This window comes from Pieris rapae, chromosome 2, assembly GCF_905147795.1.
Source record: "Pieris rapae chromosome 2, ilPieRapa1.1, whole genome shotgun sequence".
Lineage (NCBI taxonomy): Eukaryota > Metazoa > Arthropoda > Insecta > Lepidoptera > Pieridae > Pieris > Pieris rapae.
Genome location: NC_059510.1, coordinates 4,417,887 through 4,471,683, shown reverse-complemented (window position 1 = coordinate 4,471,683; position 53,797 = coordinate 4,417,887). Strand labels below are relative to the sequence as shown.

General features: G+C 30.9%; 3 protein-coding genes across 21 annotated transcripts; 2 read left to right on the top strand and 1 right to left on the bottom strand.

Annotated features, from left to right (window-relative positions):
* The first annotated feature begins 1,034 nt into the window (after nucleotides 1-1,034).
* On the top strand, nucleotides 1,035-48,543 carry LOC110996494 (glutamate-gated chloride channel). Of its 19 annotated transcripts, none has more exons than XM_045634410.1 (17): nucleotides 1,035-1,341; nucleotides 32,642-32,729; nucleotides 34,460-34,549; nucleotides 36,482-36,570; nucleotides 36,773-36,868; nucleotides 37,561-37,625; nucleotides 37,702-37,854; nucleotides 38,194-38,344; nucleotides 38,834-38,974; nucleotides 39,446-39,520; nucleotides 39,940-40,092; nucleotides 40,277-40,429; nucleotides 40,642-40,856; nucleotides 41,745-41,795; nucleotides 42,724-42,726; nucleotides 42,917-43,027; nucleotides 43,342-48,543. In XM_045634410.1, exons 3-17 carry the CDS (start codon nucleotides 34,470-34,472, stop codon nucleotides 43,486-43,488), a joined length of 1,683 nt encoding a protein of 560 aa, XP_045490366.1. In that variant the 5' UTR covers nucleotides 1,035-1,341; nucleotides 32,642-32,729; nucleotides 34,460-34,469; the 3' UTR covers nucleotides 43,489-48,543. The 19 variants fall into 19 exon arrangements, with proteins under 19 accessions (XP_045490366.1, XP_045490365.1, XP_045490373.1 ...); XM_045634409.1 differs by lacking the exon at nucleotides 42,724-42,726 and adding an exon at nucleotides 42,550-42,609; XM_045634417.1 differs by lacking the exon at nucleotides 36,773-36,868.
* Nucleotides 48,544-49,037: 494 nt separating this feature from the next.
* On the top strand, nucleotides 49,038-50,897 carry LOC110996457 (ELMO domain-containing protein 2). Its single transcript, XM_022264124.2, has 2 exons — nucleotides 49,038-49,829; nucleotides 50,177-50,897. The coding sequence occupies exons 1-2, from the start codon at nucleotides 49,311-49,313 to the stop codon at nucleotides 50,597-50,599; spliced, it is 942 nt and encodes a 313-aa protein (XP_022119816.2). The 5' UTR covers nucleotides 49,038-49,310; the 3' UTR covers nucleotides 50,600-50,897.
* LOC110996456 (thioredoxin domain-containing protein) lies at nucleotides 50,599-52,999 on the bottom strand. Its single transcript, XM_022264123.2, has 6 exons — nucleotides 52,685-52,999; nucleotides 52,307-52,492; nucleotides 51,977-52,115; nucleotides 51,635-51,796; nucleotides 51,422-51,547; nucleotides 50,599-51,310 (listed from the first exon to the last, which is right to left on the bottom strand). The coding sequence occupies exons 1-6, from the start codon at nucleotides 52,812-52,814 to the stop codon at nucleotides 51,109-51,111; spliced, it is 945 nt and encodes a 314-aa protein (XP_022119815.2). The 5' UTR covers nucleotides 52,815-52,999; the 3' UTR covers nucleotides 50,599-51,108.
* Nucleotides 53,000-53,797: the final 798 nt, after the last annotated feature.

Sequence of the window (53,797 nt, the reverse complement as noted above, 5' to 3'; positions counted from 1 at the left end):
GACCACATGCACCAAATTGCATTTTATTGTTACGATTTTAAAATTATGGCTATCTAAAATATTTTTTTAGTCTAAGCACCTAAATAGATAGATCGATTTTCTTTCGTAATTATGAGTACTCAATGCATTATAATGCAGACAAACTGAAAATTCAAAAAGGCTACTATTATATTTGGACTGCGCAGAAGCAGTCACGAACGTAACCTACTTATTATACAAGATTTGTAAATATATATATATTCTTGTATATACTGCTTAAGAACATTTGTTGGGATTGTTGAGTATATACTATTAAATGTATATAACAATAAATAAAGTCGTTTTTCTATGTTGTTGGGTAAATTGCGTCATGGTACCATCGATTTTGTAGGTGAATGATTCTAACTGAAAGGCACGAGGTCAAAGCCTGAAGTCGCCTGCCGTTGCCTTTATTCACGCAAGGTCTCCGTTCTGGCACGCTCCCTTATTGACTTTCTATCTCCCATACAAAGTACGTAGACTCAGATACTAAGGCATTAACCTTTTGTTACGTAAATTCTATTACAAACCGTATAAGAATTTAATGCATATTTATTTCTGGTAAACAATCACAACGCCGCAATATTTTAATATTTAAAAAACAGGAGGTTTACTTTTTTGGTGATATATATATATACCCATCAATATCAATGGCGGAACATCAATTTTACTGAATTAGATGCCGAAGCTTAAACAATTGTAGCCTACATAGACATGTCCAGGAAATCTCAAAAATATAAATTGTATAAATCATCCAAGAAATTCAAAGAAATCTTTACAACATCGTAAAATAAAAGACAAATCTGACCCGCACCCAAGACATAAAATTAAACTTGTACAAATTCTAGACAAGAAAAGCCATTTAGATGTTAATAAAATATATTATTTACCTAAAACATAAAAAGGACACGAACAAAAGAATTGTATTGGGCTAGGAGCGTAGTGCGCATGCCCGCCACTGCGCCACTCGGCGAGCGCTGCCCCCTGGCGGCCTGACGATGCAGTGAATTGCGTAACAAAGCGTACTTGCTTGCAAACGTTACGCTGAAACTTTCGTTCCGTGTGCCGAAGGAATGGATTAACGTAATTCTGCTTAAAGTTTTCGCGACCTTTGGTTTCAACAAAAAATATTTTTCTCAAGTTATTTTTTTTTTATGAAAAAAAAATATATTGTGAAAACTACTGTGAATTTTGCCGGTAATATTATTGTGGACTGAAAGTGTTCGTGTTATTTTGTTTCCGTTTGCTTGTAAGCTGGTAGACGTGTCCGGTGGGACCGCGTTGGTGGTACCAAGGATCGATACTGCGGTAGGAGCGGCAAAGGTAAAGTTTTGAATCTTCTTACTTTAAATTTAAATAACAATGAAATTTAAAAAATTACCTTAAAAGAGTTGGGGGTAAAAGAGTCCTCTTTCAATCTTAACAATAAATTGACAAATTTCAGAAATTAGGAATCGACAATATAACACAATAACTAATTAGGTAAATACTTTTGTATTAGAACGAGATAGTATAGTAATTAAAAATTAAAAATCATTGCTAAAAATATTTGGTTGAAAGTTCCTGATCCATAAAATAACTTTGACAATAAAAAGACTACTTGTAGTTCACTTTTAACCACCAATTCCAATCCTCATAATACGATTCTTTCATGTCTATTGACAATAATTCTGTTTTGTACAAAAATTGGGCACAGGCCAAAAGACGACGTCAAATATCCTCAAAGAATTAGGTCACAAATAATTATCTAATTGAATTTTTTTATGAACATGACAGACTCGTTTACAATAGACCAAATTATAAATTGACATTTTATAAAACTATATATAGCTTCAATGGCAGTATGACCATTACAAATTTGTAATTACCCTGAGAATATTTTTATAATGTGTGAAAGTAATAGCTATTTCATACATCTGCACAATATCTACAATTCTAGTTTTTACGATTGCAGCATCAGTTAACGAGCGCAACAAACGAAAATATCATAAGTACTTAAATGAAGGTTATAATTATATTATTTTATGCATTCTAATATAATTTTACATATCCTTTTAAGTATACATATTCCTTATATCTCCTAATTCAGATATAATATAAATGGGACAGAAAATAAAAGAAATTAAACCTAAATAAAATCGCGAAAAATGTAAGATACTGGTTAAGGTACTTAGTATCTTTAGGATGTTTTAAATTCAGAAAATGTTCAGGCAATTTAAAGTACACTGGATAGCTGATAGTGTATGGTAACATTAGGTAAGCGAGGACCCGCCCAGGGATGATGATTCTATATATGAACCCAAAGTTAATGTGTAGTTTTTGTGGCGTTGCTTCGAAAGTATATTTTAAAATAGGAGTACAGAGCTTTCATATAACAGACAGTATTAAAAAGCTAAACTTGACCATAGTATACCTACATCGAGTAAATTAAAACAAACCTTTACTAAATAATTATTGTGTCAGTTGTACAAACAAAGTTGATTCTAATCATATTTCTATCTACTCAATACATTTGTTTCTCTGTATCTAAGACAATTTAATTACTTCAATTGTCTTTGTACAAACGCTAATGCTTACACGTGCGTACAACATGATTCGTTACAAAGTATTTTACAATAATATGAACTTCAGTCAAAGCTAATATTCCAAAAACATTATGCCTCTTAGTCTAATAACCACACGTTAACCACCCCAAAAATTTCGTAAACACGTCATAATTTAAAATTACGTAGATATTCGCCGTGGAAAGCATGTTTTCTTATTTCTAAATATACACAGATTTTTTTCAATTTTATTTTACAAAAATGCTTGTTAGCTGAACTTGCATGATGTGGTTCCATTGGGAATTCAATATTGATGAGAATACTGGTTAGCAGAATACAAAATGAAAGACATGCTTGTGTACTTCAATACTTAAATTACAAATATTATAACAGAATGTTGAAATATAACGTAATTAAATAACGAAAATATCGTTTATTTATCAAATAATAAAAGATCAACTTGTTTTTTCGAATCCGTTTTTTTTTTAATATTCCCTTGCGGAAATTTATTTCTCGGGAATCGGACATGGTTTAATACTGTGGACATAGTTCATAATCGTACATTTACGCCAGTATACTCCAAACTGGAAACATGAACGAAAATCAAATCCAAAACTGGGCTGACTGGGTAAATTAATTTCTGCTTTAAGTAAAGTGTCATTCTCGTTAAAGGCATATTTGTACTCCGTTACATCATAATTAATGAAATGCTTTGTATAACTTGTCCAAGTTAATATTATTCAGAGTAAATTCAAACATTTCTACTTGATATCAAAGCCGTTTGTTGGAATGTAATAAACAATTTATAGCTGTGAAGTGAAAGCGAAATTCCTTAGTACCTTACTCTTGAATATTTTTGCATTATTATTAAGTCACCTTCATTAAATTTATAAATAAAGTTGCCTAACAAATAGACATCTATAAATGAACTCGGCCTAGTCAACGTTGCGTTTGACTGGCATAGAACTTGTAGTATACATTGCTAGCGTCACATTGCTTTCCGTGTGTGGATTCAAAATCGCAAATACTCATATAGAATTTTTAATATACGCTATTTCTCTAATTTATTGAGACCCATATAAAACATATATCTATTAGTATAAAAATGTAGTTTTAGTCTAGAAAAATAATAACATTAGGGCTTTTGTTTCATTCATTCATATTTTTACTTATATATATACTTATTATATTACTATTATTACATACATCAAAGTTAAGCACGTTTTAAGTCAAAAATGTAAAGTTTTACAGTTAATACTTAATTTTATTCACACTATTTTTACTGCACAACATGCATTAATTTTATCGCACAACATCGCTTTACAATATAAGAAACATAAAACATTACAAAGTGCAATGGCATGTGCATGGGCGGCATTATCGCTATTTAGCAAGCTCTTCCAGGTAACCTCAATGTAATGTAAGTAGTGCTTTGAATTCATAACTAGAATACATGTGTTTTATGTAAAAAGTTTATGGCAATGATGTCTGCGACGAAGGACGTTAATCCATCATGTGGATTATCAGAGATGATCAAAGCCTTACTGAGCTACAGAGTAAAACAAAACAAAAGCTTTTAACAAATGTTAAAACCAGGCCAAGGATTTAAGTATTCTATATTTTTTTTATCATAAGAAATTCCATAATGTTAAAAGCGTTTTAGCGGTATATAATTCAGACGTCATAACAACATAGTCAAATCGCGACGATGTTCAAAAGATTTTTTAAAAAATAGAAACTTTATTAAAAGAATTACAATTATATTATACTACGGTCGATGTTAGACCCTAATTCTAAGGTGGTCGATGTGAGACCCTATATCTACGGTGGTCGATATTAGACTGATTTATAATTAATATACTCCTTACATCTAAAATGCCTTACATCATCTAAAGCTTACAAAGTTAAACACTTGAGGTGTTATTGGTATTCATGCTGACAGTGCGCCCTAAGTATGGTGGTGACAATGTAACTTTTCCCTCCTTAAGCTCGAAATCATCTGAAGAACAATTTTTCGGAGGATGGTTTCGGCCTTGAAATGTTATACATGTTTTTATTCTTTTGTATGCCAGAAATGATATAAGACTTAAAATTAAAATTACATACAAGATTATTGTCCCTAAACTGACACTATTGGTTTTCACAACACTTTCACTTTGATTTTCACTATTTTGTAGCGCGAATGATAACACTTTTAGATTTGTTAAATCAACCCCATTGAGTTTAACAGGATTAATGTTGTTCTGGATACGGATCTTCAAGTTTTCAGGTAAATTCACTAGTGGCAGCTTTTGATATATAAGCTTCTCACCGTTACTGCTATGTATTTTTAAATTGTGATTTGCAATGTTATATTGACATTTATCTTCTATAGTTAACAAGTAAGTATCTATGAGAGTGTAATGTATAATTTCGTTATCACACGTTCTAATCAGATCGACAGGTGATTTAGAGTATATCATCCATCGATTAACTTGTAAAAGTTCTACTTTAATTTCTTCGAATTCTATTGGAATTTGTTTGCAGGAGACATTGTGAGAATACTTCATCAGGTCCAAGATACAAGTGTCTTCAACAGGTACCATGGTCTGCAGCTCATCACAAAGGTATGTTTCTTCTTCTAAATTCTTACATGGCGTCGACAGCGATTTCGCTTTCAACCCCTTCACAATAAGGTAAGGATACTTGGGGAGTATTATTAAGGTAAGGTTTGTTTCAGGTTGGGTGACAGGTAAGGGTACAATTTTATAATAAAAATAAGTTTCTTTCTTAACTAAAGGTATTTCTAATACTAAAGTAATAACATTGTTCTTAAAATATGATTTCAATGTCATGGACTGTTCAATTCTTATAATATTTTCAGGAATTACTTTAAATATCAGCCTATCTGTTTTCTCAATGATTCTAAGTACATTAATGAGTTCATCAGTATTAATTATAGATTGATGTAATACGCCCATTCTACTAAATGCTAAAATGTTTTCAATCTCGGTCAATTTTGTGTAAATGATTTGAAAATTATGAAAGAAAGAATTATAAATATGTGTTATTTGATTAATATGTGAAATAATTGAAATATTTTTAACATTTTTATTTATTTTATTAATTGCATCACTTAATTGTTCGAGATTGTTTGTAATATTTATAGTAGAGTTCGCAACAAGTCTTATCATTTCAGATATAACAGTAGTTTTCTTTTCTAGAGAATGTTCTCGAGTTTTTACGGTTTTTATTAAGTTGTCATATTTAATAGCATCTTCATAATCTAAATTTCCTGTTATCATTTTAACTAAAGATCCTAAAGGATTGATGAGTCCTCTTTTCTGTCTGTTAATTGGTACAATTTCTGAATATTTGTTCAATGTGATATTTAACATATAATTAACTTGAAGCTTAACATCATTGAAATATATTAACGGAGGGCTACTGATATTTAACTGTAATTCTACTATTCTATTGAGTTCTAAATATCTATGCATATTAAATTCTAATTCTTCCTTAATAAGATTAATATCTAATGTCTTAATTACTATCCACTTATCATACGTAATCAGAGCGGTTCCTTCTCTGAGAGGGAGAACGCCTGGATTCTTCTCAACCTTTTGAAGTTGAAGGGCCCGGATCGTTACTGCTTGGGTCACTAGCAGGACGAATCTGTGGGGGACGTTTTATGTCTTTTATTGGAACATTTTTATCTTTTGTGCTAGTTTCTACCAATACTACATTTCTTTTTATTTTACCCTTAACTTTTGCTTTTTCATACCTGGGTTTATCCTTGCTTCTACGTTGATTTACACCTTTAATAAAAACAGTATCACCTTCATTTAAATCAAAATTAATTTCTCCTACTCTATTTTGTTGAACTTTTTCTTTCCTAGTTCCTATTTTATCGGTTAAGTACTTGTATAAGTAGTGAGTTCTTTTTGCATGATCCCTAACTAGTTGTTGAGTATATTCTTTATCAAAATTTAAATTGAATTGATTGTTACTTTCTGTGTGACCAAATACTACTTCAAACGGAGTGAGACCTGTTACTGAATGGATTGTCTGATTATAAGCCATTATAGCATATGTCATTACTGATGTAGCATCTGTGAATTTATGTTCATATTTTGCAAGTCTATATATTTCTAAAATTGTGGAATGAAATCGTTCTATTAATCCCATTGAGTTTGGATTGTTAGGGGTGCCTATGTGAATATCTATTTTATATAATGTCATTAGATCTTTCATGAGTTTATTGTTGAATTCCGAACCGGGGTCTGAACTAATTTTAGTTGGTACGCCGTAGAATGAAAAGTATTTTATGAGTGCCCTGACTACTTCAGGTGTCGATCTATCTGGAACTTCCAAAGCTTGTGCTAATTTACTGAACGCGTCTAGTATGGTTAGGTAATATTTTCCTTCTACAGAAAATAAATCTATAAATAACTCTTGAAAAGGTCTTGATTGAGTTTGTGTAAGTTGTAATTGGGGTTTAAATGGTCTACGGTCGTATTTCATGCGTTTACAAGTATCACATGAATTTATTAAGCTAGTTACGGTTTCTTCTAAATTTGTCCAAAAATAAACTCGTTTTAAATGAGAGATTGTTTCTTTAATACCTCGGTGACAGGTTTTACCTACGTGATATTTCATTACTATTTCTTCTTGTTCTTTTTCGTTAGTGACATTAATTACTCTTTCAGTGCATTCATAAAGCTTTACGGTTTCTTTTCTAAATAATGAAATTAATACTTGTGTGAATAATTGTCGGTGTGCTTTGTTTTCGTAATAGATAAAATATTTAATTTTAGGTCTAATATATTCTTTAAGAAATTTTTTTATTAACTCGGAATTATCTAGGGGTAAATGAACCTCTAAAATCTTTTGTTTGGGATGTGAACGAATTTTAACTGAAAGTTCATTTTTAAACCATGGGTGTATTAATATTTGGTTTGGTTTTGTATCTATAGCTTCGTAAAGTATGGGAATACCATTTGTATCCATATCTTCAGCGGAATGTACTGTATCTGTACTAGAGTTTATTGTTAATGTACGTGATGATGACCTGGAATTACTTCGAGATGGAATGGATCTAGATACTTCAGAAAAAGACATAGGATTACTGTTATCATTTTCAGGTTCTTTACTTTGGTTGTTTTGTCCTAATCGTGTTATTGAATCGGTTAATTCTTGAATATAGTCATCAAGATTTCTATCAGAATTTCCTACATTCACTATCATTGATTGATTATCTTTATCGTTTTTACCTAAAGCATTTAATTTAATACGCGAGAGAGCATCAGCATTGGTGTTTTGCTTTCCATTCTTATGAATGACTTTAAAGTTATATTCGGCTAATCTGAGTTTATATCTAGTCAATTTACTATTTGGTTCTTTAAGAGAATCTAGCCAAGCTAATGGTCTATGATCCGTATAGATTGTAAATTTTGTTCCATATAAGTACGGTCGAAAATGTTTAACTGCCCAGACTATTGCTAATAATTCTTTTTCTATAGTACTGTAACGTTTTTCTGTGTCATTCAAAGTTCGGCTAGCATATGCTATTGGTTTATCACTGCCCACTTGACCCTGCGAGAGTACAGCTCCAAGTGCATAGTCTGATGCGTCAGTTGTCAAAATAAAAGGTTTTGTAAAGTCGGGATATTGAAGTAATGGTGCGTTAACAAGAAGTTCTTTACATTTCTCAAAAGATTTTAAATAATTTTCATTAATTACAATTTTACTATTCTTTTTTAGACATGCTGTCATGGGTTGTGTAATTTTTGAGAAGTCTTTTATAAATTTTCGATAATAACCAATAAGTCCTAGGAAACTCTTAATTTCTGTCGTAGTTTTTGGTACTGGGTAATTTAGTATAGCGTCTATTTTATCGGTGTTTGGTTTTAGTCCGTCAGGTGTTATTGTATGACCTAGGTAATTTGTTTCTTTACAAAGGAACTCCGATTTGTCTAGTTGGACTTTAAGATTAGTATTTCTGAGTCTGTCAAATACTAGTTTTAGTTTTACTAAGTGTTCGTCTAAGCTAGATGAAAAGATAATTATATCATCCAGATAAATTAAGCAATGTATACCCTGCAGTCCTCTAAGAATATTGTCCATAGCTCGTTGGAATGTCGCTGGTGCGGTCTTTAACCCAAACGGCATTCTTAGGAACTCATAGTGTCCAAACTGCGTCGAAAAAGCAGTTTTCGGTTGATCTTCTTTTTCTATTTCTAGTTGGTGATATCCACTAGCTAAGTCGAGTACTGAGAAGTAACAACTTTTTCCTAGTTTGTCAAATAAGTCAGTTATATTAGGTAATGGATATTTATCGTCTATTGTGATGTCATTTAGTCGTCTATAGTCAACAACCATCCTAAACTTCCTTTCACCACTAGCGTCAATTTTTTTTGGTACTAGGTGTACAGGTGCACACCATGGAGAATTCGATTCTTGAATGACGTTGTCTTTTAAGAGTTTATCTATTTGCTTCCTAATTTCAGCGGCTTCGGCTGGAGATTGACGGTAAGGTTTTACATAAATTGGGTCTTCATTGGTTGTACGAATTTTATGTTTTACTTGGTTAGAAAAACTTAGTGGTATATGCTCGCTATAAAATATGTCTCTATATTCTAAACACAAATTAAAAATTTTACTTCTTTCTTCCTCATTCATATGTTCAAAACGTAATTTTGACAAATTTTGTTTCAGAATTTTATCAATTTTATAATCATAAGTTGTTTGAGTATTATTTATATTAATTTTTTCTTCATTATAACTTGTAACCCTTAGAGGTTTAGTGAATTTAATTTCATAATTTTTATTAGATGAATTTTGTATTATAGTGGTAGCATAACCGTTTTCACATTTTACAAGAGCAGATGGTGTTCTTATACCTTTGCCAAAGTTAATTGAATTTAATATTGCTTGTCCATTTAAAAGATGAACAGGAACCCTAACACGAGTTTCAGATCGTGCATCAACACGAATGCTAAATGGTGGACTATATATAATTGGTATTTCTGTGTCACGAGTTTTTAAAATTTGATTTTTCATGTCTATATTAGCATCAAGTTGTTTTAATAAATCTGATCCTATTAAACCGCCATAATCGTTATCCACATTATAGATATAAAATTTGTGATAATCTGTACTACAAAAAGTTTTAAAGAGAGGTATATAAATTACTTCGTTATGGTGACTCTGTGCATGTGTACTTACGACTTCGAATGGTTCATAATATTTAAATTCTTGCAAATACTTATTGACTATTTCAGGACTTATAAAGGATCGTGAACTACCAGTATCTATCATAAATTTACTATTTATTTCCGGAATTTCAATATGTGGTAACTTTAAAGCACTATGATGATTCAAATGTATTACTTCGGTTGGTCTGTTGTTGAGGCCTGTGTATGAAAATTTTCAGGTTCTGAGGTCTCAACAGCTTCTTCTGAGTTTTGTTCTAATTCGTAATAATTATCTGGCGTAAAATAAGTCGGATCTACGTTATAATATTCATATGGATAATTATCTTCGTGGTTTGATACACACGTTTCATGATTGTAATCTGTGTAATCATTAATATCATCGTTCATATAATTTGTATAGAATAAATTATTTGATGTTCTGGGTGTTATAAAATTTTGCTTAGCTTGAGGTGCTGTTCGCATTGATACATCATTATCATATTTATGTACCGGTTTTGGTTGATGATTTGGTGGAATACCAAATTTAAATTGTTGTTGATTCGATTGCGGGAAATGCCTGTATCCAAATTGAGGTGGTGGAATACCAAATTTAAACTGTGAATTATTTTGATTATATAAACCTTGCTTTTGGTTGGTACCGAATTTAAAGTTAGAGAAATTAGGCTTAAATCCTTGATGTTGTGATTGCGGCTGAATTCCAAATTTAAATTTCATTGGAGGGTTATTTTGGTTTTGAGGTAATTGATTAAATTTATTAAAATTATTTTGTGAAAAATTATTTTGTGGTAAATTATTTTTTTCATTAATATTCTGAGTATATTTTTGTCTATTAATACTCCGTGATTTATATTGATTAAGGAAATTAACTTCTTCCATTACTACACTAAGCGCATCTTCTAGAGTTATGCATCTATGTAGTCGGACAACGCGTATCATATCCTCAGGCAAATTGAAAAGAAAAACATTTAAACATGTATGGTTATAAATATTCATCTTTGCGTTCTTAATATTCTCATCCTCTATTAAATTAATTTTTGAAAATAATGTACTACGGACGCTTTGGATTCTATTGCAGAAACTTAAATATGACTCGCCTTGATTAATTTTAATATTTTCTAATTCTATTGAGATACATTCTTCCGTTCTAGGATCTCCGAAATGTTGGATAAGAATTGATTTTAACTCTGTCCAATGGTTAATGTCCTGTCTCTCACTAATTAGATGGCTCGCCCTGCCTCTTAAGCGGCTTGTAATTGCGTGAAAAATATAGAGGTCTTGTGCGACATTTGGAGGCTCTGATCTGAATGCTCTTATTACATATTCGCTTTTTCTTAGAAATAAATTTAATAGTTTCTGATCGCCATCAAATTTAGGTATTATATTTAAAATATCTGATGGAATCGTACGTATTTCTTGCATTTTTAATTTAAATAATAACAATTTCTTTTCACTTAAAATTACTTAAACTTATTACTAATACAGTCAAATGGAAATAAAATGGGACAGGTTGGAATGTGAAGAGGTTTACTCACATAAATCTGGAACCCATTTCTTCTATTTATAACTGCTGTTTCACTCTTGTTTCACTTTTTTATAATCTTGAACTTTCGCGAATATTTTGACAAATTTGTTGGTTTTTATATACTCGTTATGTATGTTGAAACACACGCGTAACCCGATGCTTCGACTGATTTTTAGTCTATATAAGACACAGGATCACGACGAGTATCCTACCGGCTGCGCCAGTCAAATCGCGACGATGTTCAAAAGATTTTTTAAAAAATAGAAACTTTATTAAAAGAATTACAATTATATTATACTACGGTCGATGTTAGACCCTAATTCTAAGGTGGTCGATGTGAGACCCTATATCTACGGTGGTCGATATTAGACTGATTTATAATTAATATACTCCTTACATCTAAAATGCCTTACATCATCTAAAGCTTACAAAGTTAAACACTTGAGGTGTTATTGGTATTCATGCTGACAGTGCGCCCTAAGTATGGTGGTGACAATGTAACTACATTGTCTTTTGTTTACGTATCATACATTTAAATATAAATACGCTTATATGAAAGGCTGCAAAACGTTAGGAAAATAAAAAAGTAAAAATAGCGTTTAAATTTTCAATCTAAAAATAGTTTGTAGCAAACACCGGCCAATAAAAATGTTTAATCAAATGTCTAGTAGATCTATCGTTTATTTATTTAAACTTATTTGATTAAAGTCTCTATGTATTATCGTTTTCTACAAGTTGACAGAAAATAGTAATTGTCAGTATATTTTTTTGATATGAAACATTTGATTTTTATAGTATGTATAATGTATATTGTAAATACATTCCCCGAATAAATATTATAAATATGTATATCGCAACTAAATTTTATTCATGTTTTTAGTGACTATCGAACATCCTTTCTGTGATATTTTAGCTATTCCTTTCATAAAATATAATAAACAAAAACAAGTGTTAAAAAATTGTTTTTAACTAAAACAATTTCATTCCATGTCATAGAACATCACATAAGTACAGTGACCCGTTGACGTCATACTTATTTAACGATGCAATTAAGTACAACGAGGAATGTACTCAAATGTGCATAGAGATCTCGACTGGAGTATATTCTATGGCAGAATCAATATTGTACATGTCAAGTATATAATTGAACTGAATGCTAAACGCTGAGGTTAGTTTTTCATATAAAACATTATTACCTGTTATTAAATAAACTATTGAAAAGGTCATTTATAAGTTCTATTTTTAAATTCAACAAGGGTAAGTTAACAATCGTGTAATGAGACTGTCGTGGTTTCGAAAGACATTTTAAACAGACCTTGAGATGCATTGTAAGAATTAAAGTCTATATTTGGCCAATGTGTTTGTTAAAACTTGAGCACGTTTCGTCTCCTCAATTGTTTGTGCCAATGCCAAGGTTAGTGGAGAATGTGAATTCTATTCAATTGTTTTATAATATAGGGCAAATATTTTTGCAAAAATCTAATTACTTCTGTTATATACCTTCACACACTTCTTTTTTACAACCGTCCATATTCCATTAGGAATGGTATTTCCAACTTCTTCTTATATTAAACACTTCTCAGTATTTATTAGACCCCGGGTAGTAGTAGTAGTAGTACTGCAGTCTTTATCCTCTCAGCTTCCCATGTTAAGTGAGTCTGGTAAAATAGACGCGAGATCAATTTGTAGTCAATAGGTTTTATGTGATATTTTTAAGCTTTAATTTTACTATGGATATAATAAAAAATGGGTTTTGTAATTATTATAATTAAAAAAAAAAATTCAATTAAAAGGAACAACTAGTATATGACATTCTGATTAAAATAGTTAATTATTACCAAAATATAAATTCTTTTAAAGATCAATTTGTTGATATTTTAAAGAGAAATACAGGGCTATGATGTCGATGAAGTTTTAATTAAAATGCCAAGTTGTCACGGGTAAACTCTGCGGAAACCCCGAACAAAAAAAGGAGGCCGGGACGTTTTCATTGTAATAACTTTGAGAACTTGAGATGCTAAAATACATTGCATTATAACTACAGTATTTCTGAAAATAACAACGAATACGCGCTATTTTAATACTACCTACACGTAATGCTACCCATCAGGAGTTTTTATTTTTTGTAAAAGGCCTTACTTTGTTTTAGTAATATGTATGCAAACACACATCTCAGTATTCGTTTGTCTGTCTGTCTGTCTGTCTGTTATCTTAGTTATCGTCCTTTTCAATGTCCAAGTACATACATATAATACAGACTTGTCCACACTTTCATTGTTGACATTTTTAGAATAATCTTTAATTATTCTTTCTTAGAAATATCGTAAATAGTAAATTATTTTATTAAATTGTTATACGACGATACTTAATACTGCTATAAACAAAGTCTTAGTCCAGAACGTTCTGTGAGTCTCCAATAGTTAATTAACCACAAGGTTAATAAGGACATTACTTTCACACTAGTTAAGGGTATAAACACTTTAGTGAGGTATATTTTTTGTACCCTTAGGTAGAATTGTTTAAGACCCAGCATAAAACGAGCTCCGTCAAGCTGGAACCCGCTTTAGAAAAAACTTGATTTTTCTAAATTTACTTTTATCTACAAACGATGCTAGTAAATGTAGTAAACTTTATTTTTTTGTAGTATCATTAATTGCGCCGAAAAAATAATTCATACCGCGCAAAGCAGGAAATATTACAAATAATTCGGTAAAAAACTTTGAAACGGGTGCTAAATTGTTTGTAGTTTATTGTAGTGACAAAAAAAAATTTTTTTTTACCCCACTTTATTAAAAACTACGGAATAGATGCTAAAATAACGGAACTATGCAAAAAAAAGACACCGACTCAAAAACTACAAACGATGCTCATAAATGTAGTAAACTTTATTTTTTTGTAGTATCATTAATTGCGCCGAAAAAATAATTCATACCGCGCAAAGCAGGAAATATTACAAATAATTCGATAAAAAACTTTGAAACGGGTGCTAAATTGTTTGTAGTTTATTGTAGTGACAAAAAAAATTTTTTTTTACCCCACTTTATTAAAAACTACGGAATAGATGCTAAAATAACGGAACTATGCAAAAAAAGACACCGACTCAAAAACTACAAACGATGCTCATAAATGTAGTATACTTTATTTTTTTGTAGTATCATTAATTGCGCCGAAAAAATAATTCATACCGCGCAAAGCAGGAAATATTACAAATAATTCGATAAAAAACTTTGAAACGGGTGCTAAATTGTTTGTAGTTTATTGTAGTGACAAAAAAAATTTTTTTTACCCCACTTTATTAAATCTACGGAATAGATGCTAAAATAACGGAACTATGCAAAAAAAAGACACCGACTCAAAAACTACAAACGATGCTCATAAATGTAGTATACTTTATTTTTCTGTAGTATCATTAATTGCGCCGAAAAAATAATTCATACCGCGCAAAGCAGGAAATATTACAAATAATTCGATAAAAAACTTTGAAACGGGTGCTAAATTGTTTGTAGTTTATTGTAGTAACAAAAAAATTTTACTTTGTTTTATAATATTTTAAAGGATCGCAAGAATTCTACAATAGAGAGATTTTAAATCATTAAATAACACTTATTCCGAAACTACAAACGATACAGATGATTGTAGCTGAAATCAGTTGTTTGTATAGTACGGACTTTGCCGTTGCGCTCACACAGATGCAGTGACCGCCGTATTCAGAGATTGTAAACCTTTTAGTCATAACCATAAAGACATACGGTGGTGCACATGTACTTTGGTTTGTTTTGTTATAAGTAGTATATATGTTATAGTATAGTATATAAGTAGTAACGTATCTGGCGAAACATCTGATAGTTCATTAGAAATAGATGCCTCTGACTAAAATTAAATGTTTTTTTTAAGAGTATTTCTGTTTTTTTTTACCAAATCTTAGTCGCAATCATAACTTTTCCTTTTTATAAATCCATCAAGCCGTTTAGTCTAAATAAAAATCAAACCTACCGTTTTTAATATTCGTACTTATAAAAAAAATGTTTTTAACCACTGGCAGTAGGCCCAAAGGTCATTGTACGAAATTCTTCGTGCTCCGCGTCCGTACTATAGTGACTGTCGAGCTCTTATTAGTGACGAGAGGCGAACAGAATCAAGTGTTCAATAAGTCAATACACCTAGGACAATAATGAGCCTTAGATTCCATATCATTTGTAATTTAAAATAAAAAAAAAATATTCACATATATTATATGATACAACACTACAAACAACTGATTTCAGCTACAATCATCTGTATCGTTTGTAGTTTCGGAATAAGTGTTATTTAATGATTTAAAATCTCTCTATTGTAGAATTCTTGCGATCCTTTAAAATAATATAAAACAAAGTAAAATTTTTTTGTTACTACAATAAACTACAAACAATTTAGCACCCGTTTCAAAGTTTTTTATCGAATTATTTGTAATATTTCCTGCTTTGCGCGGTATGAATTATTTTTTCGGCGCAATTAATGATACTACAAAAAAATAAAGTTTACTACATTTATGAGCATCGTTTGTAGTTTTTGAGACGGTGTCTTTTTTTTACATTTCCGTTATTTTAGCATCTATTCTGTTGTTTTTAATAAAATGGGGTAAAAAAAAATTTTTTTTTGTCACTACAATAAACTACAAACAATTTAGCACCCGTTTCAAAGTTTTTTATCGAATTATTTGTAATATTTCCTGCTTTGCGCGGTATGAATTATTTTTTCGGCGCAATTAATGATACTACAAAAAAATAAAGTATACTACATTTATGAGCATCGTTTGTAGTTTTTGAGTCGGTGTCTTTTTTTGCATAGTTCCGTTATTTTAGCATCTATTCCGTAGTTTTTAATAAAGTGGGGTAAAAAAAAATTTTTTTTGTCACTACAATAAACTACAAACAATTTAGCACCCGTTTCAAAGTTTTTTATCGAATTATTTGTAATATTTCCTGCTTTGCGCGGTATGAATTATTTTTTCGGCGCAATTAATGATACTACAAAAAAATAAAGTTTACTACATTTATGAGCATCGTTTGTAGTTTTTGAGTCGGTGTCTTTTTTTTGCATAGTTCCGTTATTTTAGCATCTATTCCGTAGTTTTTAATAAAGTGGGGAAAAAAAAAAATTTTTTTTTGTCACTACAATAAACTACAAACAATTTAGCACCCGTTTCAAAGTTTTTTATCGAATTATTTGAAATATTTCCTGCTTTGCGCGGTATGAATTATTTTTTCGGCGCAATTAATGATACTACAAAAAAATAAAGTTTACTACATTTACTAGCATCGTTTGTAGATAAAAGTAAATTTAGAAAAATCAATTTTTAACTAAAGCGGGTTCCAGCTTGACGGAGCTCATAAAACGGCGTTGGTGGCGTAGCGCCGTGAAGTCGGTCGAAGCTTAGACGGCTTTTAAGTGGCGACGCTTTCGTAGTCCGCGTGCCTCGTAGACGTTTTGCTACGAGCAAATCAATATTTGTTGTTGATTGTTGATCGTAGCAAAAAGCATATTATGTTATTGCACGAATAACCGGTAGTTGGGTTCACATATATTACTCTATAAATGATAGTACTATTAATAGGCGAAACACTCTACGTAGTATTTAAGTATTAAAAAGAAACAACAATCTCAAATTGTATGTAATTTAATATTGCTAATAAACATACAGTTATACACATTTGTATGTCATATGAGACAAAGTCTTTGAAGGCTATTTTGAAATTTCCAGATTAAAAGTAAAATTCCTAAAAATATTCTTACTTTTTTAAAGATATGGCGTGTAATTAATAAAAAATATAGTATAAGATTTTGTGCATTGTTCATATTTCATATTATGTAACGGGCGAACTATTTCGAACTTGATTGCGCTTACAATTTTCACCCGTAGGTTCGAACAAAAAGATTAAATTGACCAGCGAAGCGCTCTGGCCTATATTGGTTCTCTCCAAATCGTTCCATCTAACGAAACACGAGATAATATAAAAATATTAAATCCCTTCTGCCTTTTGATATTAGAATCGTTTATAGTCTATATTTTAACAGTATATTCAAAAACAATCAAGACTGGCAATCTGTGGCATAGATTAGATATTGTGACGGTGTGTGAGTAAACAAGGCCATGATTATTTTCCCTAATGGATAATAATATTCTTAGCCTTAAAGGGTATAATAAGTGAGATGTGTTTTGGTCTGTACTTGTGTATCGGTTCATTTTACTAAGGTACATTTTATTAATCTTTCGGTCACATTAAAATGTATATTTTCAGTATATTTTACTCATATATTCATACCAATGTTAGAACATATAGCACCTTCACAGCTGCCTCGCTCGATACTATCTTTGTTCGTAGCTCGGGGCTTAGTTGCTCATAAGCTTCTTAGTGTGGTTCGTACGTGTATTTCATACTGAATTGCGACTCGGTTCACTTTATGTGTACAATATTTGCCTTTGTTTCTTTATTAATGCTATCAAAATATACAATAGCATATTCTGACATCTTACAAAGTCTTTATTTTCATCCAGAGATCATTCTATATCTTTTTTCATATATATTACAGATTGAGAAAAGATTACAAAGATTCATAAAGATTTAAAGACCGAAACCTAATGGATCACTTTATAATGTTATTTCTATTCAATTGTAGTTCATGAAATGTAAAATAATCCCACTAAAATGGTTAAACTATTTAGTCCCACGATAAAGTTATCATAACATAAACCACAAAATGGTTTAAAATTAAAAAAAATAAGTTTGGTGCCAGGGTGCCAAGATCTCTCAGACCATATGTACACATAATAATGGTTCTGGTAAAAAAAATATGCCATATAAACTCTTTGCCTTTTTTGTGCGAGTTTCCGCAGGGAGAAACATGGCTAGTGAAACGTTGCCCGCAATTATCTGGAGGGAAATATACGTCTAACAAACTATGAGAAATTTATACTCTGTCTTTACTTGTAAAGATATAGTAAAATTAATCATATTGAATATAAACAAATTAACTTCTACACAAAAAATCTATAGAGAAACAAAACTCATGAATATAAAACAATTATTTTAATACAATACCAGCTTATTAATCTACAAAATTTTAAATGACTACACACTAACATTACTTTCACTAAAATAAATCAAATTCAGAAGCGCAGTTCACGACGCCCTCATAATTTAATTCTACCTAAGTATAGAACCAATTACGGCAAAAAAATATTGAGCGTTGGGGGAGTGCTGCGGTATAATAGATACACACAAAACATAAAAAGTGCAGGCAGCCTATCAATTCTTTAATTAAGATTAAGTCTGTCTTTGTCTGTCATGTCATGACTATTGTCTATTATGAGAATAAATATATTTAAACCTACCAACAAAAATAAGAAAATATTAAGTGTTATAAAAACTTTGTTATTAATCTTTTTTCACAGACGTTATGTAATTTACATGGGTATATCGATGCTTTAAATATTTAAAGATTTTAAAGCAATAAATACCATTATAGATACCAGGTATAATACAATTATCGGAACATATTTATATAAAACCTTTTTTCCGTGTGTTATCGAAAGGTATAATCAAGCAAATTGATATTGGTAACGGTGAACAAATACCGGTTTTAATTTTAAAATTCCTTTCCAGTAAGTGTGTAATGAACAACAGATCAATAGAATATATTAGGCACAGGCTTTCATAGCCATTCTGGCGACTCTAGTATTTAGGTCGAATCAAGCTATAAATAATTCATACACCTTTACTGACGTAGACCTAAATGGAGTATGTAAATGTTTCATAGCTATTATGCTCTAGTGACAAAAATGTTACGAGAGATTAAAAAGTTATGGAAATTTCACTTGCTACTTGTCGTTCAGTTGTTGCATTATAATATTTGTCGATTATTTAATACAATCAAAAAATTATCTTCTACAACTACCATTTACAAATACCTATAGAGAAGATACATTTGAAAAGTAATGATGATTAATTGATGTAAGTAATTTGTTTTTTATAAATGTTTATATTAGTATATACTTTATTCGAACAGTATTGGCCTATGGCATGCATCTCTGAGGTCGTTGGCTCGATCCCGGCTCTCGCTCACACTAACAAACGCTCGAAGGAATTTATCGTAAGGAAACCGGCATGCCTTAAGCTGAAACAAAATCACAAAGTTACAGAAATCTGAGGATCAGACCTTAATATATTGTTGTTGTATATATTTACATTATGAGGATTCTTATGTTAGTGTTTAGTTTTTCATAGATCTTTTTAACTAAATGACATGATGTATTTTAACCGATATATTTCACGTCCTTGCAGTAATTTACCTAAGATTTCGTGTGTGGCTATATTCATTAATAAACAATATTAAAAAAATTATTTGAATATAGCTTTTTTACCAAATATGACTTCGCATTTAATTACTATATTTAGATAACAGAACGACAGTGGTCAGAAATGGACGTAAATAATTTTACCCGCGTATTTCTGTTGTATTATGAATCATATTTATTATCCTAATTTACAAACACACGATTTTAGCGAGATTATGTTTTTATTGTTACAGGTCCATGATATATTATAATATCTCACGAAGGATATTTTGATGACACTGACGGAATTTTGAGTAACCAAAAAGGAATGACACGCTAGACTATTCTATTCCTAATTTGGCAATCAATGAAATATGTTATTAATCCCTCGTGGAGCCACTAAATAGCTGAACTAATGAAATTATGATGACGTGTGCAGGCCTAGTTTATGAATTTGTAAACATAAAAGATCATTGTGAATTCAAAACGTGTTTAAAGTAAATATTTTTTAAATTATTAAACAATTATAATAGCCTTTTATTTCAGATACTTTTACAATTTAACACATTTTCTTTCATCTTGATTCTTTTAAAATATCTGTGTGACTTTTAATGCCAAAGGCCTCCTCCAAATCCCGCCATTCCTGACTTCACTCTGCCACTCTCTGCCATGTATCAACTGCTGTTTTTCGTTTATTATACCAGTTTAGTTCTGTTTTGTTTTCTACTCCTCCTGCCATGTGCCCCGCCCATTTCCATTTATTTTTATTTAATTAATAAAAAGCCGACGTTCGGCAAACACAACATACTCGAAGAGATAATACAATATTAAACAGATGAAACTAAACAAAAATCTATTTTAAAGTACCCCTCACACTTATCCCACTTATCAGAATGTTACATCGGGAGCTTTATCATTAATAAGAAGCAATTGAAATAAATTAGAAGCTAACAAACTTTACGGTTATATTATTATAACAACAATAATCAATTCAAACTTGAAAGATTTTCTTTAAATATTTTACCGTAGTTTACTAAAAAATGTGATTTATTTACAAGCTAAATGTTTATATTTACTGCTGGGCGTTTCGTCGCTTAAATGACGTTATACATAATCAGGGTCAATGCAATTCCGCTTAACCACACTTCCATTTAATAGCTTTTTAAGCATTATACGACATGTTTGATAGTTTCGAGCTAAGTTGTTAATAATGATTTATTGTATGATAAGGCCAAAAAAGAAAAATATTAATTTCAACAAATGTGAGTGGGTTAATTATTATTAAGCTTGATAAGGTAATTAATACAAAACTATTGTCATTCGAGTCCTTAATTTATTGATTTTAACCAACAATGGGTAAAATATTTAAGTCGAATTAAATTTGTAAAAGCCTATAAGTAGCTTTTCTTATTTATATTGAACCAGTTATACGTTCTTGAAGATTTGTCCTATTGAAATTTCACTATTATTTATCATAACATATTTATTCATAGGAAGTTGGCACGGAATGCAAATGATTGTTATCGAAATATCGACCTACTACTCATTTTCCGGCATGTTCGAAGGTGCTATCTAGGGCAGAGTGGCAGAGTTTATGACAAAGCATTTTCTGTCATTGTTATGTTCTTATAAATCTTGCAAGCTTGTGTGTTATCTTAATATAAAATATAAAAATTTGGCATCGATGTGTAAATGAGCAATATCTAGTATCAAGTAAATATCTATCGAACATTTCAACTCAAGCCCAAGTTGTATAAAATTATATCGTTTAGTTAAATGATAACTGACTTTTAAAACATCGGTGAAACTTTAATTCTGTCGAACATAACTATTGTCTAGATCGTGGGATAAAAAATGGATACTTAAGCAACAAAATTGACGGGATCTACAGGAAAGACAGGCATAGGACGACAAAGGAAAAGATTTACAAACGACGTAATAACACTAGCGGGGAAATGCCGGATGATAGTTGCTCAAGAGAAAGAGAGAATGAAAAATTATGGATGAGTCTTTGACCCTAAAATGAGCCTAGCAAATACTACTCTTACATTATGAACGCAATTTCCTAAATGCAAAAATTGACATTGTAAAAAAGCAATGAGAGATCGATAAAATTAGCCATGCAATGTTGCCAACTTGGCTAGCGTCCGTGACCGAGAAGACGCGGTCGTGTCGCGTCACTCTACAACTGGTCACACTCCCAACATACTCACCAGCGTGATAAATTACGCGTTTTCATACATTACACGCTAATTTAAGTGTCATCACATTTAAGTCCTAAATTATCGCGGTAAGCCGGCCGAATGACTTTAAGCTCAGGATAGCCGGATAAATCTTCAATCTACTGATTACATTCACGTATGCTTTGTAGAGTTGTAAAGATCCAGTGATGTTGGGATGAGCCTTAAACGTTTAAATATTTAATAAATTATGTGCATTTCGATGATCCTTCGTTGTAAAATTTCATTAACACAAGAAAACTTATAGAGGCAATTGGTCACGAATGTTTGTATTTCTACCAGACAGGTTCTGCCCAATTAGAATAAAAGTAGTTTATTTATTAAAACATTTAATAGCTAAAAATTAAAAAAATAAAATACATTTAGTTTGGATCTTAAGATCATCAATGTATCAATTATTCCACGTCATTAATTTCGAACCTGTGGGCATCCCCACTCATTGGCATAGAATACAGAGGGTGTAGGCCGAGAGAAAAAGCCGACGCGGCGTAAAAAACTTTCGGTGCTCTTAGCTATAAGATTCATACACGCCAATAATATGCCAATAACACGTTGTTTCATACTGTCTATCGGAGTATGAAATCATAATGGTCTTCGATCTGATCATTAACGTCCACTAATCATAATTAGATAATTGAAATTCCACTGCACACGAAAACGTACTTTGTCAGATTAACTGCTTAAAGTTATTGCTAAAGCTCTGGTGTTACATTTGCTTAATACGTTATATGAAAGGAACTTAGATGTGCTTCTAGTGACGTTACATTTCTCTCGTAATTATTATATCTTATATATATATAAGATATAATAATTACGATTAATATATATATATATATATATATATAATTATTATAGCACTGTTGGACCGCTCTTCTATGAATATGGTAAAGTGTAAGAAGCTGGCACTGGGGAACTCCTGTCCAGAGGTGAGGACCGTACTCCATGTGGGGCCGAATTTGCGCTTTTTTGAGCGGTGGCCCGGAGTAATAGACCGTTAATTTCGCCTTAATGACACCAAGCTTCTGAGTGCCTAATTTAGCGTTTCCTTCCAACGTACCTAACAGGAATTTTGCCGTTTTTATTTTTAATTAAAATTGTACATTTATCTATCTTTCTATCTATGTACAGCAATATTGTAAAAAGAAACAATAAATTTTAAATAAACAAAGTTCAAATATTTCTTATTTATCTTATCAGAATTAAATTCTGACAGAATACACTGTCAAAATATAATTGGCGTTAAAACTTAAAAGCGTTGAAGTGCGAAATTGTGACATGAAGCCAATTAATCGTATTTGCAACTTGTTGCAAGTCATTCTAGGAAATCGGGAAAAAAGTTGCTGAAATGTTCCTCACGAAAATTTCCTGCCTCACGCAAAAATTATTTTATTAAAAATTATCTTTATTATATCCTAAAGTAATAAATTGTTTTATTTTAAATTATAATTGAATTGACTACTAATATGTTTAAAAGTAAGTGTATAAGTTTGATTGTGGAAAAAAAAATCTTTTACTACAAAAAGCTACAGTGACTAAGTAAATAGTAAATTGTGTCACCATGTGATATTTAATTGTGTTATTGCGATTTCATTGGATCAAAATAGCAGAGTCGCAGCATGTTGCCATTAACTTTAAGGTATACATTTTTTGTTACAAAAAATCTCCAACTTTCTAGATTTTAAGTTTCACCTATCACTTCCGTAACAAAAATCTTTAAATCTGTCTTGAAAAAAATAGTATTCAGAAATATAACTTTCTCGTCCTTTTAAAAAAAATATTTAATGAAAATGACATAAATAGTGTTTTTAATCTAGAGAAAATTCAGTATGAAAGAAAGAAAAGAAAAGATAAAGTAACAATGATCTATATAATTTTGCAGATTTATATTTACTATAATTCTCTGTAGAAGGTCTTGTAATTAAAGAGTCAGGTATACAAATCGTGTTCATTTCCTTTCTCATTCCTCTTCCATATATTTGAAATGAAGTCTACATTATTTAAAGAATCCTAAGCATAGCAAAGAAATTTACTTTATGCAACAGAGTTTAATAAGAGAAAAATTCCGGGAACCTTATGAAAGAAACAATTTGAAACATAACAAAGAGGCAATGAGTTCCCAACACAAAAGTCTGTGATTAAACCAGAGGTTAACTGCTTCTACTCAAGTAATTTTTTGCACTTTTCAACCTTTTCATTTATTTTAAATATTTTGTATAGTTAAAATTACTAAAAAAGAAAATTGCGTACACAGACACACGATAATTGCGTTTTGTACAAAAAAAAGAAAAACCTTGGCGATTAAAAGAGTGGCGGAGAGTTTATTGCCAGTTCTTCTCTTCCGTTCTACGCCCTTGATTTGAGAACTGGTAGTAAATGTAAAATAAGAAGCATTTAATGTTTATTTCTTTTTTTGACGTTCATAAGTGTACATTATGTTACCTACATGAATAAATGCTTTTTTAATTTGATTTGAAAAATATAGCTATGAGAAAATGACCGCCATGCTTAAATTATTATTAGGTTATAATACAAATCAATTAAATATTTAATTATAGTTCTTTGGAAATTTAAATAAAACTATTTTATAAATATTAGTAGTATATTTTTTATGTATATATTTGGAATTGTCGTTATGTCGTTATGTTACTGAACGATATAAAGTACTTAAAACAATGGTATAAGCCGGTCACAAACCTTAAGCACTCGTGTAGCTAAAATGATTAAATAAACGAATCTGTAAATGCGAAAGGGTTCATATTTACTCTTGCCTTTTTATTACACGGTCACCCATTACATTTAAAAGGTTTCGCGACCTAATATCATTTTCAAATGGCTGTCTAACTTGACACGAACATTTTCCACTGTTTATTAATAAAACGTGGTGTGTGTTAAACGCTTCTTTTTTTCCAACAATGTTGAACCAAAATAAATATATCGTGTTTTTGTCTTCCTTTACTAATATCTTCGGTAAAAACGTAATCATTTGGATATGAATGACTTTGTTATACGTATATTCTGTGGTATTGGCGCCGAAACAAATATTTCCGAGACATTTACAAACATTCTGATTGTACTCTAAAAACTATTACATTTATATTAATGTATCTATTAAAATTAGAATTATTTTTAATATTACAACGTAAAGTCTTATTTTTACAGACTAATTAACATTGGGATATTGTAGAAATATGTTTACATATTCATTAAAATTTAAATTTTGATACATTATTTTAATTTAATTATTTAATTTAATTTAATTGTTTATTTCGGAAAACACGGTTCCATAGCAATGTTAGTAATTACAACTTAATAACTTAAATCTAAGTGTTAGTAGGTTTACATTATATTCATACCGGAATCATTCCGCATGAAATAGCGGAACAGTGATTGAGGTATTGGCAATCGACTCGGTCCGCGATCATGCCGAGGATGCCGCTACCTCTAGCTCTCACCCTGCGCACCAAGGATGCACATCTCCTGCGCATGGTGGCGTAGAAACAATCCACCCGCGCCTCAGCAAACATCCCCGATGCGCTGCAGAATCGAGGCAGCCGCAACAGCACCCTGAACGAACATTATGACTGAGGGTTAAATATTAAATAGTGATACTTTATATTATGAAGATATTATTTATAGATATTTTGTATTCGTTTTTTTTTTTGCTTGTTTGTTACAAACTAAACAGTAATGGTAATTAGCAGATAATGTGACGTATCACATAATACTTGAATGCAATTGGCAATCAATAGAACAGCCCCAGGAGTGTATTGTGGAGTCTAGAAAATTTGCCTTCAATGTAGACAATTTAAAATTATTTACTCAAACTTGGAGTCTACTTAATGAACTAATGTTTTATGTTTAATAAATATTTAAAACTTTACACCATTTATAACGTTCGTTTTCGGGTGATTTCATTCCGTTCTATAACTTCAAAACCTATTCAGACAAAATTTATTCAAAATATATTTATTCAAAATGATATTACCCTTTGTAGTAGTAATTGTATAATTTCATTTCGGGATTTAATAATTAAAACGTCATTGCATACTTTAGGGTACTTATACAGGGTACACATATATTATTCTCTATGTATCGCATCTTACTAAGAATTATATAGATTATATAATGGGGAAGGCTGTCGCGTCGCTTCTCATTATTAATGTAAATAAGTAGTTACGTGACTCATGACATGGTTTTATTAGAGACGCCAAATTGATCCAAGTACTTGTTATTTATGAAGAAAGTTAAGTAAAAATACAGTAATAAATATAAAGTTTTTCTTACTGAATAAATATGGATGACACTTTTTACGGAACAAATTTCGTTCGTAAGTTTAAAGGTAAAAATAATTTAATAAAAGAAATGAATTATCTTATCTTCACATATTATAGGTAATTGTTTTAATATTGCGAAAACTATTTTTAAAGGATAAGTATGGAGTTCCTTGCCCATTCTTCACAATATGACACTACCTATTAGGAGGGGCAATGACAGTAATTTTTTTAAGTTATACTTCTTTTGTCGCGTTAGGGAAAAATAATGAGAGTAATTTTTTACGATGCACGCGCAAAACATTCCGTCACCCTGAAGTTAGCTATAGACAACATTTTAGATGTTTTTGTGATATTTATATAGCGATATTTAGATAAAGATAACTTTTTTCAATTGGATAGTGTGTTATAATAAAACTTTCAATACAGCAAAAACCATTTTTTGTTAGTGTCATTTTCATACAAACCTAGAAAATAAATAAAAATTTTTTTTTCTTTTTACTTCTAACGCGTGCACATAAGTACACAAACGTTTTTTTTTATATTTTAAACATGTATATATATTTATAATATGAGATGCTTCCTATTCGTGCTTGCCTAAAACAAGGCCACTGGAAATAGAACAGGAAATAGAGAATTGATTAAAGAGTTTAAGAATTTACTATAGACATTATAACCATTATTACAGAAACAATACAGAAAGGTCAACAGCAACAATATGAATGTTATTCTTACGAGGTTTTATTAAATTTCGAATATGTTTCTGTAACTATATACATAATAATATGTGACATAATAATTAAACTACGTTGATAATTTGTCTTTATATAGAGGGCAATTATCCTTCTTAAGACATGGTATGTGGACAGTCATTTATTTCATACAAGAAGCACAACTATCAAATTGCATCAGCGTACCGCAAATTTCAGGAAAACCTCTGACTGAGAATCCAAAAAAACTGCCATAAAATACTAATCTGGAAATGTAGTATATAATAGCTAATTTTGATAAGCCAAGAGCTCGTGAGCCTAAGAGGTCAAGCTGAAATAATGCTGACTAAAGTCCCCTTGAAACTTGCTAAGAAGCCATTGACAGTTAAAGCAACCTAGACTTTTACTAGTTAATCTATTTGTCTCTGCATATAGCTTTTTTGTTTGTTAAGTGTCGACTAACACTTTTATCAAATTGCTCGAGTAAGCATTTTTAATGTTGTGTATTAGGTGTGTTGTGTATTAGTGCGAAGGCCCGCGTGAATGCAGTTAATAGAAACGCTTATATGTACTACAAATTTAAAAGTTTTTTTTATATAAATGCCATAGAACTTATAAATTTTAAATATCATATAATCTATAAATATTTATGCAGATGAAGATTTTTTTATCACTACATATTATAAAACAAAGTCGCTTTCTCTGTCTCTATGTCCCTTTGTATGCTTAAATCTTTGAAACTACGCAACGGATTTTGATGCGGTTTTTTTTATAGATAGAGTGATTCAAGAGGAAGGTTTATATGTATAATAACATCCATTAAATAGTGGAGAAGTACTGTTATTTTTGAGGTTTCTAATGTGATGTCGTAAATATTAATTACATTTTTTCCGCTTACATTGCAAATGCAGGCTGAACCCTACGAGTTTTATCAAAATAATGTACTAAGTATTGTACACATTGAAAAGGTCTACAGAAAAGTCCATGATGTCTATCTCTTATGGATAACCCACATTTTTATACACAACGTTCACAGATTTTCTGTAGTGTATTTAGTATCAGCATTGCACCCGTGCGAAGCCGGGCCGGGTCGCTAGTAAACTATAAACACATATGGGGTTCGTGTTTCGTTTTTTCTCTCTCTTCAGTCGGTAGCTCATGTCGGAGCGTCGCGGCAAGGAAACATCTTAAGCAAACTATCAGCTATCACCGGCTTCTATCAGTGCCTCTCTTATTACAGTGTACAGTTTTGAGCACGAAGTCTTTTTACTTTATCGGTCCATTTGGTTAGTCAAAAGTCTCTAAGACCTTTTGTATTTACAAATACGACCTGTTTTTATAAGTTCTCACCGCCTCTGCGCATTGTATGGTCAGAAAATAAATTGATGTTTGTATTGAATACGCCTATACATAAAAAAATTGTTCTGTCGTTAAACAGAAAGAGAGAGGGAGCGTGAGGAAGAAGCCTCTTAATGGGATACAGACCTTCAAACAAACATTTATAAATCATAAATGTTTGTTTGAAGGTCTGTATCCCATTAAGACAGCACAATTTTTTTATGTATATATATTTTAGAAATAAACAATATTTCCCACTCGCAGTTATAAAGTTTATCGCGAATGAATAAAAAGCATCTGCTTACACCCTTATTTATTTACGTAATTAAATTGGTTATAGTTAAAAAAATATAACATATCCGATAAATTAAGACATGCGCTAAATTTCCTCTTTCCATAATGATAATGCATAATATGATAAAAATGGCAAGTATTTGTCGTGAAATTCGGATTTAAGTAGGTATACTTTAGCAGAATTTTACATAAATTACAATTTATGGCGTAAATTACCGTTGTTACTGACATGAAAGCGTAGGGCACGAATAAGGGCAAACTTTGCTTTTGCTCGTTCAATTACGTCTCAAGTAAATTATGTTTAAGTTATTTAATATTTACAAAATTGCCTCTTTGCTCATTTATTCGTTTTTATCGCTTATCGTCTCATAATAATTTATCAAATCTTATATTTTGTGTTTCTGTTCGACTGGTCTTTTGGTATATATGTGAATAAATAAATAAGTGATAGTAAAATTAAAGTCAGATCTTTAAATTCAATAATACACACAAAATAAATAAAAAACAGGTAGAAAACAATGTAAAATATGCAACGAAACCTTAAATACAATTAACGTTTTCCATAAAAACGGACGATTTCTACACGTCATTAAAACGGTTCACCATGAAACTGTCAAATTCTATCGATTATTAACTGTCAGCACGGCACTTAAGTAATAAATAACATCAACAATATTTTTGAGAAACTGTCACAGATAAGAACATAAAGTTTAAGGATGTCATTAGACGCGGGTCATCGATTAAAAAAAACAGAATTTTAAAAACCGAATGGTCTTTTTTTAACAAAAAGAAGTGAATATATTACACGAGATTGTTTCATAGATTATAATAAAAATTGGGGTTAAAATTATATTCACTCACGGTCTGGGTTCTACTAATTGCCGTCCCAAATTTTAATGTTGTTTGTACATCGTAAGAGCTACAGTGTAAAGGGTCGGCCTAATTTACAGGAATATGTAAGTAATGTGTACATATTAAATGCGAATAGCAGTTACCCTACGAATAACTAACTGAACTTTGGTTTTTGTTGATTACCGCCTTTGAAGTTGCTCATACACACATGGTATAAGTTCGATTCCCGGCTAAACTTGATTACTAGCTACTTATGATTTAAAATTAAAAGGTAGATAAGTGGCACCTACCGAAAGTAACACCTACTCGCCTACTTATAATAACTACCGCGAAAGGCCCTTAGATCTAATGTAACTTTTTAATTGTAAAAATGCACTACAAATAATATACAATTCATGTATGCAACGACTGCCTTTATCGCTAATAAGCGAACCAAAGAGTTCGTATATATAATTTTTATTAAATGTCAAAATAAATTGTAAATCTGACCTAGTTTGGTAGCAAAAAGTTTGTGTAATGGAACAATAGAAGTTTCAGGAAAAGGCCAGTTGATAACTGTCTTTATGAAGGGTAAAGGCCCTGAAGGAACATTAAAGGCACTCAATCGTTCAACTGAAAACGACAGACTTCTGCACTTAAATGCATTTATTGCTACTTAAGCAACTCTGCGGTAGTTTGTCGAGTTGTTTCGCTTTTAGTTCTAACAAGCAAAATAGCAATTAATCTTATCTTTTAACTAAAATTTCTAAATCTTCCAATTAAATAAATTTAAATCTTAATCATATTTGATTAATTGTTGTGAATTATTATTAAAATATAGTACTTGCGCAACTGTTTGCTTGGATTAAAATTATAAATTGGATGATTTAAAACACGATTTATATGTAAGATACATATAAAAATAAAGTAATGAAAAAGGTATACCTAGCAGCATTCGTCAACTAAATATTGTTAAGAAAAGATAAAGTCCAAGTAAATAACACGCTACTCGTAGTTAATTTAAAAATGTTTTTATTGGAATAGGCGTAACATCCATTAAACAAGCAATTAAAATTTGTCTCCACGACATTTACTGCAAGGGAATAAATAGTTAGTCTCCGTTCTAGTTGGCCCAGTTCGTCAGTTTAACACTAACCCAGATCTTATGACTTGCCAACATTTCAGCTAGTAAGTGCTTGAAAAGAACCACTTTTCCAATAACGAATGTAACGACCACACAGCCCAAAATAAACGAGGTCATTTCATAACAATGTTAAACAGCAATTTCCATTTATAAGGTTTATACACACCTCATTATTGAATTAATATTACGTACCCAATTGAGGGGTTTACGATGTAACTTAGATCATTTTTGTATGTATTTACAAAAAACTAAATTTTGGATTGTACAAACAGGTGAAATCATATTTATATTGTTACTTCTATTATTGTGTCTTCTAAAATTTTACTGTTTATAATTAAACAATATGAATAAAGGAATCCTTTATTTGCTTTAAAGTGGTATGTATTGTGATGTATGAATTAAATACAACGCGGAATCAGCCATATCAAACTAGCATGCAAACCATAATGAAATTATTTATTTTGTTATATTCTATGGAAGATCGTCAAAACTTACAATCAAAGAACTCCTGATTATAGAAGCACTGTGACTATAAAAATCTAGTTCTATGTAACTTGTGGGGATTAAATCGTTTGATGCCCATGCTGTAGCCCCTCGGTAGATACAGGCAATCTTGAAATGTTTTGAATAAGTGTGGGTAGTTTTTTGCAGTCATAACTGATTCTTGAATAGATAAACTTGGTACTATCAATAGACCGAATTGTATAAAATTGGTCTATAGCTTACACACCCATAATGGTATTTTTCTGCGTAATAAAAACTTTCCTTTTTTTATCCCATAAAAGGACACCATAGAAAAACTGAGATAACATAGCAGTGATAAGCAACAATTGCTGCGTTTTTCGAGGCCATTTTGCGAGTTCAACGACTATTTTTTAAAGACACGTAGATACCGATACTATGTGTTGAATCCAAATAAGATTCAACACATAATATCGGTCTGGGATAAATCGCTCTAAAGCGATAAGGTCGCCAGTTGCTTTTCATTAATTTATGTTTAATATATTTTTTTTTTTTACCTTTTATGTAATGCAACGAAGTGTTAATAAATAAAAATAAATAAATAAAGATGAATGTTAAGCTAATGTTGAGCCTAGAAACTAAGTTGATAACTTCTTCAATTAACTCGTTGTTACAGGTTGAGCTTATAAGTTCGGCGATTATTATAATTTCGAAATCGTATATAGTTTTCGATAAGTTTAGGGGAGAAGTGTTATTTCTTTCATTTTCATTCACTTTTCTTAGTAAATGTGATCTTGGGATTGCGTAAAGGTTTTTTTTTATAACGAGTGATATAGTTTACGCAATCCATTGCTTGGCTTAAGTAAAAAGACGGACAGACATGCGCCTATTGATGTTCTACCTTAGTAGATGAAAAAGCTGCTAGGAACTAAATAATCTGGCAAATACATTTAATTACTAGCACGAAATCAAAACAAAGTTTCCATTCACTTCTGTAAAAAGAGAAATCAACCGAAAGAATGGCTTTTAAAACAAATAAATAGCTGAGCACTAAGCCGTAGAATAACTACGCCTTGAAAAGAACAACTATCTAAAAACCAATCGATTAAATGAAACCTATGTACTTATTTACTTTGAAGTTAAATTTAAATAATATCCGTTCAAGTGCACTCTTAAAAGGCTTCTTTCTTTACTCGTAACTATATTAGATAGATAATATTAGTGAGTATTAAAGTATACATAGCATGCCTCATTGACATCACATCTTAAAGAAATTAAATGTACCCATATTCAATTAACTGCATTATATTATTATATGTAATAAGCGAAATAAACAGTTTTACAATTTAATTCATTTTATTTTTAAATTACCCTCAAAAGATTTTTGGCCTCACACATACGTTGTTCGGTAAATAATCAGTGTATTTTCACGTGATTATTTTTTAGTTTGCTTTATTTATTTGTACTATATAGTCATAAGTATCCTGGTTTATTATCCGAAAACAAATAATATAAAAATGTATGCCTACCTACATCTACCTAATAATACAATAGCAATATTTGCTAATTTGGTGTAATATACAATATGGAAAGACTCAAATGTCTTCATAAAAGAGTGTATCTACAAGAACATTTTGTTAAAAATATTATATTCTCCCACATACATAACTTGTCACTTCTCTATAGCAATATAAGTTCTATGATAACATAATCATCAACATAACAGGTGTATATGTATATGATATCATTTTTTTTCAGATCTGGACAATATGTTAAGTCGGCAAAGTAAGGCGTGGAGACGTTGAGAGTTTTCACATGAGGACAATTTTCTGCAGTCAGCAGGAAGGTATTAAATTGTTAATTACTTAAAAAAAGATAAACTCTTAAAGACCTCGCACCTAAATTGGTTGCAAGTTTGTTTTAGTTGTCCTAAATTTAATTTCTAAGATAATAATAAAAAAATAAAAGTGTCAGTTATGAATAGAGTGTTACCAGGAACATTTTATTATTATTGTCTTCGATTTTTCGAGTACTACGCGTTCATAAAAAACTTCTTTAAATAAGTTAAACGGAGAAGCCCGTTGACCATTCGAATTATCAAGTAAATATTGCTAAAAAATTACCGTTTAAATTCATAATTTGTATTTTTAAATCACAACAATATTACCGAATGAATTCTATGAATAAAATTATAATGTTCTCTATTTTATTTTGACGGTTGTTTATTCGTTGGTCTACAAAAATACACTGATTTACCCATATTATTTGCACGAACTAACAAGCCCTTTCATGAAAGCTTTCACTTGTTCAACTCTTTGCTTATAAATTGCACTCATTTACACTCCTTTTCTACTCGTGCATTAGGTAAATTATTTTTATATGCATGTAAAAGCTTATTTTACAAATGAAATAATAATTTATACAGTACTTTTGTAAATGTAATATGTTTTAAGTGTTATTGCGTTATTATTATTATTTCATTTTTACTTTATAATTCACAAATTGTATACATTATATTTTGTCTAATTATCATATTGCAGAGAATTATAATCTGATCAACGAAAAGGTTTAAAAATAAAATTTTATAAATCTATCTAAATTTGCCTCTAATATAGCTAGTAGGTATATTTTATTACTCTTTGCTACTTACAGACAAACGAAGCTGTGATCGACACCTATGATTGAAATCATATTCTATCCTTATTTCATTCCTTTTAAACCCCTGAAAATAACTTGTTCAGCAAGCTAAATTTGAAAATAAATAAAATTTTGAAACATTTACAACGTAAACCTTTTGCTCCTCTCATTTGTACACTATTCTCCGCGAACTTGATTCTGTACTGTAAGCACAGTTAGGCAAGATACGATTAAACACTTAATTAAACGGTATATTATTAATATCCAAGTTTTTTTACCACTTAAGAGTTGGATTGACGTCATAAGTCCAAACTAGGTCATGTATTCAATTGAGGTATACATAAAATCATGTATTAAAAAATTGACCTTGCCACACGCTAGCAGTTCGCAATTTATTTACAAAGCACAAAATATTACTAAGTCGTAATGATTCATTGTAATGTACTTTGTATCAACCCGATGTTATTGTAGTAGTTTACCTTCAGAGTTTATTAGATTCGCCTTGTTGGTAATTAAATAGTGCTTTTGATTAGAGACTTTAGTAGACAGATGTGCTGTCGAACAATATTAAACAATCATTTCTATACTAATAATAAAAAGGATTTTGTACGTTCTACCGAATAATTTCTTAATCCACTGTTTGTATTTCAGAAGGTTTACGTTATCACTAGGTCCATGATAAAAATTTACGTTTTGTGTAATACGGCTTTTTTTATGAACGTTATTGTGTGGCATTTTACTATTCCTCGACCTCGAGTGATGTTTAAACATTAATAAGCATTTCTAGTATGACATATTGGAGTTGAGCAGTTTGGATTATGTTAAAAGTACTTTATATAAAGATCAAGAAAATCTTCAGATTTCTTCAGTCCTTAAATGAATTAATAATTTACATATCATGTATTTGAGAAAGAATAATTATTGAGAAAACAATTTCAGATGTCCTAATATGGGTTGGTCATGCGTCGTGGCACGCGCCGGAGCCTTCTTGCTGATGCTCACCAGAGTATCAGCACTCACATCCGACATGTAAGTGCCTATGGTTCAGAGCATGCTTATATAATGTCTATTAAACAAAAGTATGATTACTCAGTATATAGTCAAATTAAAATATTCAGTGTAGTGCAGTAGACACATGAACCTATATTGTTGTATAAAAACAATGTACCACTTTTAGCTTTTCAATAATTGGCCAAACGAAAAACAGTTAACTAAACCTAAATATAAAGCAAAGTCGTGTTAGTTACACCACTTATAACCCAAGATCGGCTGACACGATGTTACATATCTCTTTTTTGGTGGATTCTTTTCCGATCCGCTAACAGAATCAGTAATAAAAAATCGCATAAGTTATCGAATAACAGTAAATTAAAATTGATTTTTACGAATGCAGGCAGTATGTAGGGCCATCTAATGACAAAACAACGCATCATTTTACATTGAATTGTCAGTTCAAGAAATTCCTATCTTGGCGAGGAGAAGATGCATAACCAGGCTTCGAAGACATGTGTTACATCATCGAAACATGTTGTATATCAGAAACAACTTTAACATGCAGTATCACAATAATTGAATTGTTAGGCAGAACGAAGTCAGTCGGGTCAGCTAGTTCACAATATTATAAATAAGCGAGATCATTTTTACGAGAGTATTTTTACGCATAGTAAAATATACTACATCACATAAATTATTTAAAAAAAACAAAGGGACAATGCAAGCTTTATGGTTCTCAGCGGGAAACCTTTTTAGTTAGTTTACAATTGCAATATTTCAAGTCTATTATCTAACGGCCGCACTAACGATCATTAAAAGTACATGCCGGAAAAGTTAGCTTTGTTTGGTCATTGAAAAACCTTTTTGTTTTGAAACAATTAAACACCAATCTAATTTTTACATTTTTTTTTTCTTGTCCTACGGACTGGCACACACTATTACACATCTTTAAACATTTAACGAAGTAATATCTAATGCGGCTCTATTGTGTAATAGTGTGAAAGTGAAAATATATATATATATATATATATATATATATATATATATGCAGGTGGATTAGCGCTATGGATATTCTAAATACTCCTAAGAATATTCCGCGACAGCCTATACAAATGAACGAAAACTTCTATGCGAAAAAATACAAATGATATGTCATAAAAGTAACCCCACTAACATTGAATTCAGAAATATCACAAGTTGAGTAGGCCTTTATATGAATGGCACAAATGAGCAGGAATAAGGACAAGCGAAGGGCGGCCAAGCGTACACTCCCTCGTTTCACTTCAACCGTGATGTTTTCACATTTATAGCTCGCTACGGACAAGTTAAACATCGATGTTAATTTCTATATATCTTTTATATGGATATTCGTTTACTGTAATAATACAGTAAAATGGAGCGTGCACAATTTGACAGAAATAGTTGTATATATATTAAAAGAGATAGAGAAGAAGATAGAAGATACTTAAAAGATATAAAAATAACTCTTATATTTGTCAATGTTCACCGCTTACAATTTTATACAATTCATATAGTTCTAATTTTTTTAACATTATTCAGGATGGAAATTTAGCATTATGGGAAAAATGTATATACAGGCAACTTTTCTATGTAGTCGAAATAAGGGCCGAAAATTCTTATTCTGTAATGAAACTGAAAAGTCTTCATTTATACAATTGTTATTATTTTTATGTAAGTTCACAAAACATATTATATGTGTACAGTTGTTATTTCGTATGATAATTTACCTTCGGATGACCTTGCAAAACTAATTTTAGTATCATTTAATCAATAGTCAATTGAATATGTTATTGAATGGTTCCATGTTCAAGTTGTATGAAAGACCATAAATTAATACTTTTAATGCAAAATTATTTATTTCTGTGTTTCCAGCAAAGTTGTTAAGAAATCACTCAGGTATTTTAATATAATATGATTTGTACTAGGCCTAATTAGATACTGTTTCAGTTTTGCTGCGGGGAAATCGGACAAAGAGATACTGGACAATCTATTGAAGAATTCCCGCTACGACAAAAGACTGCTACCGCCAGTAGACGGTAAATATTAACATTTATATACCACACTTCTGCATTTTTGGCTTAAACCTATATTTATGTAGGCGTGGCTATTTGTGAGATTGATGAAAATGTAATGATTAATAACATTAACCAAAATGTTAATCTGTAGAAATTATAGCAACACTCTCAACGCTGTTAAAAAAAAATTAAGCTACGCTTACATGAATTGTAATTATTGCAGATCCAGTGTTCTGTTGTGGTCTTACAACCCCGAACGACACTTTAGCTCAGAATAGAGTCGGCCTCTCGTCCCTTCGGCCTCAGTCGCACAATCGTGGTGCGTTTTTATGTTTATGAAAAGAGAAATGTTAGAGCGTTTTACTGTGTTCACACTTATACATGCACGTAAATGTTTATCTCCACGCAATTTAGCCCGCTACGCTTAAGTATAAGACACTTTCCTTTACTGCACCATCCCTTTCTATCTTACGTTACGATTATAAATAAGATAAGCATGCAGTTAAGTTATTTTTACAGAATGAATAAAAGTTAAGGTTTTCTCTTTTCACAAACATGATAATTTGCAGAGTTTATTGGCATTTTTCATTTAAATATCGGATCTGCAATGGTTCTCAATTACGAGGTCAATGACTTTGCAAATGTTGAAGAAGCTTTCTTAATTTAGTAGATGAAACGTTTAATGAAATGAATTATAATTTCTTAATTTTACTCTGTATTACTATGCTTACGGGTATAATATTTACTATGAACTTTGTTCAATGTTGTGAATTTCAGCATGTACATCATAGATGTAGTTTTGTGTTGTGTGTACAGACAAAATATTTTGAATGGTATTAAGTGTGAATATTACTTTCAAAGGTATTAGACTTGTTTGTGTAATGCGTTTTACGAATGAAATCCCAGCGTATTGAAAAGCTTTTAAGTTCTTCAAAGCTAAAGGGAATTCTTCGGTGCTGCGCCGTAGTTTCAAAGGGCACATGAAATGTAATCATATTTCCTGGTTTTCAGGCGTCCTCACCGTAAATGTTAGCGTGCTACTTCTTAGTTTAGCATCACCAGATGAATCTAGTCTCGTAAGTCTTCTATCTTACCTTTTCTGTTTCAATTGATCTATTTAGTAGAATTTGTGATTTATAATTCTTCTTTCAGAAATACGAGGTCGAATTTCTACTACAGCAGCAGTGGTATGATCCTCGACTACGTTATTCAAACCAGTCTCATTACGACTTCCTGAACGCCATACATCATCACGAAGACATTTGGTTACCAGATACATATTTCATTATGCATGGAGACTTTAAAGTACGTTTACTTTATCTGTGCATACAAGCCTTAGACGAGAACTTAGATTGAACTGCAGTACTGTTTTGATGAACTAATGAATAATTAAAAAGCGTATGCAAGTTCTGACTATATGATTTTTTATTTCGCGCACTTTGTTAGCAAATTAAAGTCTTATATCAAAAATAAATTTTAACAAAGAGCAATAATTATTCGTAATCATGCGAGATTCCGATGTCGCTATATAAAATGTTTAATAATAATAGGAGTGTATGTGTTAATTTGTTAATGATATATTTGAATGTGTTATTTATTTACATTCTTCATTGTGTTATTTTTGTATTAATCGTTATCTTGCAGGACCCAATAATTCCAATGCATTTTGCGTTGCGTATCTACCGCAACGGCACAATCAACTATTTAATGCGTCGGCATCTCATTTTGTCGTGTCAAGGAAGGCTCAACATTTTTCCATTTGATGACCCATTGTGTTCATTCGCCTTAGAAAGTAGTGAGTACATTATATGTAAAAAGTTAAAATTGTGTCATTTACTCAGCAGTGGCGTAACTATCTTGGGTGGCACCCGGTGCGGAAGTTGGTGGTGTCACCCCATCGAAAGTTAAAAGCAATAATGTTTATATGCATGCAAGGACATGGAACACTTATTAAAAGATCACGAGCATGGGACGGGAAATCCCCACCACATCGTCAGGCTCTTTTGCATGAATCCCTGAATTCTAGATAGAGAATGCTAGTGGAGGAATCACTGAAAAATAAATTTTTATGCTAGTGATTTTATTTGTTTGTACATTGTTCTTAAAGTTGGGAGACCGGGTGGGTGTCACCCCAAAAAAGGTGATACCCGGTGCGGTCCGCCCCCGCCTCCCCCCCCCCCTTTTCTACACCACTAATACTCAGAAATGAGGGCTATCAATACTAACTACATTAGGAATTTCCCACGAACATAACTAACTTGATCTATGAAAATGTTTTTTTCAGTTTCATATGAGCAATCAGCAATAACGTATGTGTGGAAGAATGACGAGGATACTCTCCGGAAGTCTCCATCACTGACAACCCTGAATGCCTATCTCATTCAGAACCAAACCATACCATGCCCTATAAAAGCTAGTTGGAGAGGTAACGTTCATTTTTTGTCACAGAACATGCCAACATTGCTTCAAACAAAATTATTTACATTAACAATATGTATTTTATGTATAATTGTGCCTACTTGGACCTCGATTATGTAGCATAGTCCCAACATCCATTTCTTTGTTACAAGCACAACCTTATTCTTTGCACAGGGGAGAATACTCAATCGATAAAATATTCTGATTAACTCTTTTCAGCTTGGTCTTGTTTTTGTGAAAGTTTTGAGTGCAACTTAGGTAGATTTGATTAGAATTTAGTGTTTTCAAAATTGTAGCGGCTTACCAGAGTACGATACAGTAGTTAGTATCAATGTAATTTTATGAAACAGTAGATCGCATGTTTATGTTTTCATTACATTAAATTTTCACATATCGTAACTGTTTTATACGAAAAGTTACACTTTAAATGATTGAAACATTAAAAAAATAAAATAAACGTTAACGTTTTTGCAAGCAGCTGATGGTATTTCACTTTACGAGGATGACGAAGAGCTGACATGTAATCTTTGCCAGAGACGCTTTGAGGAGCAAGGTACTCAGGTGCACCGGATAGATTACAATAGTCCGGTGCTATATTGTAATATTCCCGCTTATGTATGAGTAAATGCGGTGTTGTGTAAGCGAGGAGCGATGGAATACCAAACAGCGAAATCAAATTCATACCCATTTTCACTTAACATCTGACTTTATCATTATTGTCTGCACGTATGTGAATGCACGTGTTAGTTGATTGTTAACTTTGAAAAAGTCATCACAATGCTGAAACACAAAGCGGGTACACAACACGCGTTACTCTTACAAGCAGGGTTGTAGTTTTCAATTACTTTTGTTTGTAGAAATTAATACAAGGCCACTGAATGGAGTTATTTAGAATTGATTAATAAAAAATCCAGTATTTTAATACAATTGGGAAATAAAGCACAGAAGTTACGAAAGAAATTCAATTCACAGGTAACTACAGCTGTTTAAAGGTGGATCTCATTTTTACGAGAGACCGAGCATTCTACTTTACTACAGTTTTTATCCCTGGCATTATCCTGGTGACCTCTTCCTTCATCACCTTTTGGCTGGAGTGGAACGCAGTGCCAGCCCGTTCCATGATAGGTAAAAATGGCTGGCAATTGGAATGTTCTCGGTCTTGCAACTGTCTTTACTCCTTCTGTACGTAGATGTGATAGCACGCTCTTCCTTCGCAGGCGCTTTATGTTGTTGGCAATGTACAATTGTAGACAAGGAATGATATCACCGTTTATTTTATATAATTTGTAGCCATTGCTTCGTATTTTAGGTAATTACAGCTGCCTAAGGGTGGACCTCATCTTCACGCGAGATCGATCATTTTACTTCACCACAGTTTTTATTCCGGGCATCATTTTGGTGACATCCTCGTTTATTACTTTTTGGCTGGAATGGAATGCAGTGCCTGCTAGAGTTATGATAGGTTTGTTCATTATTTATTTTGCTGTACTATTTATAAGACAATTTCATATTTCTATCGTTACAATGTTTTATTAGTTTTACATCTGCATGGCACATAATTTAGTATCGAAAAAATACATTAGCTATGACACTAGTAGTTTCGATTTCACAGCACACCGTATTTAATATAAATCCATACCAGAATGATTGTAAAACCCTAATGTTGATCTATAGGTGTTACGACAATGTTGAATTTCTTCACAACCTCCAACGGGTTCCGTTCAACATTGCCAGTTGTCTCAAATTTAACAGCAATGAACGTATGGGATGGCGTATGTATGTGCTTCATCTACGCTTCTCTACTGGAATTCGTTTGTGTCAACTATGTAGGAAGAAAACGACCTCTTCATAACGTCGTGTATAGACCTGGAGAAAATCCCGTTACGCAGGTGAATGTTTTTTATTTATAAATAATGCCTTTTTGTAACATTTCTGTGATTAGTAGTTATAGCAGCAAGCACATAACTCTTGATAATTTCTACGTTCTGATCAGCATTAGCATAACTAATATTTATGGGCTAAAACAGTAATCAACTTGATATAATATTCGTCGGCGAATCTAATAATGATAACTTATAAACGCTTGTTACATTACTTTAATTTCTTTAACGTTTTCTGTTAGATAACCTAATGAAATTACTTTTTTGATACCTACCCTTTGGTAGGTATCAAAAAAGTAACTCTTTAAACTCTTTAGTTTAGATATATTTCCAATATAAGTTAGACTTTAAAAAGTACTTTACACTGAATTGTATTGTCGGAGGTTTAAATCATTAAGATTTTTATAAACTACATAAAATAGTTATTTTGTGTTACGTTCTATTGTTTTTATTTTAACACATTCAGTTGATTTGATTTTTTTCGGAGTGTCAAGCATTATATCCTATATCTTTGCAATGTTTCCTTTTAAAATCCACAATCGCACGCTCTGTAACAAAAACTAATAAATTTATTATCTCCTAAATTTCGCATGTTTTCACCCAGTAATGCATGCTTTCAAAATTATACCTATAATTTTGAATGTGATTGTTATAAAGATTGTCACAATCATTACAAGACTATTTTGTGTGGCCGCGGGTACTCATAATTAATATCATAATTGAAACCAACATTCGGAAAAAGAAAACATTGCAAAGATGTTATAGATGTGAAAACAAAAAGAGACTCAGTGTGTTCTTATGAAAATTGTTTGGCCACAACAATCTAGTCTTTCACTTCTGCACATCGTTAGACCATCTGACACGAGTGAACAAACAGTCTGTATAATGTGTTCACAGCGTCTACCAGCAGTTCTCAGCAGAATTGGCATTATTCTGGCCAGTCCTTTGGTAAGAGATATCGCCATTCTCATTGGCACCGTCCAGATAACACTCTGTTATATTTATTCTTATACAAACGTCCTACTTTTTTGGTTGTCTGTATCAGTTTAATTATAAATTTTTCTATTTGTCCTTTTTTTCATTTCATCTTTTATAATAGCAATTTTTCAGTAGACTACACCGCTCCATTACACAGAGGAGTCTATAGAAAGGAATGCTTAGTTTCTCGTTTAATATTTTAATTAAAAGAGGTAAGTTTTGTATGGGACACTAATAAAGTAGGACTGTGATTAGATTTAGGACGCGACCTTTGCATAAATAAAGCTTTAATATTGAAAAAAATAAGAAAATATAACAGAAGCTGTAAAAATCACTATCAATTTTTAAAATCGCATGTCATAGTTTAAACTTTTTTTTAGATCGTAATTTAGTACTTGTAGATAACTAAAAAATTAATTAGCAAGTTTAGCCAAGCCTAAAGGTAGTGTTATTATTTTCTTATAGGATCTACAAAGTAAATTAACATAAAATAGCTTATCCGCCATAATTTAAACCCATATAGGCTATGAAATGAATCACAATGTAGTTAATATTGTAATTAACCACAAAATGCACGATGTGCATGTGAAAAACGGTTGAAACATGTAAATGACTGCTAACGAACAATAACAATCAACCAAAGCTTGTTCAAGCTACATTCGCAGCTTTGCCAACCACATCGTAAGCCAGCTTATCATATTAAACGTTAATATCATCGTTAAAGGAGGCGATGGCCATCCTCCATTGGAGAAATGAAACTCCCCAACCGGGACCGAGCGGTGCTGTAAGTGATGTCATTGAAACATCAATCCATTCGCCAACCACCGTACCATCTTAGACCTGATATCACAAAAACTAACGCATACTTTTGTTTTAATGCCTCTTCGGAATGCTACAGCCTGTAAGTAGCCTATCATTTACTTATGTATTTAGTAATTATACTTAATTAGCAAGAAAACATTATGAATTCAGCTAGCGTCCTGTCATTCACGTCCTGTAGCCTCGCGTAGTTCACAATTGTAGTTGTGACGGATTATCACTGCTTAACTTTGAGACTTCAATAAAATATTAATTTTAGTTGTTTTCTCTAGGGAGATAAAAAGCGTGAATCAACGGGTGGTGCGGACTTGGTGACCTGTACAGCATGTACGGGTGCACCAGGATCTTGCACTCATACGACAAACAACGGAGGTGTTACAGAGGTATCCACACTCTACAGTCACCTCGAAGCTTTTTATGCTTTTAGAACACACGCAACACAAAACATGCATATATGTAACATTTTTTGAAAATATAAGATATTAGGTACTCACAATGTAATCGGCCGTAAATTTGATTGGATAGTTTTTTTTAGGGTCTCACATTTTATGAAAAATTATTTTCAAATTCTTGAATATTTAAAGAATATTAATATAATTATTATGAAAAGTCAAGAAAAATACCATTTTAGTATACATTTTTGTTTTTATAGTTTTTATTTGCTGTCATCATTCATTTTCGAATTAATATTTTTCAGCCATGTTTCGTCCAGGTCCGTAAAAAAGAGCCTCCACATCCAATCAGAGTGGCGAAGACTATTGACGTCATCGCGCGCATCACTTTCCCGACGGCCTATGCCGTGTTTCTCATATTTTTCTTCATCCACTACAAAGCCTTCTCTTAATGCTGCCTTATCCGTACCCTCGATGTACATTTAACCGAAATGTACCTCGATATTTTTCTAAATCTACTCATTTATCACTGCTGTTTTGTACTTTGAGCAAATCACGAATCCTAAATATTTTTGATGAAGAAACAAGCTATTTGTGATTGTGATTATACCTATGAACTGTTTGTGACAAAATTTATGTAGGCGCATACAATTAATAGAGTCGTTGCTGCTTACCTAATGTTAAGGCATATTTGTGATAGAGTGTTAGTGCGATTGGAGTTTTTACAGGTTTTGAAATAGGTTCCATTAATTATACAAGACGAAGATCGTTTTAATATTTATGATAGAATAATGTGGGAACAAATAAATGTTAAATGTACGCAGATTGATTGATAACTTGATGGGTTTATCATCCTTGTAGTAAAGAAATCTATTTCAAACCTCAATTCAGTCCAAATGAGTATTAGCTATATTATATGAGAGATTAATTAATTTTATAAACAATAAATTAAGCTGTTCACCAATTATTATTATAGTTGTAGTATCATGCATTTTAGTCTAGTCACTTTCCTACACAATGTGATATTCTGATTTCGTATGGAGCGACATTATTACCAGCGTTACATAAAACACGTTTAAATGCTTAGGTTAAGGTTTCATTGTATGTTATTACTTGTAGACATTTAAACCTAAAAAGCTCAAATTGTTATGTTGTATAAAGTTTATTCACCTTTGATTTATTCGATAACAGTACAAAGTTATTGAAAAATATGTAAAATAAGAATGTGAGTCACATTTATTTACTTTGTCCCATATATGTATCAAGATGTACTTTATGTAAATTAAAAGCCATGAACATGCCTTCTAAGAAATTTAGAAAAATATTTTGTTTCGCCAAATTAATTTATGAAACAATGATAAATCTTAGTAAGAAAAAAAATGTACAATTTTAGCTTAGTTGATTTTTATGGCTCTGCGGTATAAGCAAGTAATATTTAGTATTAATTTAAATATAAACATAAATGATTTAACAAGGCTATTTTCCGAAATAATTTGATATGATTACTACATTAGTGCTCTCTATACTGTTCCATAGTTTAGCTTATATTTCACAACGTCCAAGAAAATTCTAAATAGTTTTAATATATTTTTATGAATTCAAAACTGTCTCTCACGTCATTTATTTGTGATGTTACTATCTATGATAATATATCGGTTAGCTGCTTAGGCAATCTGTAGCTCTACCTGTAGTTTATGCTTTTTGGGTTTCAATTTGGATTGGGTGATTAATTTGGAGTTCGAGGCACGGCTACAAATCGATGACACCGTTTTACTGATAAGTTTTTAAATAATTATAAATCATAAATACTAAGAATAGTATTAATCTCTCTGATTGTTTCTTTGTTAAATTGTTTTTTTTATAATCTTAAGTTAAGCTTTAGTTACAAAGTGTGGGAGCTTGTCGATAAACATTGTCATTGTTTTAAAAAAATTACCTCAGTACTTCAGTACTCAAAACCATGGCTTAATCTCCAAAATAAGTTTTTAATTTTCAAAATGTTTTAATCCGTCCAGCAACTGCTATCAAATTAGACCCTGTCTACAAGAGACCTGTAGAAGTTATTATAACCTATGATAAAAGAATTTGCGTAAGTAAAAAAAAATCTACTACTATCACTTAGCTTAATGCAAATTAATACTAAAAATGCAGACGCTACAATTTACTTGAAAACATGCTACTAAGGGCATGCTTAACTTCTTAATAAGAGTAACCTTGCTACCTATTTAAAAACACATCATTAAAGATTTCGCAAGCACCTTGCCACGGCTTATCACTTAAATTATGCGGACCAAAGTGTCAACTGTTTTAAAGATAGTAATTAAGTAGGCATATTGGTAATTTGTATATTGGAAGTACCTATATAAGAACACGTTTTGGCTGTGCTTTGAATATTATGATAGTATATACTAAAGGTATAAAATAACAATTCAATTATGTACGTAATTATTTTGCTGGCGATAAAAATACGAAAGAGCTTGTACCTACACGAACGTAGTAATTTAAAGAGTATCTGAGCGAATGTTGGATGTATGCCAATTCAGCTTTAATATTAATCGAAAATTAAAAGAAATTTGAATATAACTCATTCGTAGAAATTAACTTGATAACGTGAAGTAAAATCTGTCGTTAGATGAACTAATTCGAACGCTACTTAGCCCTTAGCTAACATATAAATGCCACTTTTTGAGCTAACGATTATGACGTTATGCGAAAAAGTGTTATCAAACTTTCCAAGACATCATTAACACATTTATTATTTAATGTGTGCTGATTATTCTATTTTGCCTTTAGTATTTCTTTAGGCTTACTATCAAAATTAGATTCAGTACTAGGTATTTTTAATAATCCATAACATTTCAAACAACTCTAGCACGAACTTATATATTTTCATTAATAAATCTTATACCTGAGTACGATAATGTGAATTTGGATGGAATATATTGACTCAATTAGTGTATTCGTACTAGGTACTATTATATTCTAAACAAAAATATACTACATGATTAATGATGTTATTTGGTTCGTGCTACGGGTTCTCTAATTGCGCAGATGTAAAGGCCTGACTTGAGTTTAACTGGTCTCTAGATTTCTTATTACTTTGAATGTTCTAGTAGAATTCCTTAGATTTTTTAAATACTATCACTTCTAAATTGGTAACGTCGGCGAAATTCCCCGTTGAGACTCAGCATTCCTATTTTTATAAAAAATAACAACGCTTTGCTTAAATTATATTAAGGTAAAATTACATATCATTCGCTTTATAAGCTGCAAAATTATATATATATTTGTCATAAAATATAATGGAGAAATTTGTAACGGTGAATGATTTTGATGATATCTATGTATTCGAAATCTTTACGATATTTTGTTGAAATTACAAATTCTACAATTGAAAATACTTATATAAACTATACATGTTATGATATTTTAAATTTATGGGTACAACCCGCAACCGTTTTGCTACAAATTTTAATATATAATTTTCCACACTTAGATATTTAAGTATATATTATGTACCAAGTACCTTCCTATCCTCAAGCGCCTATCGCTTTTATGAAAAATACCAAATAATTAATCACATAAGCATATAATTCTTTAATTTTCTTTAAGTAATGTTATAAGGGATTAAAAGACAGATTTGGTGGTACTCAATGTCATGCATCACCTTTTCTCTAATAATAGATTATTAATTGTCGTGACGATGTAGCTCTGCAACAACCAGACCGATTAGTTAACGCCTGAATTTATTATATGTGAACATAAGACTTTATTCAGTAGCGGTAGACAAAATTTATTTTATATGAACGACTGTGACTACGGCAATCTGTTTATATTGATTTATAGTTAGAACATCTATCTACATAAAAATTATTATTTAATATCACCACATTTTGTGACTTTTAACGATTCTGCCCTTGTATAATCATGATTGTGTCAAGAGATATGAAAGGGTGTTAGGACTCTACACCATAAGCATTGCAACTTGGCTGTTTTAATATATATATATATATATATATATATCAAAATTTTGAATGTAATGTTTTTGTATATATGCTATGGAATTGTAGCGTATAAAAATAGATACCTCTTGTCATAATCTTTCTACTGCGTAAGGTTTAGATATTGTATTTAGACATTCAGTTCACCCAAAAACACATTAGTGAGATAATGAACGCTTTGGTAGTTTTTAAATAATATTCAACAGTCAACAGCCATTATGTAAGAAAAAGCACTCTATTATATCATTGAATGTTATTAAATTTAATTGTATTGAAGCTTTATAATAAATGAGCCCATTATTTATTTCCACAAAAAATTAATAACAAGATTCATAGTGTAAACTTTATCTAACGGCACTGAAAGGACGTTATAGTGAGTCGTTAAATGGGGAGAAGAAAATTTCGAAGAGAAAAAGAATTAATTTATTTCAGACTAGTGTCACAAAATAACGTACACAGCTGCGCAGTTTGTACTAATTTTAGAAACTTAAAAAGTAATTTATTGCACAATTGTTGTCATTATGGAGAGTGGGTGTACTGCTGTGTAGAGTGTATCATTGTATGGTAGACATGCTAAACCATTCAAAACCAATTAATTTCGACGCTTGCGGACTTCGTCGTTAAATCGAGGTACGTTACATGAAGTTTACACTATATGTGGGCAAAACATTACGACCTGAAGAACAGTGCTGTTTAATTGTAAAATTTAAGGAACCGCTAGAAACCCTGACATTACCTATTCCTAAATCTTAAATGCAAAACGGAAGTCAAACTTTATATTAATTATTTTAATTGTAACAAGAGCTAATTTGTTTCTTTGCATATCATATTTTTTAGTAAAAACTAAAAAAATATACTCAATGAACTGTAAACTGTAAAGTGATAAAATAACATAACATATTAATGACATGATTTGCTATTCATAGAAAATTTACTCCTGAAAACAAGTTATTTATTTGATTAAAGTAGTCGTAAATTCGGATTTTTATGGTAAGTTTAATTTCTATACAATATAGCAAAATGTTAAATTAAACCTTCTTCAACCACGATAAATTAGAATGATTGTTAAATTCATATGCTAAGTAAATTAACCTCAATCTTGAGAAAACTTAACGGCATCGTTGGTTCAATACTTGCTCGACATAAATTTAGTGTCTTATACATGCATCCTCACGCAACACATGCGCACGAAAGATTGTATTATAAATGAATAATGTGTATTGTTGTATTGTAAATAATATTAATGTAAAGGTTATCAACTACAATTTTCAATAAATAAAACACAAGTTCGAAATATACATAGTATTTCAAATTACACCCCTATAGTACAAACGGAGTCAGGTCTCCCGTGCAACAAGAAAATGTCTACGCGTCATATAGCAACAAGAAGAGAAAACTTAAAATATAATTCCGACCTAGCTCAAAAGTATATTTTAATAAGATCTCTATAACAACAATTACAATTTTCTGTGAACGAAATATGATTAAATGCACAATCATTCCAGGCCCGTATTTTTTCTTTAAAAAAATGAAAATATCGATAATTTATTATTATTAACTATTAAATAGATATTTATTTACAAAAGCCTAATTTCATTATTTAAATTAAATTTAGCTTATTGATTGCCAAAAACGATTGAAACCCATACTTTGAAGCAATAAACGAATTATGAAGACATGGGTCTCAAAAATCTTCTTTGATATTAAATAGTAAATCTAAATTTAGGAAAAGAATCGGGAATTTTTCGTCCACAAATCAAATGAACATCTCAACTTCATCACGATTTTATAGACGCTTTAAAATCTTCCCATAGTGTACACTGTACATCTCTGTAACATGAATAATTCATTACTACTATTTAATTAATTATTAGAGTAGCTATACTGAAATGTCTAACTTTGTTAATATCAACAGTATGTACTGTCCCTGACAGTGAGTTTTGAGTTTTAACTTCATGTCCTGTTAACTGTCAATTTATGAAAATGATTGTCGGCAGACTTCAATAATCAATTATTAATATTTCAAGTTTGAAGTTACAAAATTAAGGATTATGAATGAACAATGTTTAATGAATTTTATTATTTGATTAACCATTGTTCTACGACTCTATCTACGATAACTTATACTACTAACAAAAAGTATTGGTTTAAAATGACATGACTAAAGAATACATTGTTGTAGCGTGGACGATACCACTACAACCAACGTACCAAGTGTTAGGGAAAGCTGTTGCTAAGCATTGGAAGTAAAACAAATAAAATACGGAGTAGTAATGGTATTTTTTAACCTTTGGTCTGTAATACATTGGTACATAAGACCGTTTGTTAAGTGGATTTTAAGAAAAACTACCCGTTTATGCGAGCTCCAACGGATATGTTATGGTGACAAACCTGGGGCTCAAAGAACTTGTAATGTAGAAAATTCATTAATGCTATCCCATACAAAGGATGTAATAGATGTTATTTCATTCTTAGATGCCGTGGTCCTTGAAAAAAGATTTATGCCACAAAACTTTGATGATGTATTGTATCCATCAATAAATATAATTCTGCGAGCTAAACAAATCAATACAAAATTACACCCAAAATTTGTCCCAGCATTTAGACAATGTTTACAACAGATTTGGAGCTATAGACAGTTAATTGATGACATTGAAGAATTACGGTGTACTCAGTATGATAGTAAAAACTTGGACCATGAGGAAAAGTTGATCAAACTTTGGAGCCTTTTACAGCCTAATGTGCTCCTAGAAAATAGAATAACAAAGCAGTGGCAAGAGATTGGCTTTCAGGTATCACATTGTTATTAAACACATAATACAGTCAAACCTGGATAAGTGAAAGATCAAGGGACTATAATCTCATTTTCTCTTATAGGGGTTTCTCACTAACCTGAGTTTCTAGCTTATAGAGTTACAAAAGGGGTCTATCTTTGGAGAGGCCTATGAAACCATAAAAAACAACAATAGACATACATTTGATTTGATGGAAATGAGAGTCCCCATACTAAGGCCTAATGATGGGACTTGTAAATACACTTATTACTTAATAGTTTTCTCACAGTTGTCATTTAGGTTTGACTGTATATTTATACTGTTCTCATATACTTAAAGTAAACAAATGTGTGTTTTTTCCACAGGGAGATGATCCAAAAACTGATTTCCGAGGAATGGGTATCTTGGGCTTAGAAAATCTTCTATTTTTTGCTACGGAGTATACACAAGTTTCAAGCCATGTTTTGAGTCACTCCCAACATCCAAAATATGGCTATACTTTTGCAATTGTTGGTATAAATTTAACTTCAATGGCATATTACTTATTAAAAGATGGTTCAGCGAAAACATATATGTTTAATGCAAAACATTACCTGCCCAATATTGACCTATTTCATAGATTTTATTGCTATTTATTTTTTGAATTTGATAAACTTTGGATAGAATCTAAACCAGAGAATATAATGGAATTTTCTATGATTTTTAAAAAATTCGAAAATTCTATAAGATCACAATTGTCAGATCCAGCATCTGTTTTTAGAATAAATATAGCAATTGACACAGTATAGCCAAGTAACATTACTTTATTTTAATTACTCAATCAAAGATTCATAATTATATCCTATCATTTATTAAATTATTATTAACATACCTAACATGTGGAGGTCTCATTGTCATTTTATCACAATTCTGTTTATGCAATATATTATTATTATAGACTATTTATATGTGTGATGTAATTTGATCTTTTATTATTTAGACAATTATGCTTGCAAGGTTATACAGCTATGAAACATGTATAAAAAATAACTATTAAATGTCATGTATTTTAATGAGCTTTTGCACTGAATAAAGTTTTTAACTAAATCTATACTCTTATTTAAAAATAATTACACTAAACTATTTTTATAACTTTTTGGGTAAGTGCAAGGGTAGTTATAGGCCACATTAGAAAATAAACATTTTTTTTTTGTATTCTCTATTTGAAAAAATATAAAAGTTTTTTTTGTCAAGTAAAATGCCATCTGGAGAGATATGGACGGATTTAGAAGTGGAAGTAAATTACTAATATTTTTAGTTACTTCTTTTTCTTGTCTTTCTTGACAGTTTTGGTAGGTTTTGACTTTCTAGCTTTCATAAGTGCTATTATAGCAGTCAGTGCAACCAGACCAAACCCAGTGACTCCTATCTGCCAGATCCATGGATATTTTGCTAATATCTCAACTCCAAGTTTTATTGAAAACTTTATCATCTCAACACTCCAGTCCACAACATCATCACTGTGAACAGATAAAATGCTTACTTAAATATAAAAAATATACAAAGAAAAAATTTTACATACGTGTAAATGGTCAACTTTTGCTATACTAATAATTTTCTTCTCTACTTACAATGGTGAAGACAATAGTGGTACAGCCTCCCCTTTAACATTTTTATACCAGTCTTGAGCAAAAGTTACAAATGATTTGATATCATATTTTGGTAGATCATATCGATACACTTTTCCCAGGCGAAAGCTAAAATTCATAAAATAATTCAGTTGTGAAATTACAATTTATATCATTATATTTTCAAGGTTACAATAAAGACATTTTAATGCTTACAATAAAAATGTTGGCAACTTTGACACTTTAAATCTCTTAGCAGTAAGGACTCCTGCTAAATTGGAATCCATTCTAGCTACATTTACTCTTCCACGCAATGTAGCTCCAACACCTTCCCATACTGCATGAAGTCTTTGACATTCTACACAAGATGCACCATAGCTAAAATTACAATGTAACTTAATATATTTAAATAATTAGTAATAATTATTTTAAAAGAGATACTTGAAATGGTTGTGTTGTAAGTAATATTTTTATCTAAATATTACCTAAACTGTTTGTCTATGTAAATCCTGTAATAAAAATATTTTTTACTAATGATACTATTAAGTAGATACTTACAACATAACAAACCAATCTCCAGTAGTGGCACCAGTTGCGGCTTGTGTTAAGTGTTCAAATATCTTATCTGTTAACTCTTTAACTGATGGTGATTGATTTTTTTCTAAGTAACCATACATCTCACCCTCATCAGCTTCACCTAAAATGTTACATTTACATTGCCTCAACATAATTAAAAGATACGGTTATATCTAGATATATATTACATATTCTAGATAATTTTGTATTCATTTTTCAAGAATTAAAAATTAAATAAATATTAATAAGTATATTTTTAGTAGCTAAGACTGACTTCTGCCCATTTCTTCTAATAGATTTTTAAATACATACCATTATAAAGAAGTGGTACACCATGTCTAAAGAATACTAATGCTGGTTCCTTAGTTGGACTATAAAGACGAGCTAAATGACTGTTTACCACCTTAACTGTTAGAGCATTTAACTGCTTTTCAAAATCGGCTTGTAAATCGTCCACAACTCTTTCCAATTTTTCACATTCTTTGCAATTGGGTTTATCTAAAAAGGAGGTTTTTCATATTTAAATAATTCATATTCTGGGAAAGCCGGGCTACACTTGTTATTTACTAATAAAAAAAATAGTCTATATACTATAGCCAAGCTTTCAATCATTATACCAAATGATATTAAAACCATTTAAGTGATAATTTTATTTCATTGTAACTTCTTTTTTGTTAATTTAGTACTTACTGAATACAGCAACTAGTTTCTCCTTTTCTTTTATGAGTTGCAATAGTTCATCGTCACTAACACTCCGCAATTGATCACTATCTACACGTAAAACATACAGTAGAGTTAAGAAACAAAGTTTTAATTGCATTTTTCAAAGGTATTGAATCAAGGTGCACCGACTGCAATGCTGGCAGTCTTACATATAATTATCTTTAAGTTTTATATAATAATATAAGTTAATTTTTATCTTATAAAATATGACCCTGAAAATTATTCTGAAAACATCACACGTTAATTATGAAGCGTAGCTATACACTGTTATTAGCTATAGAGTACACTTAACACTATACATCTATCATTACACACTTACAAGTTACAAACTACAGAGTACATACACACATTCAATTTTTTTTTTAATTTTATGACCTGGTAACAAAGACCTTTAAGTCATAACTTACTTGTAAAATGTTCAAAAAATGTTCCAACCTGTACACCATAAAATAAAATTGCTGTAGACTTTAGATTTCAGATTAATAAACATTGATTTTATTCAATTTATAGAGTATTTTTTAAGGGACCGGAAAAATAATCTAACAGGAAATTCAAATTATCATGAGGCGTCTGTATGCAATATTATACGGGAAACTCATGGCAAATACAAAATTGTTGTAAGCAATTCGAAAAAATTAGATTAAATGATCAAGTCACTGTTATATTTTTATTTAATATGTCTTTAGTATTGTACATCATCAAGACATCTACGACTACAAGTGGGAACAAACCGTGATCAAACTGAACGTGAACAAGACTGATGACATAAAATTAAAGTTACTTAACTTTTTCAAAGACCAGAGAAATTTTATTTCCCGTCTTCTTAGATTATTGTCGTGAGTAGTTCCTCTATTCCCTATTAAAGTATGCTCTTGATAAAATAATGTTTCCGTCATTATTCAGTAATAAATAAACTACTTATGCATGCTAGTTTAAGCATTTTCCTCTCAAATTTAGAGGAAATAATGGTACTTTAGGGTATAAATTTATTAACGGGTTTTTTAGAGGTATTATTGAAACGGGGGATTTTGTTTAGTAAAAAAACGTACTCTATTCAATTTATCACTTGAACATAATAAA

Coding starts and splice junctions, on each gene's coding strand:
- LOC110996494 (XM_045634409.1), top strand. CDS start 34,470: ATGGGTTGGTCATGCGTCGTGGCACGCGCCGGAGCCTTCTTGCTGATG. Junction 37,626..37,701: donor CACCAGATGAATCTAGTCTC/GTAAGTCTTCTA, acceptor TTCTTCTTTCAG/AAATACGAGGTCGAATTTCT. Junction 39,521..39,939: donor GAGACGCTTTGAGGAGCAAG/GTACTCAGGTGC, acceptor TTCAATTCACAG/GTAACTACAGCTGTTTAAAG.
- LOC110996457 (XM_022264124.2), top strand. CDS start 49,311: ATGGTATTTTTTAACCTTTGGTCTGTAATACATTGGTACATAAGACCG. Junction 49,830..50,176: donor GGCAAGAGATTGGCTTTCAG/GTATCACATTGT, acceptor TTTTTTCCACAG/GGAGATGATCCAAAAACTGA.
- LOC110996456 (XM_022264123.2), bottom strand. CDS start 52,814: ATGCAATTAAAACTTTGTTTCTTAACTCTACTGTATGTTTTACGTGTA. Junction 52,116..52,306: donor TGTACCACTTCTTTATAATG/GTATGTATTTAA, acceptor GTAACATTTTAG/GTGAAGCTGATGAGGGTGAG. Junction 51,311..51,421: donor CCACTATTGTCTTCACCATT/GTAAGTAGAGAA, acceptor ATCTGTTCACAG/TGATGATGTTGTGGACTGGA.